The following is a 72,089-nucleotide window of genomic DNA, read 5'->3' as shown; positions in this document are numbered from 1 at the left end:
CCCTCAGACTGGGACAATGATATGTCATCCATGCTGTTACTGCTTGTCCTCAGACTGGGACAATGATATGTCCTCCCTGCTGTTACTGCTTGCCCTCAGACTGGGACAATGATATGTCCTCCATGCCGCTACTGCTGCTTATCCTCAGACTGGGACAATGATATGTCCTCCCTGCTGTTACTGCTTGCCCTCAGACTGGGACAATGATATGTCCTCCATGCTGTTACTGCTTGCCCTCAGACTGGGACAATGATATGTCCTCCATGCTGTTATTGCTTGCCCTCAGACTGGGACAATGATATGTCATCCATGCTGTTACTGCTTGTCCTCAGACTGGGACAATGATATGTCCTCCCTGCTGTTACTGCTTGCCCTCAGACTGGGACAATGATATGTCCTCCCTGCTGTTACTGCTTGCCCTCAGACTGGGACAATGATATGTCCTCCCTGCTGTTACTGCTTGCCCTCAGACTGGGACAATGATATGTCCTCCATGCTGTTACTGCTGCTTATCCTCAGACTGGGACAATGATATGTCCTCCATGCTGTTACTGCTTGCCCTCAGACTGGGACAATGATATGTCCTCCCTGCTGTTACTGCTTGCCCTCAGACTGGGACAATGATATGTCCTCCATGCTGTTACTGCTTGCCCTCAGACTGGGACAATGATATGTCCTCCCTGCTGTTACTGCTGGCCCTCAGACTGGGACAATGATATGTCCTCCATGCTGTTACTGCTTATCCTCAGACTGGGACAATGATATGTCCTCCATGCTGTTACTGCTTGCCCTCAGACTGGGACAATGATATGTCCTCCATGCTGCTACTGCTGCTTATCCTCAGACTGGGACAATGATATGTCCTCCATGCTGTTACTGCTTGCCCTCAGACTGGGACAATGATATGTCCTCCATGCTGCTACTGCTTGCCCTCAGACTGGGACAATGATATGTCCTCCATGCTGCTACTGCTTGCTCTCAGACTGGGACAATGATATGTCCTCCATGCTGCTACTGCTTGCCCTCAGACTGGGACAATGATATGTCCTCCATGCTGCTACTTCATCTCCCACTACCAGCAGGAGGGAAGAGAACTGGCACACAAATAGTTTTGTACTGAATCATATAATGTCCACAACATTTAGATCTAAATCTGATAACTGGGAAATATACACAGTTATGTTGTTCTAATGTCCTTAGTTACATCACAAATGAGTAACACATTTAACATGATTGTTCTTTAAGTCCCTCCTACCATTTCCAACATTCTTTATAGTATAAATATTTTTTCATTCTCCACTTTTGGAACGGATTTTCATTCTGATAGGCCTCTGATGCACTGATTTCATTCTGAGGTGCCTGTGATATACTGATATACTTCCTGGAGTGAATTCACCTACAGGGTGCATTCTCTAGAGTTGATCCTGAACACTGAAAGGTGTCGCTGCTTAATACTGAGGGTGTTGAAAAAACTATCCCATGGGTCATTTGAACAATATCTGAAGTGTTATATATGTTATATCTTAACACAATATTATTAACACTACAAAAAGTGTTACATTAACACTGATGAGAGTGAACCTATATAAATACTGGATTAGTGTTAACATTAACACACCTGGTGTTAAATTATCACTTTCAAATTTGCTGTGAGAGTCTCTCTTCTCATCCTTATTCAGGCCATTCCCCACAACAGAGACATCTGTCTGGCACAAAAACAGGCTTAACCCTCTTTTGTTTATCTGAACATTATTTTTTTTTTACATGTGAACTATAGATTAGCTGCATGGCTGTAAGTTGAAATGGCTATATAGCTAAATCAATGAGCCAAGAATTGAATGAAAGGCCAGTGGTGGTGGTGAGTGCGCCTCATTCACATCATCATCTGGTATCATCCAGAATGCTGCATAGGAGAGCAGCAGGCATTGGCCACAGTTGGTTCTCCAGGGGGTCGTCAGGGACAAAGCGTGCTGTGTCGATTCCCCGCTCCCCTGGTGAAGAGAACACACTAACAACAGATTAGTCTTCACCATCCATCATGTGGATCAGCATGTGTTAATCTGAGGGAGACATGCAATGTGTTGTGTGTACATGTTTTGAGGTTGCCTGGGGACCACAGTTGTGCCAAGAACAGCCGGGCGCTGTTGCTGTGACAGGCTGGCCTAGCGATCTCTCTCACCACTGCCTCTCTCTATGTCTCGCTCTCTCTCATCAGGTCAGGCAGGAGCATCCAGGGAGACAAGCTGCATCACAATTTGTAGATAAGTCAACTGTCAACCCGAGTATAGCACTGTGTTAGACAAAGGGTGTGTGTTGGGGGTATGGAGGAGGCAATCCTCTGGGGCCTCATTTATTAACTTTGTGTATGCACTAAATAGACCCCAAAACATGCGCCAGTTCACGCAAATGTTGGCCTTTATAAAAACTGAACTTGACATGTGTCACGGCCGTCTTCACGGAAGGAATCAGTGGACCAAAGCACAGCGTGGTCAGCGTACATATTCCTTTTATTAGAATGACGCCAAAGAAAACAATAAACAATACAAAACAACCGTGAAGCTTGATGCCTCTAACAAAGTCAACTTCCCACAAATACAACAGGTAAAAAAGGCTACCTCCAGTGGGGAGAACAAGTATTTGATACACTGCCAATTTTGTAGGTTTTCCCACTTACAAATCATGTAGAGGTCTGTAATTATTAATATAGGTACATTTCAACTGTGAGAGACAGAATCTAAAACAAAAATCCAGAAAATCAAATTGTATGATTTTTAAGTAATTAAAAGTATCCACCCTTTACCGTGATGACAGCTTTGCACATGCTTGGCATTCTCTCAACCAGCTTCACCTGGAATGCTTTTACAACAGTCTTGAAGTAGTTCCCACATATGCTGAGCACTTGTTGACTGCTTTCCCTTCACTCTGTGGTCCAACTCATCCCCAACCATCTCAATTCGGTTGAGGTTTGGTGATTGTGGAAGCCAGGTCATCTGATGCAGCACTCCATCTCTCTCCTTCTTGGCCTGATAGCCCGTACACAGCCTGGAGGTGTGTTGGGTAATTGTCCTGTTGAAAAACAAATGATAGCCCCACTAAGCGCAAACCAGATAGGATGGCATATCGCTGCAGAATGCTGTGGTATCTATGCTGGTTAAGTGTGCATTGAATTCTAAATAAATCACAGACAGTGTCACCAGCAAAGCACCCCCACACCATCACACATCCTCCTCCATGCTTCATGGTAGGAACCACACATGTGGATATCATCTGTTCACCTACTATGTCTCACAAAGTCACAGCGGTTGGACTCAGCACCACTAGAGTGCTTCTTTAACTTCTTGATACTACCCATCCCGTATCCGGGATCGTGAATACAGCCTCAGGCTCATTAGCATAACGCAACGTTAACGATTTCTGAAAATCGCAAATGAAATGAAAATAATATGCCTGCTCTCAAGCTTAGCCTTTTCTTAACAACACTGTCAACTCAGATTTTCAAAATATGCTTTTGAACCATAGCAAATCAAGCATTTGTGTAAGAGTATTGCAAGCTAGCTTAGCATTTTGCGTAGCATTTAGCACGCAACATTTTCACAAAAACCAGATAACCAAATAAAATCATTTACCTTTGAAGAACTTCGAATGTTTTCAATGAGAAGACTCTCAGTTACATAGCAAATGTTCAGTTTTTCCTGAAAGAATCTTTGTGTAGGAGAAATCGCTCCGTTTTGTACATCACATTTGGCTACCGAAACGAACCGAAAATTCAGTCACCAAAATGTCAAACTTTTTCCAAATGAACTCCATAATATCGACCGAAACATGGCAAATGTTGTTTAGAATCAACCCTCAAGGTGTTTTTTCACATATCTCTTCATTGATATGCCGTTCGTGGAAGCCTGCTTTCGTCTCAGAATCCCATGGAAAAATACCAGCAGCTGAAAATGATTCACCAATTTCGACGGAGGACACCGGGCGGACACCTGGCAAATGTAGTCTCTTATGGTCAATCTTCCAATGATATGCCTACAAATACGTCACAATGCTGCAGACACGTTGGGGAAATGATAGATAGGGCAGGCTCATTCCTGTCGCATTCACAGCCATATAAGGAGACAATGGAAAACAGAGCCTCAAAAATCCTGCTCATTTCCTGGTTGCAGTTTCATCTTGGTTTTGCCTGTAGCTCCTGTTCTGGGGCACTCACAGACAATATCTTTGCAGTTCTGGAAACTTCAGAGTGTTTTCTTTCCAAAGCTATCAATTATATGCATAGTCGAGCATCTTTTTCTGACAAAATATCTTGTTTAAAACGGGAACGTTTTTCATCCAAAAATGAAATAGCGCCCCCAGAGTTTCAAGAGGTTAAAGAGTTACCATCACCCGAATTAAACTCTAAAAGACCTTTACCTATCACATCTATAAACAGTCAACTTATTAATCGTAACCTCATATCATATCATCATTCTGAAAAGTTGTAACCTCCTTGCATCTGCAAAAACCGGAGCCTTATTTATGATTCAGTACTACACAAATTGTTTTAATAATTTATTTACCAATGAAATGGGAACACAGGTTAAACATACACACTCTGCACCGGTTATTGACTGGAGACGTAATACGCTGAAAACAGGTCCCTAGTGGAATGACAATGACATTGATGCTTGTTAAATAAGAGATGAAGAGGGAGAGGGACAGAGACAATTAACATTGGTACATTCAGAAACTGCTCTCACCTACAGTAACCATAATCATTGCTCACGAACCGTCACCCGCTTTGAGTAAGAAATCATGAATGTATTCACGTGAAATGCCTGGGTTCGCTGGGGGTCTCTCGGTGAACAGGGCAGCCTTGGATAGGGGCTGGGCCTTTTCACCGCACACTTGCAGGGCTCTGATTGCCTGAAATGATTCCAACAAGTCTTCTATTGTTGTCCTTCTTTGTAGTTGTCCGTTATCTGGTGACTTGTCATGTAGTCCTGAACAGAACTACAGAGTTGACTTTCCTTCAGCTCCCTCTTAAAGATGCTTCTTTGAAGATAGGCTAGCCAGCCGTATCGATGGTTTAAGCAGAGTAACAGGATGGTTCTACTTAAAGTCACTTTCGAAGATACTTTACTTAGGTCAGCTAATCAGCGGTACCAGTGATTGTCCGGGAGGTGAGTTTATCGTCTCCACCTCGTGTTGAAATTCAAACCACTTTAAACGTGCAGCTTCACGTCTTTCTGGTCTAATGTGTTTTTTTTCTTAACCCATAATTTATACAGTTCGCTCGAAAGGGGCGGTTCTGGCAGGCTGGCACGTTCACTGACCTCACTCCGGGCGGTAACAAAGTGTGCAAAGTTAGGTAAAACAATTATCTCGCATAGCTCCTCAAATCACATCACTCTCTTAATTAACAAAAACACTTTAATTATTTTTCATATTACATGCACAACAAAGAGTATGGAAACTTCATGCATGTATTGGGTAAACTTTCCAAGTTACAGTATTTCCTTTATAACATTTTTAATGACATCACAAAATAATATCAAAATGACATTAGTGTTCTATAGATCACCTCTAACCATTCCCCATGTTCAATGTTAGAAATATTGTTCCAGTATTTGCTTATGAACGTGTTAGAGTTTCAGCTGGAAAAAGTCTGTTGAAACAAAGACATTCCTTTGGTGAATCTTGAGAGCGTATGTTTTTTTCCTTCCCCCTCTGGGGTACTAACTGTTCAGTGTGAAAATGAGTCAGAACGCACAAGTGTTTGCTGGTGTACCTTGCCAAATGACTGAACAGTGAAGAGGTGATCAACATGATGAGTTCATATTCCTTTCAAATGAATGTGCGGTCTAGTTAGACTAACTCCAAAGTCATTTCCTGCGGTGACGGTAGTGTTACACATCTCTGCTTGTCCCAGAGGATGATGAGCAGCAGAGCAGTCCTCTTGTTTTGGAATTCCTATCCTTTGACTCTCCAGCCTGCTCAGGCAGCTCAAAGAAAATCTCTCTTGCACAAAAACAGGCTTAATGAAATGTTACTTACCTGCACTTCATTTTTGTGTGTGAGAGCTATCGATTGGACACATTCTCGGAGGCTGAAGTAGCTAAATCAATCAGCCCGACAAATGATTGAAGGTCGGTGGTGGTGGGTGTGACCCTTTCATATTATAATCCGGTATCATCCTATTCAGAATGTAAAAACCGGTAGGCTGAAAGGACTGTATAGGTTGGCTTGGTTTGCTGGTGTTGGTATGGGCTACCGTGGTGGTGTGTCGGTAAGAACATGAAGAGAGATGGAGTAGGCTACAGTTCCATGGGCTATTGCTGATTGATTAGGCAGGTACTGTGAAGGATGCTAATGGCAGATTGATCTACAAGAACAATCACTTTTTAAAATGTATTTTATTTAACCTTTATTTAACTAGGCAAGTCAGTTAAGAACTATTTCTTATTTAGAATGATGGCTGACTAAAAGGCAAAAGCCCTCCTCTGGGTATGGGGGCTAGTATTAAAAATACAAATAAATTAAATAAAAATATAGAACAAAACACATATCACAAGAGAGACAACACACCACTACATAAAGAGAGACCTAAGACAACAACATAGCATGGCAGCAACATATGACAACACAGCATGGTAGCAACACAACATTGTTGTGTTACAGCCTGAATTAAAAAATGAAATAAATTGAAATTATGTCACTGATCTACACACAAAACCCCATAATGTCTCACTGGAATTTTGTTTTTAGAAATGTTTACAAATTAATTAAAAATGAAAAGTCACCGGCCAATTCTGATTTAAAACAGTTACAAAGTTTTTGGCTGTGATAGGAGAAAACTGAGGATGGTAAAGGTGATGGACTGGCCAAGCATGTCTCCAGACCTAAACCCTATTGAGCATCTGTGGGGCATCCTCAAACGGAAGGTGGAGGAGTGCAAGGTCTCTAACATCCACCAGCTCCGTGATGTCGTCATGGAGCAGGAGAAGAGGACTCCAGTGGCAACCTGTGAAGCTCTGGTGAACTACATGCCCAAGAGGGTTAAGGCAGTGCTGGAAAATGATGGTGGCCACACAAAATATTGACACTGGGCCCAATTTGGACATTTTCACTTAGGGGTGTACTCAATTTTGTGGCCAGCGGTTTAGACATTGATGGCTGTGTGTTAAGTTACTTTGAGGGGACAGCAAATTTACACTGTTATACAAGCTGTACACTCACTACTTTACATTGCAGCAAAGTGTCATTTCTTCAGTGTTGTCACATGAAAAGAAATAAATAAATATTTACAAAAATGTGAGGGGTGTACTCACTTTTGTGATATACTGTATAAATATATATATACATATATATATATATATATATATATATATATATATATATATAAATATATATATATCAGGGTTGTGTCTGTAAACCCAGCTAGCACATTTGGTTCCTTGGAAGTTATGGGAATGTATGTTTTTAGTTTCCTATTGGTTCTGGGAATGAAGCCATACGTTTTTTAAATGTTCTGAGAATGGAAGTGAACATTTCACCTGTTCTGGGAATGTACATTTTAGGTTGCAGGGAGGTTCTGATAATGTTTTAATATGGTTCCCTGAAGGTTTTCCTGTGAGGTTTTATTAACATTCTTCTGAGGATGGAAATTATAGGTTATTTGAAGGTAATTAAATAACGTTCTGAAAACATGTTTCAATAAATTTTTGAATTACACCGCTAGCTTAGTTTGGGTTAACTGGCTTGAACTCCAAGCACAGATAGGACACATGGAAATTCATCTGATTAGTCATTAATCATGCAAACACATTTATTGTTTTATTGGTGCTCAGCATCAGTAAGATTCAAACCAATGATCTTCTGTTCTCTATCCATGGAATGAGTCTACTGCACCACCAGGATGGAGCAAGCATGCCATGTTTTTTTACTCATACAAAGCTTTTCATTCTCGTCTATTCAAACAGACCCCATTTCAAAGGAAAAAAGCACTCATAAAGATCAGGTGTGGCCAATTAGTGGGCACTGCCAACACACTTAAAAAGATAAAGGATAGAGAGAGTTTTGTTGATGCTCAGAATGGAATGTTTATGTTTTTAAACAACATTCTTAGAACGTTACTACTATTTAATTGTGTTTTTCATGGAAAGTGTTCTTAATGTTCTGAGGACTTTAAATGGAACTATGAGGAAACCTGTTGAAAACATTAAACTGAAGTACTGAAACTCCTACCTAAGAAACATGGTTCTCAGAACGCTATGTGTTAGCTGGATATCCTGCACCATAACCATAGGACAAGCATGCTGTCACCAAGCACTAAGAATAATATGGTTCTCAAAACGTCCAAGTGCTAGCTGGGTAGTTAGACTCTAACCCCATAGTAATTTCCTGTTGTGAAAGTAGTGTTAGACAACTCATCCAGTCCCAGAGGATCTATACTGCAGCTACCTTTGGTGCCCTGATGAGCAGAGCAGTCCTCGTGTTTAGGAATTCCTCTCCATTGACTCTCATTCTCCAGCTCAAAGGTAAAATCATTAGCATTCATAAAACATGTTTCAAAGGTTATTTTACACAGAAATAGGATCCCCTTTTGCCAGGCAGGCGAGCCATGGCCATATGGTGTCCCTTGGATCCGGCCCAGGGGGGAAGGGAGTGTCTTGCCCAATCGCGCTCTAAATGTCTCACATTCACAATCCATGTCTCAATTGTCACAAGGCTTCAAAATCGTTCTTTAACTTGTATCCTCCCCTTCATCTACACTGATTGAAGTGAATTTAACCGGTGACATCAATAAGGGATCATAGCTTTTATCTGGTTTCACCTGGTCAGTCTATGTCATGGAAAGAGCAGGTCTTCCTAATGTTTTGTACACTCTGTGTATATTCTTATAGCTGATGCTGTAGGTATGCTACTTATCTTCTAATGCAGTCATCTCAGTTTTGTGAAGCATCTTTTGAGATGCTTCACAAATGTGAAGCATCTTTTAATCCTTCGCTTGTTTGTAACATTTGCAAAGACATTGGCAACATTATATTTGTAGTTGGCGGTCACAGAGAGATGGATAAACATTGTGACTACATGTTTAGCGGAGAACTTCTGTGTTTAATGGGAGGGGGGAAAAGCATCTAACAATTCACTTAGCTGTTCTACGAGTAGTCTGAGGCAGGCATTAGATTACGAGCGGTTTCAAGTGCAACGTTAATAAATATGAGAGGCTTAGTGCTTCTACGGAAGTTCTAAAAATGAATTTAAGATCATTTTGGGAAACTAGGCCCTGGCCTTATATTTCATCAAAACCTGATTAATATAATTTCCCAACTGCCTACATATGGAAAGATAAATTGTGCTTGCTCTTTTGCTTTCCTTTTGGCTAATGGTGAAGACTCTAGGGAGTGGGAGTAGTATACGCTGACCATAACTCCAGTGCCGTGTGTCTCTGCCTAATGGCTCTAATCATGAGAGGAATACCACTGGACACAGATGTCAGTTCAATCTCTTCACTATAAACCCCAAGGCAAGTTGTACTCAAAGTCTCAAAGTCATTATTACTTAAAATATTTGTGGTACTGACTCAGAACTAAATGAGAAGTCACACCAACTAAATGTATTTTAAAATATAATACCAAAATTTACTTTTTTTCCCAGCATGCTCTACTGCAGAGATATATTTTTTAAATTGTTTCTTTTCGTGTCTGTGTTTTTGAATGTATATTGAGTCATTGATTGATTAACTGTTATGGTACACAAAGATACATGTTTTCTATACTCATCCAAATATTGTGTTTTGCACCTGTTACTGATTCTTTTTTTTCTTCATTTAAACTTTATTTAGCCAGGCAAGTCAAATAAGAACAAATGATTATTTACAATGACAGCCTACCCCGGCCAAACCCAGATGACGCTGGGCCAATTGTGCGCCGCCCTATGGTACTCCCAATCATGGCCGGATGTGATAGAGCCTAGAAATGGTTGTTCCAGTTTAACTGGCTTTGCACTGTTCTTAACCCTGGCAGTCATTATGAATGCAGGTTGCGGGTGAATACAAATGTCAACAGTTGGATCGTCTAACGCTGGCTAGATTCCAATAGAAAATACATATCACTTTGCAAGCCAGCATAATGGGGTTTACAGTTAGGGTTGCAAATTCTGGTAAATTTCCCCAATTTTTTAGAAAATCCTGGTAGGAAGATTACTGGAATTTGTGGGGGGAACGTTTGTGGAATTTCGCAACCCTACTTGTAGGCCTGATGTGGCCTGTAAACTAGGAGTTTCAGGTCCCTGATATTATGATATTATACATTATAATTGTATTTGCATAGGAACTCACTTGGTGAAGGCCACAGGATTGACAATTAATTAATTCAACAAGCATGTCTGTCACTAACGAATACAGTTATGGGTGGTAACTCTACAATTCTATTGAAAAGGCAAGGCATACTGGGAAATTATTGGAGGCATGGCTTAGTTGGGGCGTTACATTTAAGTATACGTTACTTAATGAAAAAAATGAATATGTATTACTCATATGAAGGTACAGTAGTACTGCTCACTTCAGCTATTTACATTTCTTAACATACAATTTTTTTAAGTAATCGTTTTCCTCAAAATGTTTGAGTAGCCAGAACTTCTCCGGTTTTACAGTGTAGTTTTGAGTTACATTTGGTTGAGTTGTCAACTAATGTGAATTCAACGTGAAATCAACCAAAAATGGCTTCCCCGTCACTTGATTAAGTTTAATGTTGGGTAACAAAAGAAGAAAGAAATTCCCTCACGATGATGACATTGTTTTCTATGTTGATTTAAATTTATCATTACATTACATTTAAGTCATTTAGCAGACGCTCTTATCCAGAGCGACTTACAAATTGGACATTTATCACATTTAATTTTTTGGTTGAAATGACATGGAAACAATGTTGATTCAACCAGTTGTCCCAGTGGGATGTGACTGCACTACCAGTGGGATGTTTCTCTGAAACCCCCAGAGTCAACCAATAACTGGTGCTCAATGAGCCTCTACTGACTCATCCAGGCCTCTCTTCCTCTCCTCCTTTCTCTCCTCCTCTTTTCTCTTTTCCTCCTTGACCTCATCCTCCTCCTCCTCTTTCCTCTCCTCTTCCTCCTTCCTCTCATCCTTCTGTCCTCCACCTTTCTCTCCTCCTCCTCCTCCAGAAGGAAGCGTAACATGCAGGTATGTTGACTACACTGGAATGCAATTACATCACCCAGAAGATAATTGGTTAGAAAGAATGATGCAGAAGACTTTTCATTAAATAGATCTGACAGATTGTGACAGTTTCATCAAGTCTGGTCAACAATCACAATGTGGAAGTCATTGTTTCCTAAAAATTATTAGTGTTGAATACTGTTACTGGCTCTTTGCTTAGCATTTTGAGGAGCAGCCGGTACCAATAGCCTGCCAGTGTACGATATGCTATCATCAGTGCCTGGCAGAGAATGGCCTCTTAACGTCTCTATTTGGCCTTTCACTTGCTGTTGTTTTTTTCCTGCGACAGATATTATGACAAATTGTTTTGTTAACAGCCTGCGATTTCAACTCTGAGCCAACTGCTATAACGGAAGCAGAGCGAGAGGCAGCAGAGCCAGTTCACTATTTCATTTCCTACCTCCTCCTTCTGTGTCTGGGGCTGTTGCGTCACAGGCCTCAGGCGGCTGTTTACACAGACACATTCTCCCTGATCACAAGAGTCCTTCCTCCTGTCAAGACCAAGGCTGGGATGTTCCAGAGGAGACGATGCATGTCCTTTTATTCTGGCCCACACGGAACACAGACAACCACTGACAATTAATCTCCCATTAACATAAATAATTGTATGACCCGCCTCCCTGTTATCTTGTTCAGCTTTATTCTTAGTGTTCTGTTGATGTCTGTGTTTATTTCCAGTAACAAGAGGTGGTTTAGTTCTATTGTTGTAGCAGCTACCCAGTCTCAGTGTGTTGCCTAGTGACCTGGAGGTTGAGGTGGATGAAAGCATATATTGTTGAGTTGGCTATAGATGAGGTGTTGTTGGAGAGGCAGACTCTCTAATTCAATATCAAGAGCCTCTAGTCCACAAGTAGTCTAGCCCCAGAGCTGTTTGTACTCTATAGTTGGCTATACATAGGAGTTTACAATACAGCTCAAACAGATATCTGTGAGGTGACAGGAGGTGGACCACATATACCTGGGAAAGTCTGTGAAAGGTTCCAGCACCCTTGGGATCCAGAAGATCAAGTCAAGGGGAGGACAAGATGGTAATAGATTTCCTGTCCGAAGTCACCATGGGAACAGGGCTACGGGAACTGGAATCACACGGATGATTCCCCCTTTCTGTTTCAGAGAAAGTGATTCACTAACGTCAGGTTGGGTGAGCATCAAGCTAATCTATCGTGGACAGATTCTTGTGGACAGATGAAACGGCAAAAATCTGTCAAGGCTCATGTACAATTACAGTATGTGATTGCGAGCAGCAGCAGTTCCTGATTTTTCATCGCTGATTAATTGGACGAATCAGGATTGGGCGAAGGCGGTGCTTAAACTGTTGATTTTCAACCCCGTGTGCAGATGATGAATGGTTTCCACAGAATTGTCCATATTGTCAAAATGTATGAAAACAACAATGTATTTTTTGGTCATGATAAACAGGAGTGAAACTATCAGAAGTAAAAGGGTTTGGCTGAGACTTTCCATTTGCGAGGGAGGAGACTTCGCTTCCTTCATTTGCACAAAGGTAAAATCACACAGAGACACAGACACACACACACACACACACACACACACACACACACACACACACACACACACACACACACACACACACACACACACACACACACACACACACACACACACACAAACACACACACACACACACACACACACACACACACACACACACACACACACACACACACACACACACACACACACACACACAGTTGTTAACGCCATTTTCCCCAGAAGTCAAACAGGACATTACAAACTTTCACAAGATAATTTTACTTCTGCGTAATCGAGATTAGCATCAAACTGACAAGGCCCATGGTGACAAGTGCTTTAGAGGAGGATAAACACAACAGCCTGGAGCCTGGTGTCTGGAGCAGTCAAGTGTTATGTTGTGTCACTTGGCTTGAAGTTTGCTAACAAAGCTGAAGATACAAGACTCTTCATAAGCACTCAGAGGCATCATGTGCATATGGGGCACAGGGGTACATGCCCCCTCAGATTTGTCCTTTTTAAAATATATATTGTTTTTAATACTACTAGTGTGATGACTTTCCAACTCTGTCTGCCAAATTCTTTCTCTTTGCACTTGTTTTTCTTATTAGGATGTTAATGGGCAGAGCCAGAAGGGTTGTCAATGAAATTGTTATTTTTTACTAGGCAAGTCAGTTAAGAACAAATTCTTATTTTCAATGAAGACCGAGGAACAGTGGGTTAACTGCCTTGTTCAGGGTAGAACGACAGATTTTTACCTTGTCAGCTCAGGGACTTGATCTTGCAACTTTTCGGTTACTAGTCCAACATTCTAACCACTAGGCTACCTGCCGCCCAAATTGGGACACACCTGGGCCCGGGTGTGTCCCGGGATAACTACACCTCTTCCCCATTCATTGAAACTCTCTCCATGCAGACCCACTGTTTGATTTTGGTTGTGGCATGTTTGTGGCTGCTTTTGTTTGTTTGCTAGCTTTGGCATCTTTCAACACTCCTCGTTATCACATCTATACATGCAACCACTCACTTACACTACTGACTACACACACCACTGCTAACTGTATATAGGTTACCTTAGTTATTAAATATATTTTGTTATTCTCTATCTCCACGTTGTCTCCCTTTTTGTTATGGGCTTCGATCCGGTTCGTGACACTAGCCACCTAGCAATTTTATGAAATTGGCTTTGGGTAGCCCAGATACCGTAGGTTCCCAATCTCCCAACCTCATAACTACAGTAAGTACCAAAAAGCCATTTCAGGCTATCAATCAAGTTGTATTAGCTAGCTTGTCTAACTATTGTATCTTAGTTGGCATACCTGCTGGTGAGGTTGGTACACTTTAGAAAAGCAAGCAATAACTACATTTTTATTTGATTTATTTCACCTTTATTAAACCAGGCAGGGTAGTTGAGAACAAGTTCTCATTTACATCTGCGATCTGGCCAAGAAAAAGCTAAGCAGTTCGACACATACAAATGTACTGAATAAGACACACAAATTACTTTCAATCTTTTCCCAGATTTTAGCAGAGTTGTGGAAAAGCATATTAAGTTTCTTAAAAAAAAGAACCACAAGTCAGGAGGATACAGACAGCTCAAGAGGTTTGCTTAGATATCCGGGGGGAAACTACCTGCCCTCCAGGACACCAACAGCACCCAAAGTCACAGGAAGGCCAAAATGATCATTAAGGACAACAACCACCCGAGCCACTGTCTGTTCACCCCGCCTACCATCCAGAAGGTGAGATCAGTACAGGTGCATCAAAGCAGGGACAGAGTGACTGAAAAACAGCTTCTATCTCAAGGCCATCAGACTGTTAAATAGCCATCACTAGGTGGCTTCCAACCAGTTACATAACCCTGCACCTTAGAGGCTGCTGGCCCACTATTCATAGACTTGAAATCACTGGCCACTTGAATAATGGAACAGCAGTCACTCTAATAATGTTTACATATTTTTACTTTACTCATACAGTTGAAATAAGAAGTTTACATACACCTTAGCCAAATACATTTAAACTACATTTAAAACTAGTAAAAAGTTCCTGTCTTAGGTCAGTTAGGATCACTACTTTATTTTTATTTTTTTATTTTTTTTATTTCACATTTATTTAACCAGGTAGGCTAGTTGAGAACAAGTTCTCATTTGCAACTGCGACCTGGCCAAGATAAAGCTTAGCAGTGTGAACAGACAACACAGAGTTACACATGGAGTAAACAATTAACAAGTCAATAACACAGTACAAAAAAGGCGAGTCTATATACATTGTGTGCAAAAGGCATGAGGAGGTAGGCGAATAATTACAATTTTGCAGATTAGCACTGGAGTGATAAATGATCAGATGGTCATGTACAGGTAGAGATACTGGTGTGCAAAAGAGCAGAAAAGTAAATAAATAAAAACAGTGTGGGGATGAGGTAGGTGAAAATGGGTGGGTTATTTACCAATAGACTATGTACAGCTGCAGCGATCGGTTAGCTGCTCAGATAGCACATGTTTGAAGTTGGTGAGGGAGATAAAAGTCTCCAACTTCAGGGATTTTTGCAATTCGTTCCAGTCACAGGCAGCAGAGTACTGGAACAAAAGGCGGCCAAATGAGGTGCTGGCTTTAGGGATGATCAGTGAAATACACCTGCTGGAGCGCGTGCTACGGATGGGTGTTGCCATCGTGACCAGTGAACTGAGATAAGGCGGAGCTTTACCTAGCATGGATTTGTAGATGACCTGGAGCCAGTGGGTCTGGCGACGAATATGTAGCGAGGGCCAGCCGACTAGAGCATACAAGTCGCAGTGGTGGGTGGTATAAGGTGCTTTAGTGACAAAACGGATGGCACTGTGATAAACTGCATCCAGTTTGCTGAGTAGAGTGTTGGAGGCAATTTTGTAGATGACATCGCCGAAGTCGAGGATCGGTAGGATAGTCAGTTTTACTAGGGTAAGTTTGGCGGCGTGAGTGAAGGAGGCTTTGTTGCGGAATAGAAAGCCGACTCTTGATTTGATTTTCGATTGGAGATGTTTGATATGAGTCTGGAAGGAGAGTTTACAGTCTAGCCAGACACCTAGGTACTTATAGGTGTCCACATATTCAAGGTCGGAACCATCCAGGGTGGTGATGCTCGTCGGGCATGCGGGTGCAGGCAACGATCGGTTGAAAAGCATGCATTTGGTTTTACTAGCGTTTAAGAGCAGTTGGAGGCCACGGAAGGAGTGTTGTGTGGCATTGAAGCTCGTTTGGAGGTTAGATAGCACAGTGTCCAATGACAGGCCGGAAGTATATAGAATGGTGTCGTCTGCGTAGAGGTGGATCAGGGAATCGCCCGCAGCAAGAGCAACATCATTGATATATACAGAGAAAAGAGTCGGCCCGAGAATTGAACCCTGTGGCACCCCCATAGAGACTGCCAGAGGACCGGACAGCATGCCCTCCGATTTGACACACTGAACTCTGTCTGCAAAGTAATTGGTGAACCAGGCAAGGCAGTCATCCGAAAAACCGAGGCTACTGAGTCTGCCGATAAGAATATGGTGATTGACAGAGTCGAAAGCCTTGGCAAGGTCGATGAAGACGGCTGCACAGTACTGTCTTTTATCGATGGCGGTTATGATATCGTTTAGTACCTTGAGTGTGGCTGAGGTGCACCAGTGACCGGCTCGGAAACCAGATTGCACAGCGGAGAAGGTACGGTGGGATTCGAGATGGTCAGTGACCTGTTTGTTGACTTGGCTTTCGAAGACCTTAGATAGGCAGGGTAGGATGGATATAGGTCTGTAACAGTTTGGGTCCAGGGTGTCTCCCCCTTTGAAAAGGGGGATGACTGCGGCAGCTTTCCAATCCATAATAGTAGAGAGAATTATTTATTTCAGCATTTCTTTCTTTCATCACATTCCCAGTGGGTCAGAAGTTTACATCCACTCAATTAGTATTTGGTAGCATTGCCTTTAAAATTGTTGAACTTGGGTCAAACATTTTGGGTAGCCTTTCACAAGCTTCCCACAATAAGTTGGGTGAATTTTGACCCATTCCTCCTGACAGAGCTGATGTAACTGAGTCAGGTTTGCAGGCCTTCTTGCTCGCACACACTTTTTCAGTTCTGCCCACAAATGTTCTATATGATTGAGGTCAGGGATTTGTGATGGCCACTCACTCCAATACGTTGACTTTGTTGTCCTTAAGCCATTTTGACAGAACTTTGGAAGTATGCTTGGGGTCATTGTCCATTTGGAAGACCCATTTGCGATCAAGCTTTAACTTCCTGACTGATGTCTTGAGATGTTGCTTCAATATATCCACATCATTTTCCTCCTCATGATGCCATTTATTTTATGAAGTGGACCAGTCCTTCCTGCGACAAAGCACCCCCACAACATGATGCTGCCACCCCCATTCTTCACGGTTGGGATGGTGTTCTTCGGCTTGCAAGCATCCCCCTTTTTCCTCCAAACACAACGATGGTCATTATGGCCAAACAGTTCTATTTTTGTTTCATCAGATCCAACGGACATTTCTCCAAAAAGTAGAATCTTTGTCCCAATGTCCAGTTGCAAACCGTGTCTGGCTTTTTTATGGCGGTTTTGGAGCAGTGGCATCTTCCTTGCTGAGCGGCCTTTCATGTTATGTGGATATAGGACTCGTTTTACTGTGGATATAGATACTTTTGTACCTGTTTCCTCCAGTATCTTCACAAGGTCCTTTGCTGTTGTTCTGGGATTGATTTGCACTTTTCGCACCAAAGTACGTTCATCTCTAGGAGACAGAACATGTCTACTTCTTGATGGCTGCGTGGTATGATGGCTGCGTGGTCCTATGGTGTTTATACTTGCATGCTATTGTTTGTACAGATGAACGTGGTCCTTCAGGTGTTTGGAAATTGCTCCCAAGGATGAACTGGACTTGTGGAGGTCTACAATTATGTTTCTAATGTCTTGTTTTGAAATAATTAGCTAGAATTTGTAGTTTTTCTACGTGGCTCCCATTTTGGCTGTCGTGGTTTCATGCGCGTGGATGAGAGCGCCTTCTTTGTTGTTTATCTCTGGTAAATATAATAACGATTCTCCGTCTTAAATTTGATTGTTTATTTATGTATTAGGGTACCTGAGATTTGATTATAAATGTTGTTTGACTTGTTTGGAGAAGTTTATTGGTAATGTTTGGGATTCATTTTGTATGCGTTTTGAAGGAGGGAAACCGGTGGATTATTGAATGAAGCGTGCCAGCTAAACTGAGATTTTGGGGATATAAAGCAGGACTTTATCAAACAAAAGGACCATTTGTGATGTAGCTGGGACCTTTTGGAATGCCAACAGAAGAAGATCTTCAGGTAAGGCATTTATTTTATCACTATTTCTGACTTTCGTGGCACACCTGCCTGGTTGAAAATTGTTTTTCATGCTTTTGTATGCGAGGCGCTGTCCTCTGCAATGTCACCGGATGTTGTCAAGGTGGGTTACTAGCAGAACGCCTGCGCCAGAAAGGTTAATGTGTTTGAGCCAATCAGTTGTGTTGTGACAAGGTAGTGGGGTATACAGTGATGCGCAATGATGAAACTGGCTCTAAATGAGGACCGCCACAGGAATCGGAGACCCAGAGTCACCTCTGCTGCAGAGGATATGTTCATTAGATTTACAAGCCTCAGAAATTGCAGCCCAGATAAATGCTTCACAGAGTTCAAGTAACAGACACATCTCAACATCAACTGTTCAGAGTAGACTGTGGTAATCAGGCCTTCATGGTCGAAGTGCTGCAAAGAAATCACTTCTAAAGTACACCAATAATAAATAATAAGAGACTTGCTTGGGCAAAGAAACACGAGCAATGGACATTAGATTGGTGGAAATTTGTCCTTTGGTATGGAGTCCAAATTTGAGATTTTGGTCCCTGCCGCCATATCTTTGTGAGATGTGGGTGAATGGATTGATCTCTGCATGTGTATTTCCCACCGTAAAGCATGGAGGTGGAGGTGTGATGTGTGGGGGTGCTTTGCTGGTGACACTGTCTGAGATTAATTTAGAATTTAAGGAACGCTTAACCAGCATGGCAACCACAGCATTCTGCAGTGATACGCCATGCCATCTGGTTTGGGCTTAGAGGGACTACCATTTCTTTTTCAACAAGACAATTACCCAAAACACCTCCAGGCTAAGTAAGGGCTATTTGACCAAGAAGGAGAGTGATGAAATGCTGCATCAGATGACCTGATCTCCACAATCCCACGGACTCAACCAAATTGAGATGGTTTGGGATGAGTCGGACCGCAGAGTGAAGGAAAGCAGCCAACAAGTGCCTAGCATATGTGGGAACTCCTTCAAAACTTTTGGAGAAGCATTCTGGGTGAAGCTGGTTGAGAGAATGCCAAAAGTGTGCAAAGCTGTCTTCAAGTCAAAGGGTAGTTATTTGAAGAATCTCAAATATAAAAATATATTTTCATTTGTTTAACACTTTTTTTTGGTTAATACATGATTCCATGTGTTATTTCAGTTTTGATGTCTTCACTATTGTTCTACAATGTAGAAAATAGTAAAAATAAAGAATAATCCTTGAATGAGTAGGTGTTTTAAAACTTTTGACCTGTAGTGTATATTCCATAATTCCATTCTTCTAATTTGAGGTTGTTTGTATTGTGTGTGTTGTTGTGAATTGTTAGATATTGCTGCACTGTTGGAGCTATAAACACAAGCATTTCACTACACCCACAATAACGTCTGCTTAACATCTGTATGTGACCAATACAATTTGATTTGATTTAGATATTCAGTTTTTTTTTAAATGTTTTTACGTAGGTTTAAGCATAATGATTATGGCTCTAGGTTTCAAGAAAAATCTGTTAGAGGTGTTTGAAAAATGCTAAATTCTCCAACTTATGTTCACGGGGCCAAGATCCCTTCTGGATCACTCCCCAGCAGTCCTCACATACTTTGTGCCCCCTCAGATTTTGGGGGTGCATGATGCCAGACTACAATATTTGGATGTGTTCAGCATATAGAAGTTCCATTGAGGTTATTGCTGAATCCATTTGGATAAATATGTGTAGGAGTCTTCACATGAGACACTGCCTTACATGGAGTAAAGCGGAACATAACACATTAGGATAATTCACGAAAGCTGTCAGGTCTTTCTATAGCCTGCAGCTTGAGATAATCTTATAACATTTTTATTCCACAAAATGTGTACCATTTTCCCCCCAATGAAGTATAGGAGGATAAAGACTGATATCCTCGTGAGACAATTTATTTGTGGAATGAAATCTTTTATTTGAAAAGGAAATCATTACATTTTTTGTCTTATTCTGAATGACAAAGCACTGCCACCTTCTGGCGTGATACAGTAGCTACTGTAGCATATCCGAGAAACTGGACCAAAGTCAGTAAAGTCCAGAAGTGATGAATAGTTTTGCAGGCATCCAATCCATATTAACTGATTTATCAGAGACAAACCTGTTCAATCCTGAAATTTTGAAACCATTCAGTTTGATGTTGTCTCTCATTCTCATCCACATCAGGCTCACAGCAACAGCCAAATTACAGCAAGACCAACCCCGTCTCCTCCTAGATGTCTAAGGGTGGAAAATGTGTTTACCTGACTCTGATGTCAAACAGGTTCCAATGGTCTCAATCAATCTGCCAAAGAGCCGTCATGGAGGACATCTACCGTGTCAAGAACAAATAATAAACAGAGAGGTCTGGGCCATCAATCTCGTCTGTAGGTTTAACAGGGGATTGATAGGTTAATCAAAGGAAGAGCCAAAGCCAAGCAGCTGCTACAGGGAACCTCTCCTTCACCTGAAAGTTTATGTTCTGAATGAGAAGGCTTTGTTTATTTTTTTATACTATTGTCACAGTTATAGACAAGTGCTAATTTAGCTTCTATTGTCACAAGACAACAAACCCATCCAATAGAATTTTCACTCTTTTTTCTTTATGGGGCAAATCGTTCCTCTTCTTTCTGAATTCATCATGGCACTTGAGCTGCTTCAAAGCATGCTGTTTTTGTTGGAAACTCTGTTCTGTAATCTTATCTCTTGAACATTGTTTAGGAATCTATTTATTAAACATTTTAGGCTATGGAAAAATCCATCAAGGTGAATCGAATTATGTTATGTATGGATATGATATTGGTAACACTATGGAAACCATATGACTCTATCGGATTCCTCTGAGAAAGCGTTGCTATTATGGAATAAACTTGAAATTTCATGAATGAGCAAAGGTGAAAATTCGGGCATGACTCTCACATGTAAATTATCAAAATGCAGTGCTTTGGTGTTCTGTTTCAATTGGTAGCTACCTTCTGTTGACTTCCAGTTCAATGGCCAATCCACTTTAAGCCTCGCTTAATCTTAATTAGAAGGTGAAAAAACTGCATCTATCATGCTTATCTTCCTGACATCCATCAAGCAGGTTTACTTCCAAGTCAAATTTGCGCTCTATGACAAAAATGGCAGGGATTATTTGTTTAAAAAACAGTCATTTTGGGTTATACGTTTGGATTTGTTTTCCTCTGGCAGAATGCACTTTCAATATACAGTCATCATTTTATAGTCTAGGGGTGAGTTGAGTTACATGATTGGACATGGAAGTTCTACCATAGTAAAGCAATGGCAAATCAAAAATCCCATCCAGTGTAACATTACTGACATAGGAAGTCTAGATTGCTTTCTGCTGTACATACAGGAATATGTATTTTTTTAAGTGGAGGTGTTGCCCAGTAAATGGCTTAATGAAATTTGAATGCACTTTCATTGATCCAATAAAGACAGGAAAGCGACGTGTATCTAGTAATGAATTCTGGCATGTTGCGTTGAGTGTGAACATGACCACTGAGGTGTTTCTAAGGTTATGCTCACCTCACACGCAGAACGTTTATGACTAAGAGGACAATAAAAAATTGTGGAAAAGCTCCGGGAAATGACTCACTGACTAAAGCCAGGCATGAATTTGTCGTCCACACAAACAGATAAATACAATCCATATGAGCAAAACTTAAACATTCTAGCTACCTTGACACCTGCATGGCGGAAGAAATATAGTGTGTCACTATTGCAAGCTTCAATGAAGACATTCAAATCGACACTCTGCTGTGCTTTTACTGACTGCCCTTTGTGTACTCTAGTTTCAGCGCTGGGATCAGGAGAGGGTTGGCTGGTCACGGCTTGCTTTGCAGCCCCAGTGAAGAGTGGTGTGTGCAGTGGGTCGGTGTTGGACGTGAGGGCTGTGCTAAGTGCAGCACAGCAGGGCACTGTGTGATGTGAATTCTCAGGAGGCAGCAGCTGTCCCAGAGGAGTGGAGTGGAGCAGAGACGGCGTGTCAGCTCAAGCCTGCGCTCCGTATTGTTGAGACGTCCAGCTTGACTGAGAGTGTATCTCAGCATAATGAGTGGTTACACACAGCGGCCCCTGTTTCTCCCGCTCTCACAGACTGGGAAAAGAGCTGTACCTTATTCCACTGAAATGAGAAGTTACTAGGTAGTACTTTTTCATTCTGATCAAATTTTGTGTTTAGCAATGGATTGAACCTGGGCTCATTTAGAGATTTTGTGACATATTGGGTTTCTGGCTCTTTGTGTCATGATTGGCTAATAATGTGAAAGTGGAGTGAAGTGGCAAGTTGTCTGCATCATTATCACTATATGATTATCTGACTTCTTGGGTTGAATGCAGCGTTTTAAATCAATGTCACCAAATTACTCTGAGCATTTCTACATAGCTGAGGAGCAATTTCTGTAGGCCACCGGCATTCGGTAGGCAAACGGCATTCTGTAGCCAACCGGCATTCTGTAGCCAACCGGCATTCTGTAGGCAACCGGCATTCTGTAGGCAACCGGCATTCTGTAGGCAACCGGCAATCTGTAGGCAACCGGCATTTTGTAGGCCACCGGCATTTTGTAGGCCACCGGCATTCTGTAGGCAACCGGCATTCTGTCAGCAACCGGCATTCTGTAGGCAACCGGCATTCTGTAGGCAACCGGCATTATGTAGGCCACCGGAAATCTGTAGGCCACCGGCATTCTGTAGGCAACCGGCATTCTGTAGGCCACAAGCATTCTGTAAGCCACGGGCATTCTGTAGGCAACCAGCTTTCTGTAGGCCTCCAGCATTCTGTAGGCCACCGGCACTCTGTAGACCTCCGGCAATCTGTAGGCAACAGGAATTCTGTAGGACACCGGAATTCTGTAGGCCACCGGCATTCTGTAGTCCACAGGCATTCTGTAGGCAACCGGCATTCTGTAGGCCACGGGCATTCTGTAGGCCACGGGCATTCTGTAGGCAACCGGCATTCTGTAGGCAACCGGCATTCTGTAGGCAACCGGCATTCTGTAGGTAACCGGCATTATGTAGGCAACCGGCATTATGTAGGCAACCGGCAATCTGTAGGCCACCGGCATTCTGTAGGCCACCGGCATTCTGTAGGCCACCGGCATTATGTAGGCCACCGGCACTCTGTAGACCTCCGGCAATCTGTAGGCAACCGGAATTCTGTAGGCCGCCGCCATTCTGTAGGCAACCGGCATTATGTAGGCAACCGGCAATCTGTAGGCCACCGGCATTCTGTAGGCAACCAGCATTATGTAGGCCACCGGTAATCTGTAGGCCACTGGCATTTTGTAGGCCATGGGCATTCTGTTGGCCACAGGCATTCTGTAGGCAACCGGCATTCTGTAGGCAACCGGCATTCTGTAGGCAACCAGCATTATGTAGGCCACCGGCAATCTGTAGGCCACCGGCATTCTGTAGGCCACAAGCATTCTGTAAGCCACGGGCATTCTGTAGGCAACCGGCTTTCTGTAGGCCTCCAGCATTCTGCAGGCCACCGGCACTCTGTAGACCTCAGGCAATCTGTAGGCCACCGGCATTCTGTAGGCCACCGGCATTCTGTAGGCAACCGGCATTCTGTAGACAACCAGCATTATGTAGGCCACCGGCATTCTGTAGGCCACCGGCATTCTGAAGGTCACCGGCATTCTGTAGGAAATCGGCATTTTGTAGGCCACCGGCATTCTGTAGGCCACGGGCATTCTGTAGGCAACCGGCATTCTGTAGGCCATGGGCATTTTGTAGGCCACCGGCATTCTGTAGACCACGGGCATTCTGTAGGCAACCGGCATTCTGTAGGCCACGGGCACTCCGCAGGCAACTGGCATTTTGTAGGCCACTGGCAATCTGTAGGCAATCGGCATTCTGTAGGCCACCGGCATTCTGTAGGCCACCGGCATTCTATAGGCCACCGGCATTCTGTAGGCCACCGGCATTCTGTAGGCCACCGGCATTCTGTAGGCCACCGGTATTCTGTAGGCCACCGGCATTCTGTAGGCCACCGGCATTCTGTAGGTCACCGGCATTCTGTAGGCCACCGGTATTCTGTAGGCCACCGGCATTCTGTAGGCCACCGGCATTCTGTAGGTCACCGGCATTCTGTAGTCCTCGGCCATTATGTAGGCAACCGGCATTTTGTAGGCAACCGGCATTTTGTAGGCCACCGGCATTCTGTAGGACACCGGCATTCTGTAGGCAACCGGCATTCTGTAGGCAACCGGCATTCTGTAGGCCACCGGCATTCTATAGACCACGGGCATTCTGTATGCCACCGGCATTCTGTAGGCAACCGGCATTCTGTAGGCAACCGGCATTCTTTAGGCCACCGGCATTCTGTGGGCAACCGGCAATCTGTAGGCCACCGGCTTTCTGTAGATCATGGACATTCTGTAGGCCACCGGCTTTCTGTAGATCATGGACATTCTGCAGGCCACCGGCATTCTGTAGGCCTCCGGCAATCTGTAGGCCACCGGTATTCTGTAGGCCGCCGGCATTCTGTAGGCAACCGGCATTCTGTAGGCCACTGGCATGATTAACCAGTCTATAATCGAAAAGTAATCTGTAACATCAGAGTTTAAAATACCAACCAGTAGAGCTTCTTATGAAACATAATGCAGCATTTCTGTGATGGACTGAAGTTGGGAAACTGCTTGGATATTGAAACACTCATCAATCATCTCCATTGGAACATGCCATTCAGATGATTATCTCTGAACATAATAATAATTGCATGAGGATAATATTGACAATGACAGAAGAACATGAGAACATGCTAAATGACTCCTGTAACATATACTTGAATTAATTTAAGACAACTTTAATAACAATAGATAAAATACCATTTTCCTCATGTATGATTCTGTGTTTCTGTGAATGATCACACCCAGACACATGACATTTATTGATGACATTTACCAAACTACATTTTAATAGTACATACTTAATAACTGATACAAAAGACCATAGTTACAGTGCAAGTGAAGAACAATGTGGATTATCACACCATCTATCTTTACAAATGGTATTTTCAGTAAGACGTTGAATACTTAGTTAATGAACTGGAACAATGTCATAATCAACTGCTCAGAGTATGCAGAGCGTACTCAAACATCCATGTATAAGTCTTCTGAGTTATTGTCTTGAAATAGTTTGCTGTTTGGACGATATTATATGGATAATGTAGAATGGGGTTAATATCTGATTTCAGATCAAATCCATCTACGCCCAAATTAAATATAAATATATATTTTAATTGAGCTTAATCTCATTTAAAAAAATCGTACTTCTCCAGAAAAAGAAAGAGAGATTTCTTAATCAGCATATCACTAAGAACGCTTCAACAAGTCATCCATCTCTCCGTTAATGATTGATTAATCAAGGTTAATAATGGACCAACTTATCACACCAAACCATATGCATCGAAGGTCTCATCCATTATAATCAAAAGGACATTGTATCCCCTATCCCAGGACCACATCACACGGTGACCGTCCCTGCCGTCACAGTCAAACCAATGTCAGCATCCTAAATGGCGCCCTATTCCCTACATAGTGCACTACTTTTGACCAGGGCCCACAGTGTGTTACTTGGAGAATAGGGTGCCATTTGAAAAGCAGACATTGACTATTCACAAACTGTGACTGTATTAATGTTGTTTGTTTGACCTGGGGTCTGCTCTACGGTGAGGCAGAGACACATCAGAGATTTAGCCTTCCAGTCTCAACACTACACTTAAAGGGAAGCTTAGTTTCTGGCTGCTGCAATTTAGAGAGTGACTTTGGGGTTTGGAGGTGTGGATGCCCTCTGTCTCTGAATCCCACTGCTGACAACCAGTGTGCACCAAGAGCGCACATTAAAAGCAGTAGACAACTATTCTGGCTCTCCGGGGTAAACACAGTATGTGCAGAGCAGGGCTCTCCAATCCTGTTCCTGGAGAGCTACCCTCCTGTAGGTGTTCTCTCCAACCCTGTTCCTGGAGAGCTACCCTCCTGTAGGTGTTCTCTCCAATCCTGTTCCTGGAGAGCTACCCTCCTGTAGGTGTTCTCTCCAACCCTGTTCCTGGAGAGCTACCCTCCTCTAGGTGTTCCCTCCAACCCTGTTCCTGGAGAGCTACCCTCCTGTAGGTGTTCTCTCCAATCCTGTTCCTGGAGAGCTACCCTCCTGTAGGTGTTCTCTCCAATCCTGTTCCTGGAGAGCTACCCTCCTGTAGGTGTTCCCTCCAACCCTGTTCCTGGAGAGCTACCCTCCTGTAGGTGTTCTCTCCAATCCTGTTCCTGGAGAGCTACACTCATCTAGGTGTTCTCTCCAACCCTGTTCCTGGAGAGCTACCCTCCTGTAGGTGTTCCCTCCAACCCTGTTCCTGGAGAGCTACCCTCCTGTAGGTGTTCTCTCCAATCCTGTTCCTGGAGAGCTACACTCATCTAGGTGTTCTCTCCAACCCTGTTCCAGGAGAGCTACCCTCCTGTAGGTGTTCTCTCCAACCCTGTTCCTGGAGAGCTACCCTCCTGTAGGTGTTCTCTCCAACCCTGTTCCTGGAGAGCTACCCTCCTGTAGGTGTTCTCTCCAATCCTGTTCCTGGAGAGCTACCCTCCTGTAGGTGTTCTCTCCAACCCTGTTCCTGGAGAGCTACCCTCCTGTAGGTGTTCTCTCCAACCCTGTTCCTGGAGAGCTACCCTCCTGTAGGTATTCTCTCCAATCCTGTTCCTGGAGAGCTACACTCATCTAGGTGTTCTCTCCAACCCTGTTCCTGGAGAGCTACCCTCCTGTAGGTATTCTCTCCAATCCTGTTCCTGGAGAGCTACACTCATCTAGGTGTTCTCTCCAACCCTGTTCCTGGAGAGCTACCCTCCTGTAGGTGTTCTCTCCAACCCTGTTCCTGGAGAGCTACCCTCCTGTAGGTATTCTCTCCAATCCTGTTCCTGGAGAGCTACACTCATCTAGGTGTTCTCTCCAACCCTGTTCCTGGAGAGCTACCCTCCTGTAGGTATTCTCTCCAATCCTGTTCCTGGAGAGCTACACTCATCTAGGTGTTCTCTCCAACCCTGTTCCTGGAGAGCTATCCTCCTGTAGGTGTTCTCTCCAATCCTGTTCCTGGAGAGCTACCCTCCTGTAGGTATTCTCTCCAATCCTGTTCCTGGAGAGCTACCCTCCTGTAGGTATTCTCTCCAATCCTGTTCCTGGAGAGCTACCCTCCTGTAGGTATTCTCTCCAATCCTGTTCCTGGAGAGCTACCCTCCTCTAGGTTTTCATTCCAACCCTAATATAGCACTCCTGATTCTAATAATTAGCTGGTTGATGAGCTGAATCTGGCTAGTTACAGCTGTGGTTGCAGCAAAACTACTGGAGGGTAGATCTCCAGGAACAAGGTTGGAGATAACACCTACAGGAGGGTAGCTCTCCAGGAACAGGGTTGGAGTGAACACCTACAGGAGGGTAGCTCTCCAGGAACAGGGTTGGAGAGAACACCTAGATGAGTGTAGCTCTCCAGGAACAGGGTTGGAGAGAACACCTACAGGAGGGTAGCTCTCCAGGAACAGGGTTGGAAAGAACACCTAGAGGAGGGTAGCTCTCCAGGAACAGGGTTGGAGAGAACAGGGTTGGAGAGAACACCTACAGGAGGGTAGCTCTCCAGGAACAGGGTTGGAGAGCCCTGCTCTACAATATGTAATGCTTATGGTATCTAAGGGCAACCAGCAGTAAAACACTATTAGAGCTCTAAAGCGCATATGTGTAGAGTATCATTCAACCTATGGTATCTAAGTTGACTCTTAGTCTATAACATTATCAGCTAATGTATGATGTGATCGATGTCCACATGTAAAGAGCCTATGTATGTGTGTGTGTGTGTGTGTGTGTGTGTGTGTGTGTGTGTGTGTGTGTGTGTGTGTGTGTGTGTGTGTGTGTGTGTGTGTGTGTGTGTGTGTGTGTGTGTGTGTGTGTGTGTGTGTGTGTGTGTGTGTGTGTGTGTGTGTGAGAGAGAGAGACTGTTGGGTAGATGTGCTAGGGAGTTTAGCGAGAGATAAACAGGTGTGCTGCACTGGGAACGAGAGACATGGTATCCTTGAGGCACATAGCGACAGAGATGCATCGCTATGGCAACTGGCTATTGTCGCATCCAGGGGTCATTAAAACTATTTGGCTTGGAAGGCAGTTTGGGTTACAATGTGTTTTGAGACTATAAAGAGGAAGAAAGATAATACTCGATCAAAATATACATCAAGACCGACATTGAAATGGTTACAGCAGTCACATCAAGATGTATGTACATTAGACTTGAATCCAAGTGACTTCTAAGTGTGAGGAATGTTGTTTCCACATGTAAACATCTGTGAAAAGTGTTCAAGGTGAACATCCATTCCTATAAATTGTAGTTCCCGCTAATATGGGTTTGAGGTCTGATAGGGGTGTTTAAGAGAAATAGATTTAGGTTACCCATACCATCTTAGATATAAATATGCTGGGAAAGATTGTCTATTCAGCACTCAAGGCTCACTGAGGCAAAAAAGAGGAGAAAAGCAGAGAACTAGATTAACTTAATCCAAAACTGATACTGTCAGGTGAACTATATTGTCATGCAGACAGTAAAGGTCTTTAGACATTCTGTGTCTAGTATGTTTGTCATAAACTCCATATTTCGGGCAGATAGATGTAGAATACAGTAACGACTGTGATGTTAAAGACATGCTAAAACTTACCAGTGTTACTTTCCATACAATGATCTCTAAACGCTCCAAACAGCACGTTACTAAGGTTTTATTATCTGAATATTCTACGTCCAATGATTTCAGAATTGACCAATGACATCTGAGGGTATTCAGAGGACATCACTGTTCACTATTTAAAGCTTCATCAGAAATGTTAACATCTTAATTAATGTATAGTCAACAGCAATAATGTATACAATATTCCATATTTTGACCTTTGGCTGCAGTAACATGACCAACTAATTAGACATATTCATTTCTGTAATTGTGAACAATGCCTTGTCTTTCAAATGTTTGGACAAGATGCCAATGCAAGAATCATTCACTGTTCTGTAACAGTGTAGCCTTTGAGAGTGGCCGTTGGCTGCTGTGGTGTTCTTAGCTCATGTCCAAATGTCTTGTCCAGAAGCTTCCTCCTGCTGGCACATCTCCATCATGGCTTCCACCACTCAGAAAGTGAAAGCGTACACCACTCCCACGACCACAATGTTCCCTATGGTGGCGGTGATTGCAATCCAAAGCCAAATGGCGTCGCGGGACATGGGCTCCCGCTCCGGCTGGTCATGGGCCGCCATAGAGGCGGCGTGGACGCTAGCCGAGGAGTTGAAAAGTGAGTGGTCCGTGCTGTCGTCATCATTGGGCGAGTCCATGAAGGCCCCCGCCATGACCGACTGAAAGAGAAAACGAAGCGCATTCAACTCAGAGGGACACATATCGGAGTTTTGCACAGTGCTTTAGACTTAGAATTACACACATTTCATGTATAACTGGAAACACTGCTTCCCTATCAATATAGTCCAGAGGCCTAATCTTCTTCTCCCTTTCGATATTCATTAACTATTCAGTTCATTTGCCTCCTTTCCAACGTTATCTTGGACTTGAGAAAGTAAATAGTCTGAAAAACTTGGTGCTATGGCTCTGAATCATTGTGAATTCAGAACCCTTATCTAGAAAGGTGAAGCTATTTCAAATAGGCCAATGGAGCATATACTGTATATTAAGATTATTTGTAATACATTAAAACGTTTTCATTGAAAGCTATCTACAATAAGCTACTGGAATGTCAATGTTGTGCTTTCTCCAGTGATAGTATGGAACCTATAGATTCCTACACCTACACATTCAGAACATACTCACAGTATCTCAATACTATCGACAGTAGGGAGGAGGATGGCATGACAGAATCGACTATTCTTAGAAAATAATACACAGCTGTACTCAGGTAGCCAAACCCCGCCAAACCCCCTGCAATGCCAGGGCTGTGGGTTTGATTCCCACAGGGGAGCCAATTGGAAATAGATGCTGTTTCTCTGGATAAGAGCGTAAATGGTAAATGGTGTGATTGACGAGGCTACTACCTATTTCTGTGAACCTCTTTTGTGGTGATGAGTCTGTCACATGTTAAGGTAATTTTCAGTAGAGGAAAATATGTATTTTGTGAACATTGTTTGAAAGAAAATGCTAAATGAGAAAGAGGGCATGGAGTACCAGATCCTTCATGAGTGCCTTGTTTTCTGTGATTTCTTTAGGGATTGACTGTTTGCTCATTTATAGCAAATTCATGAGAAAGGGAGTTTGTGTATTGTACAGTAGGGGTACATCAATGGTACAGCCAGAGTGACAGATTGAAGTCCCTAGAGACCTGGGCCCGTATCCACAAAGAGTTTCAGGGTAGCAGTGCTGATCAAGGATCAGGGTCCAGTTTCATACAACATCTGAAGTACATTTTCCCCTATCTTTTCCCTTAAAGTTCCTTTACACAAACCACTTTTAAGGTGAATTTCCCCCTTAAATTAAGTTAGCAAGTTAAGGGTGCCCATGAGATTCCTTAAGTGCTTCATGCAGTATACTGTAAATGCCAATGTAAACAGAATTTATGGAGGTGAATGTTGCTTTCCTCTGTCCTGGTTTCAAAAGGAAAACATCTATCAGCTAGCTAGGTACTTGGCTAAACCATGGAAGTTGCACTATCTGTTCACTCATGACTGCATGGCCAAGGCACGACTCCAACACCATCATTCATTTTGCAGACGACACAACAGTGGATGGCCTGATCACCAACAACGATGAGACAGCCTATAGGGAGGAGGTCAGAGATCTGGCCATGTGGTGGAAGAACAACAACCTCTCCTTCAATGTGATCAAGACAAAAGAGAAGATTGTGAACTACAGGAAAAGGAGGACCGAGCATGGCACCATTCTCATCGACGGGGCTGTAGTGGAGCAGGTTGAGAGCTTCATGTTCCTTGGTGTCCACATCACCATCAAACTATCATGGTACACACACACCAAGATAGTTGTGAAGAGGGCACAACAAAGCCTATTCCCCCTCAGGAGACTGTAAAAATGTAGGGTCCTCAGATCCTCATAAACGTTCTACAGCTGCACCCTCGAGAGCATCCTGACTGGTTGCATTACTGCCTGGTACACCAGGCGGTGTCAGAGGAAGGACCTAAGAATTGTCAAAGACTCCAGCCACCCTAGTCATAGACTGTTCTCTTTGCTACCGCACGGCAAGCAGTACCGGAGTGCCAAGTCTAGGTCAAAAAGGCTTCTTAAGGGCTTGTAAGTAAGCATTTCATCGTAAGGTCTACCTGTTGTTTTCGGCGAATGTGACAAGTAAAAATGGATTTGATTTGATTTATCCATGGCTACAAAGCTAGCTACCTAGTTAGCTTGACATGCTAGAAAATAATAGAAACAAGATGAGTAACTAAAATTATCTTCTGAATCAATTTGTTTCTCCTGTCATGAATGTAAAAGTCATATTTTGCAATATCCCAAAATAAATGTGATCTCTTTAAGAAGACATTCAGTGAATCAGGTCATCTCCAAGATAACAGGAGACTCCACCTGTTCAAATAATCGTATTAATTATAATCAGAAAGGCCAAACGTATCCTAGATCAGCCCTATTGTGAGTTGCTTTGTGGATAAGGGCCCTGATCAAAGAAAGGGCTGTAATGACTTTTCCGTAGATGTGTCTGCTTTTCATGTCTGTTTTCCACCTGACTGCTCCAGCTATTCACACCTCAATGAGAATCAATAGAGAGGAATTAAAGAGACAGCTCACCCACATGTCAAATGTATTTCATCTCATGCCCAGTGGGAAAGCTATGGAGTATTACATCTTAAGGATGTAATGTCATGGTTGAAAACTGGTTTTCTGGTTGAGAAGGTGTAAAATAATCAGGCTACCCGGAAGAAGGCACTGCGTTACCGATATTTTGGTTATTAGGCTTACCCATTAAATTCTGCATCTACGGTGAAAGGTGGCAGAGCTAGAGAGGTGTTTGTCAGACCATGAGACATCAGGAAAATCGGTCTTGTCATTAAAATGGAAAGTGCCTTCGGAAAGTATTCAGACCCCTTGACTATTCCACATTTTGTTCCGTTACAGCCTTATTCTAAAATGGATTAAATACAAAAAAGGTCCTCATCAATCTACACACAATTACCCATAATGACTTAAAACAGGTTTCTAGACATTTTTGCTAATTTATAAAAAAAATGTAAATATCACATTTACATAAATATTCAGACCCTTTACTCAGTACTTTGTTGAAGCACCTTTGGTAGCGATTACAGCATTGAGTATTCTTGGGTATGATGCCACAAGCTTGGCACACCTGTATTTGGGGGATTTCTTCCATTCTTCTCTGCAGATCCTGTCAAGCTCTGTCATGTTGAATGGGGAGCGTTGCTGCACAGTTATTTTCAGGTCTCTCCAGAGATGTTAGATTGGGTCCAAGTCCGGGTCTGGCTGGGCCCCTCAAGGACATTCAGACTTGTCCCGAAGCCACTATTGCATTGTCTTTGCTGTGTGCTTAGGCTCGTTGACCTGTTGGAAGGTGAACCTTCACCCCAGTCTGAAGTCACTGAGTGCTCTGGAGCAGAGTTTTCATCAAGGATTTCTCTGTACTTTTCTTCGTTCATCTTTCCCTTAATCCTGACTAGTTTCCCAGTCCCTGCTGCTGAAAAACATCCCCACAGGATGATGCTACCACCACCTTGCTTCACCGTAGGCATGGTGCCAGGTTTCCTCCAGACGTGAAGCTTGGCATTCAGGCCAAAGAATTCCATCTTGGTTTCATCAGACCAGAGAATCTTGTTTCTCATGGTCTGAGTGTCCTTTAGGTGCTTTTTGGCAAACTCCAAGCAGGCTATCATGTGCCTTTTACTGAGGAGTGGCTTCCATCTGGCCACTCTACTGTAAAGGCCTGATTGGTGGAGTGCTGCAGAGATGGTTGTCCTTCTGGAAGGTTCTGCTATCTCCACAGAGGAACTCTAGAGAAGTGTCAGTGACCATCAGGTTCTTGGTTACCTCCCTGACAATAGCCCTTCTCCCCTGATTGGTCAGTTTGGCCGAGTGGCCAGCTCTAGGAAGAGTCTTGGTGGTTCCAAACTTCTTCCATTTAAGAATGATGGAGCCCACTGTGTTCTTGGGGACCTTCAATGCTGTAGAAATGTTTTGGTACTGTTCCTTCAACCTCATGGCTTGGTTTTTGTCTGACATGCACTGTCAACTGTGGGACCTTATATAGCCTGGTTTGTGCCTTTCCAAATCAGGTCCAATCAATTTAATATAACACAGGTGGACTCCAATCAAGTTGTAGAAACATCTCAAGGATGATCAATTGAAACTGGATGCACCTGAGCTCAATTTCTTGTCTCAAAACAAAAATACATTTTTGAAAAATTCTAAAAGTATTTTTTTCAATTTGTCATAATAGGGTGTTGTGTGTAGATTGCTGAGGAAAATGTTTATTTAATACATTGTAACGTAAAAAAATGTATAAAAAGTCAATGGGTCTGAATACTTTCCGAAGGCACTGTATGAAGCATCCAAACAGTTCGACCTACAAATCATGAAAGGGGAAACTCATGAACCTGATGGTGTTCTCCCTTTCATTATTCGACCCCCACAAGTGTCACGGGACTCGTCTATATGCAACCGGTACTGGTAAAAAATAATAATGGTGTATGAAGGTTTTGTGCCTACCCAAAAATGTGTTTAAATTTGTGTAAAAAATATATAGATATGTGTAAAATATATAGATATGTGTAAAAAAAAATATATAGATATGTGTAAAAAATATATAGATATGTGTAAAAAAAAATATATAGATATGTGTAAAAAAAAGTTATTGTATCTCGTAGAAAAAGGACAAACACTTAAAATCTTGTTTCTTAATATTTTGTTTTTGACTCTTTTTTGCCATTCATGAATGAGTCATTTAACGCGTTTCTCTGGGCTATAGCAGTAAAGGGCAGATTCAAACCATTCAATTGAAGAGAAGATTCAAACCACTTGAAACAACTGGGGAATGTGAACAAAGGATCAAAGTAAATGGTTTTGAAACATTCTTTTTTTATATAAAGCTAAGTACCCTGTTAACTAACGACTGCTTGATTGGTATTTAATGCTGTCAATAATTTAAATTCAATAAATTCCTTACAAGGTTAACTAAGAAAAACTGCAATGACATAAAAGTGTTGTTTCCATCACTGTTCCTTATTTCATCTTCTTAACATCACTGTCATACACACACACACACACACACACACACACACACACACACACACACACACACACACACACACACACACACACACACACACACACACACACACACACACACACACACACACACACACACACACACACACACACACACACACACACACACACACACAGACACGTAGGCACACAACAACCCGACTGCCCCAGAGACTTACCCTCAAAGCCTGTGTGCCTTTGAAGACAAACCATTCTGTCCGAATGAGAGATGGAGCCAACACTTGCTTATTCGTTAACATTGGATTACGCAAGTTCAGCTCCAGCTAAGGCTTTTAAAATATCCACACAATATCCACACATTTGTGAATCATTGCATTAATCAAGTGTGCAACATTGTGTGCAATATGTCTTAGCTGAGAAGCATCTGCATAGTTTGAATTGCTATCCCTATTTTGTTTGTCTATATACTATGGTATTTACGGTATGCTAATTTGATTTAGATTTGAACTAACCATTAAAGTGCTACGTTCAGGGTAATAGAGGTGTCTGTCACAGCCATAACGCCTTTTTGAAATGTCTTTCTGGCATATATATTGCCTTCCCAGTGTAGACCGTGCTAACTCACAACTGAGACAATAATGAAGAGACATCGACAAGATGCTCGGTCTGGAGCGTTGGTACTCCCCTGGCTCGACGACCTGGATTTATGAACTCAATTCAGTTGATTTTCGACGCTCGCTCTTCATCACTGTCACAATCACATTCTACGTAAATCTCCAAGTGTACAGTTGGTCTTTTTATTCATTGTGCTTTCTCCGCCTCACAATTTATTGTCTTGCTCTGGTGCTCGTATATATTTTGTTAGGATACCCGCTGATCCTTTACATAATACATGTGAAAAGAAGTGTAAGATGTATCATTCACAATATCGCTTGTGTTAAATATGACCACTTACTGTAGTATACAGTAAATTACGCTGGCACATCCATAGAACACCATACTTCTGTCCATTTTTAACAGGAGAGAAAACAATGCATTTCAACAGAGCTCCCATAGGAATGAACATCCACCTCTGGTCTCTTGGCCCTCCCACCCTTATGGGAGGTCAGCTCCTGCTCAGCGCAGTCAAAGCTCTTCTCTGTTCTTATACCCCAATGGTGGAAACAGCTTCCCCCTGATGCTAGGACAGCGGAGTCCCTGTCCATCTTCCGAAAACGTCTGAAATCTTACCTCTTCAAAGAGTATCTCAATCTTGTTCCCCCTTGCACTTGTCTTTTCCTACAAACACTGACTTTTCTGATGACTTCTGTATTCAGGAAAAATGTACTTGCTACAACTGTGATATGTGGCTGTCTCACCTCGCTATCTGAAGATGACTGTAAGTCAACTGTAAGTCGCTCTGGACAAGAGCGTCTGCTAAATGACTAAAATGTAAATGTAACATCAACAGAAAACCAACTACATGCTGGTATGAGTGTCAGGATAGTTCCTGTATGTCAGTGGCTGTCAACCCTACAGCCTGGACTGGAACATATTTGTTAGAGAGCACTTTAGGATTCTTCTTTACAATGCATCTGTCAGAAGCAGTCACTGTTTCTTTGCGTTTCTGCGGGCAGTTCCTCAAGTAAGCCTTCAGCCTGTTGTTAGTCATGGCACTTTGCTCTCAGTTCATTGGGGCTTCTTTACAATACACTACTCTGATGATACAAACTAGGTCCAAGAGAGATACTTGTGTAAAGAGACGGATCTAGATTCAAATCTCTCTTTAAGAGATGTCTCCCACACTACCTCCAGAGGTAGACATCTATGCCAAATACACCGTCTGAGTGGTACAGTGGACAAGGGCTCTCCCACACCACATGTCCTTTCAATAATTACCTTATTTACATTAATACCAAAAAGCAGCATTTTTGCTCTGTTAACTAAATTGAAAATGGAAGGCTTTTAAAATATCCACACATTTGTGAATCATGGCATTAATCAAGTGTGCAACATTGTGTGCAATATGTCTTAGCTGAGAAGCATCTGCATAGTTTGAATTGCTATCCCTATTTTGTTTGTCTATATACTATGGTATTTACGGTATGCTAATAGCTACACTCACACATGAAGCAGGCCACACCACAGCCAAGGTTATTGTAAAGAGAAAATGAGCAAATCTGATGTTGAAGAGTGATAGATCTCACTAGACTTATGTTAGTAATGTAAATGGCCCTCAAATGATCTTCTGTTTCTATTCACCGGTTGCACCTCCATTACTCGGTGCCCAAAAATGATGATAAATCCAGTCAATCTGGAAGGAGGCTAACAACTTTTTGTCTCATTTACACTACAGTGTCCTGGAAATAGGATGACATTTCTAGAGTAGACAAATATTTAGTAGAAAACAACTTTGCCATCATCATCTTGTCAAATTTTCTTTAGACAGATGACAATGTTGTCATTAGCTATCAAAGGTTGTCAAAAATGTAAAACAATGCTAAAGTTAGCTAGCTAAAATCCAGTGATCTCCCCTCAATCTTAGCAAGCTAGCTAAAGTTATACTGCATATAAAGTCAACATGGTGACATTAAAACGACGACAAAAGGTTTCCCTACTATTTATTTACCTTCTTTTGAAATATCATTGTATTTCCAAGCCACTGTAATGCACTTCTGATTAAATCTTCATCAGCGCTCATTAACAATACATTGAGTAGAATGCTCATTCGGGTATCAGTCCAAAATGAATGTTCAAAACAATATTGTGACGAAATGTGCAACCCATAAATAGCCAGAGGATTCAGAAGGAAGAAAAAGGATGTAACGTGTTCAATCGTAAGTACAGAATCAATAGCCCAAAGCTCCTGTTTGCTCAGCGTAAACATAGAATGAGCGCTCACATGTCCACTTTGAACTGAAAACATAGTAATGACACTGAGCACTTCCATCAGCTGTACATTACTCACCTGTGAACAGCACTCACGCTTATTAAAAAATCAGTCTCTTTTACAAATGGATTATTGAGACAATGGGTTTCAACTCTGACATTCTCCTCTCCTAAACACACTGAAAATATCATCCATTAACTACAGGCTACTGTGTACACTCATTCAAATGTGTGGTATTTGGTATTGTATTAGGATCCCCATTAGCTGTTGCAAAAGCAGCAGCTACTTTTCCTGGGGTCCACACAAAACATGAAACATAAAACATGACATAATACAGAACATTAATAGACAAGAACAACCCAAAGACAAAACTACATATATTTTTTTTTCAAGGCACACGTAGCTTTCATATCAATACATACACACAAACTATCTAGGTCAAATAGGGTAATGGCGCTGTGCCGTGAGGAGATGCCTTATCTGTTTTTTGAAACCTGGTTTGCTGTTTATTTGAGCAATATGAGATGGAACGGAATTCCATGCAATAATGGCTCTATATAATACTGTACGCTTTCTTGAATTTGTTCAGAATTTGGCGACTGTGAAAAGACCCCTGTGGGGTGTGTGTGTGTCAGAGCTGTGTGTATCAGAGCTGTGTGTAAGTTGACTATGCAAACAATTTAGGATTTTCAACACATTGTTTCTTAAAAAATGAAGTGATACAATCAAACTCTCTTCAACTCTGAGCCAAGAGAGACTGGCAGCATAGCATTTATATCAGCCCTCTGATTACAATGAAGAGCAGGACGTGCCGCTCTGTTCTGGGCCATCTGCAGCTTAACTAGTTCTTTCCTTGCAGGAAATGGACCACGTGACTGGACAATAATCAAGATAACACAAAACTATAGCCTGAAGAACATGCTTGTTGGAATGTGGTGTCAAAAAAGCAGAGCATCTCTTTAATACGGACAGACCTCTCCTCATCTTTACAACCATTAATTCTATGTCTTGACCATTACAGTTTACAATCAGAGGTAACGCAAAGTAATTTAGTCTCCTCAACTTGTTCAACAGGCACACCATTCGTTACCAGATTCAGCTGAGGTTTAGAACTTAGAGATTGATTTGTACCAAAAACAATGTTCTTAGTTTTAGAGATGATCAGGACCAGTGCATTTCTGTTCACCCTTTACAAAACAGACTGCAACTCTTTGTTAAGGGTTTCAGTGACTTCATTAGCTGTGGTTGCTGATGAGTATATGGTTGAATCGTCAGCATACATGGACACACACGCTTTGTTTAAAAGTTATTAAAAATGAATAAATCTTCTTCTTATTAATTTATTTCAACCAATCATCTGTCATTTGTGTCAGTTCAGTACATGTTGCTTGCCCTTCTCTATAAGCATGCTGAAAGTCTGTTGTCAATTTGTTTACAAGGAAATAGCATTGTATTTTGACAAACACCATTTTCCCCAACCGTTTACTAAGAACTGACAGCTTGTTCCAAGCCATTATCATGCTTTCATTCATACAAACCAAGCAGGGAAAGCACACGCGTCTACAGAAAATGCCCCAAAGTGAGTGTCACCCATTTAATAAGGCTGTAACTGTATAATTATTGAGGGCACTACATGCCTTTGAAACGTCCACATACTGTAGGGCTGGAACAATTGCTGTATAGTTGTGTAACCGATGATTATGGATCAAGGCCGCCATGAAGATAAAATCACTGTCATAACCGTTAAATACACAGTACCAGTCAAAAGTTTGGACACACCTACTCAATGGTTTATCTTTATTTCTACTATTTTCTACATTGTAGAATAATGGTGAAGACATCAAAACTATGAAATAACACATATGGAATCATGTAGTAACCAAAAATTGTTAAACACATGAAAAACTATTCTATATTTGAGATTCTTCAAAGTAGCCACCCTTTCTTTGCCTTGATGACAGCTTTGCGCACTATTGGCATTCTCTCAAACAGCTTCATGAGGTAGTACCCTGGAATGCATTTCAATTAACATGTGTGCCTTGTTAAAAGTTATTTTGTGGAATTTCTTTCCTTAATGCATTTGAGCAAATCAGTTGTGTTGTGACAAGGTACTCCAAAAGGCTTTCGGAGCCATCATCGACTCAGTGGGTTTTGTCCAACATGTCTCTGGACCTACTCACTGTCACAGTCATACTCTGGACCTAGTTTTGTCCCATGGAATAAATGTTGCGGATCTTAATGTTTTTCCTCATAATCCTAGACTATCGGACCACCATTTTATTACGTTTGCAATCGCAACAAATAATCTGCTCAGACACCAACCAAGGAGCATCAAAAGTCGTGCAATAAATTCTCAGACAACCCAAAGACTAATTGATGCCCTTCCAGGCTACCTCTGCCTACCCAAGGACGTCAGAGGACAAAAATCAGTTAACCACCTAACTGAGGAACTCAATTGAACCTTGTGCAATACCCTAGATGCAGTTGCACCCTTAAAAACAAAAAACATTTGCCATAAGAAACTAGCTCCTTGGTATACAGAAAATACCCGAGCTCTGAAGCAAGCTTCCAGAAAATTGGAACGGAAATGGCGCCACACCAAACTGGAAGTCTTCCGACTGGCTTGGAAAGACAGTACCGTGCAGTATCGAAGAGCCCTCACTACTGCTCGATCATCCTATTTTTCCAACTTAATTGAGGAAAATAAGAACAATCCGAAATGTATTTTTGATACTGTCGCAAAGCGAACTAAAAAGCAGCATTTCCCAAGAGAGGATGGCTTTCACTTCAGCAGTGATAAATTCATGAACTTCTTTGAGGAAAAGATCATGATCATTAGAAAACAAATTATGGACTCCTATTTAAATCTGCGTATTCCTCCAAAGCTCAGTTGTCCTGAGTCTGCACAACTCTGCCAGGACCTAGGATCAAGAGAGTCACTCAAGTGTTTTAGTACTATATCTCTTGACACAATGATGAAAATAATCATGGCCTCTAAACCTTCAAGCTGCATACTGGACCCTATTCCAACTAAAATACTGAAAGAGCTGCTTCCTGTGCTTGGCCCTCCTATGTTGAACATAATAAACAGCTCTCTATCCACCGGATATGTACCAAACTCACTATAAGTGGCAGTAATAAAGCCTCTCTTGACAAAGCCAAACCTTGACCCAGAAAATATAAAAACTATAGGCCTATATTGAATCTTCCATTCCTCTCAAAAAATTTAGAAAAAGCTGTTGCGCAGAAACTCACTGCCTTCCTGAAGACAAACAATGTATATGAAATGCTTCAGTCTGGTTTTAGACCCCATCATAGCACTGAGACTGCACTTGTGAAGGTGGTAAATTACCTTTTAATGGCGTCAGACCGAGGCTCTGCATCTGTCCTCATGCTCCTAGACCTTGGTGCTGCTTTTGATACCATCGATCACCACATTCTTTTGGAAAGATTGGAAACCCAAATTGGTCTACATGGACAAGTTCTTGCCTGGTTTAGATCTTATCTGTCGGAAAGATCTCAGTTTTTCTCTGTGAATGGTTTGTCCTCTGACAAATCAACTGTAAATTCCGGTGTTCCTCAAGGTTCCGTTTTAGGACCACTATTGTTTTCACTATATATTTTACCTCTTGGGGTTGTCATTCGAAAACATAATGTTAACTTTCACTGCATCCTCAGACATTGCAGTCCAAATACGTTCTCCACAGAGTTCAAGTAACAGATACATCTCAACATCAACTGTTCAGAGGAGACTGCGTGAATCAGACCATCATGGTCGAATTGCTTTAAGGAAACCACCACTAAAGGACACCAATAATTCTTGGCTTGGGCCAAGAAACATGAGCAATGGACATTAGACTGTTGGAAATCTGTCCTTTGGTCCGGTGAGTCCAAACTTGAGAATTTTAGTTCCAACCACCGTGTCTTTGTGAGACACAGAGTAGGTGAATGGTGAAGTCAAGGCACACTTAACCAGCATGGCTACCACAGCATTCTGCAGCGAGACGTCATCTCATCTGATTTGCGTTTAGTGGGACGATCATTAGTGGGACGATCAATGACCCAACACACCTCTAGGCTGTGTAAGGTTTATTTGACCAAGAAGGAGAGTTATAGAGTGCAGCATCAGATGACCTGGACTCCACAATCACCAAACCTCAAACCAATTGAGATGGTTTGGGATGAGTTGGCCCGCAGACTAAAGGAAAAGCAGACAATAAGTGCTCAGCATATGTGGGAACTCTTCAAGACTGTTGGAAAAGTATTCCAGGTGAAGCTGGTTGAGAGAATGCCAAGAGTGTGCAAAGCTGTCATCAAGGCAAAGGGTGGTTACTTTGAGAAATGTATTTTTAAAACTACATATATTTTTTTTTCAAGGCACACGTAGCTTTCATATCAATACATACATACAAACTATCTAGGTCAAATAGGGTAATGGCGCTGTGCCGTGAGGAGATGCCTTATCTGTTTTTTGAAACCTGGTTTGCTGTTTATTTGAGCAATATGAGATGGAACGGAATTCCATGCAATAATGGCTCTATATAATACTGTACGCTTTCTTGAATTTGTTCAGAATTTGGCGACTGTGAAAAGACCCCTGTGGGGTGTGTGTGTGTCAGAGCTGTGTGTATCAGAGCTGTGTGTAAGTTGACTATGCAAACAATTTAGGATTTTCAACACATTGTTTCTTAAAAAATGAAGTGATACAATCAAACTCTCTTCAACTCTGAGCCAAGAGAGACTGGCAGCATAGCATTTATATCAGCCCTCTGATTACAATGAAGAGCAGGACGTGCCGCTCTGTTCTGGGCCATCTGCAGCTTAACTAGTTCTTTCCTTGCAGGAAATGGACCACGTGACTGGACAATAATCAAGATAACACAAAACTATAGCCTGAAGAACATGCTTGTTGGAATGTGGTGTCAAAAAGCAGAGCATCTCTTTAATACGGACAGACCTCTCCTCATCTTTACAACCATTAATTCTATGTCTTGACCATTACAGTTTACAATCAGAGGTAACGCAAAGTAATTTAGTCTCCTCAACTTGTTCAACAGGCACACCATTCGTTACCAGATTCAGCTGAGGTTTAGAACTTAGAGATTGATTTGTACCAAAAACAATGTTCTTAGTTTTAGAGATGATCAGGACCAGTGCATTTCTGTTCACCCTTTACAAAACAGACTGCAACTCTTTGTTAAGGGTTTCAGTGACTTCATTAGCTGTGGTTGCTGATGAGTATATGGTTGAATCGTCAGCATACATGGACACACACGCTTTGTTTAAAAGTTATTAAAAATGAATAAATCTTCTTCTTATTAATTTATTTCAACCAATCATCTGTCATTTGTGTCAGTTCAGTACATGTTGCTTGCCCTTCTCTATAAGCATGCTGAAAGTCTGTTGTCAATTTGTTTACAAGGAAATAGCATTGTATTTTGACAAACACCATTTTCCCCAACCGTTTACTAAGAACTGACAGCTTGTTCCAAGCCATTATCATGCTTTCATTCATACAAACCAAGCAGGGAAAGCACACGCGTCTACAGAAAATGCCCCAAAGTGAGTGTCACCCATTTAATAAGGCTGTAACTGTATAATTATTGAGGGCACTACATGCCTTTGAAACGTCCACATACTGTAGGGCTGGAACAATTGCTGTATAGTTGTGTAACCGATGATTATGGATCAAGGCCGCCATGAAGATAAAATCACTGTCATAACCGTTAAATACACAGTACCAGTCAAAAGTTTGGACACACCTACTCAATGGTTTATCTTTATTTCTACTATTTTCTACATTGTAGAATAATGGTGAAGACATCAAAACTATGAAATAACACATATGGAATCATGTAGTAACCAAAAATTGTTAAACACATGAAAAACTATTCTATATTTGAGATTCTTCAAAGTAGCCACCCTTTCTTTGCCTTGATGACAGCTTTGCGCACTATTGGCATTCTCTCAAACAGCTTCATGAGGTAGTACCCTGGAATGCATTTCAATTAACATGTGTGCCTTGTTAAAAGTTATTTTGTGGAATTTCTTTCCTTAATGCATTTGAGCAAATCAGTTGTGTTGTGACAAGGTACTCCAAAAGGCTTTCGGAGCCATCATCGACTCAGTGGGTTTTGTCCAACATGTCTCTGGACCTACTCACTGTCACAGTCATACTCTGGACCTAGTTTTGTCCCATGGAATAAATGTTGCGGATCTTAATGTTTTTCCTCATAATCCTAGACTATCGGACCACCATTTTATTACGTTTGCAATCGCAACAAATAATCTGCTCAGACACCAACCAAGGAGCATCAAAAGTCGTGCAATAAATTCTCAGACAACCCAAAGACTAATTGATGCCCTTCAGGCTACCTCTGCCTACCCAAGGACGTCAGAGGACAAAAATCAGTTAACCACCTAACTGAGGAACTCAATTGAACCTTGTGCAATACCCTAGATGCAGTTGCACCCTTAAAAACAAAAAACATTTGCCATAAGAAACTAGCTCCTTGGTATACAGAAAATACCCGAGCTCTGAAGCAAGCTTCCAGAAAATTGGAACGGAAATGGCGCCACACCAAACTGGAAGTCTTCCGACTGGCTTGGAAAGACAGTACCGTGCAGTATCGAAGAGCCCTCACTACTGCTCGATCATCCTATTTTTCCAACTTAATTGAGGAAAATAAGAACAATCCGAAATGTATTTTTGATACTGTCGCAAAGCGAACTAAAAAGCAGCATTTCCCAAGAGAGGATGGCTTTCACTTCAGCAGTGATAAATTCATGAACTTCTTTGAGGAAAAGATCATGATCATTAGAAAACAAATTATGGACTCCTATTTAAATCTGCGTATTCCTCCAAAGCTCAGTTGTCCTGAGTCTGCACAACTCTGCCAGGACCTAGGATCAAGAGAGTCACTCAAGTGTTTTAGTACTATATCTCTTGACACAATGATGAAAATAATCATGGCCTCTAAACCTTCAAGCTGCATACTGGACCCTATTCCAACTAAAATACTGAAAGAGCTGCTTCCTGTGCTTGGCCCTCCTATGTTGAACATAATAAACAGCTCTCTATCCACCGGATATGTACCAAACTCACTATAAGTGGCAGTAATAAAGCCTCTCTTGACAAAGCCAAACCTTGACCCAGAAAATATAAAAACTATAGGCCTATATTGAATCTTCCATTCCTCTCAAAAAATTTAGAAAAAGCTGTTGCGCAGAAACTCACTGCCTTCCTGAAGACAAACAATGTATATGAAATGCTTCAGTCTGGTTTTAGACCCCATCATAGCACTGAGACTGCACTTGTGAAGGTGGTAAATTACCTTTTAATGGCGTCAGACCGAGGCTCTGCATCTGTCCTCATGCTCCTAGACCTTGGTGCTGCTTTTGATACCATCGATCACCACATTCTTTTGGAAAGATTGGAAACCCAAATTGGTCTACATGGACAAGTTCTTGCCTGGTTTAGATCTTATCTGTCGGAAAGATCTCAGTTTTTCTCTGTGAATGGTTTGTCCTCTGACAAATCAACTGTAAATTCCGGTGTTCCTCAAGGTTCCGTTTTAGGACCACTATTGTTTTCACTATATATTTTACCTCTTGGGGTTGTCATTCGAAAACATAATGTTAACTTTCACTGCATCCTCAGACATTGCAGTCCAAATACGTTCTCCACAGAGTTCAAGTAACAGATACATCTCAACATCAACTGTTCAGAGGAGACTGCGTGAATCAGACCATCATGGTCGAATTGCTTTAAGGAAACCACCACTAAAGGACACCAATAATTCTTGGCTTGGGCCAAGAAACATGAGCAATGGACATTAGACTGTTGGAAATCTGTCCTTTGGTCCGGTGAGTCCAAACTTGAGAATTTTAGTTCCAACCACCGTGTCTTTGTGACACACAGAGTAGGTGAATGGTGAAGTCAAGGCACACTTAACCAGCATGGCTACCACAGCATTCTGCAGCGAGACGTCATCTCATCTGATTTGCGTTTAGTGGGACGATCATTAGTGGGACGATCAATGACCCAACACACCTCTAGGCTGTGTAAGGTTTATTTGACCAAGAAGGAGAGTTATAGAGTGCAGCATCAGATGACCTGGACTCCACAATCACCAAACCTCAAACCAATTGAGATGGTTTGGGATGAGTTGGCCCGCAGACTAAAGGAAAAGCAGACAATAAGTGCTCAGCATATGTGGGAACTCTTCAAGACTGTTGGAAAAGTATTCCAGGTGAAGCTGGTTGAGAGAATGCCAAGAGTGTGCAAAGCTGTCATCAAGGCAAAGGGTGGTTACTTTGAGAAATGTATTTTTATTTTTTAACATTCTTTTGGTTACTATGTGATTCCATGTGTTATTTCATAGTTTTGATATCTTCACTATTATTCTCTAATGTAGAAAATAAGTCAAATAAAGAAAAACCCTTGAATGAGGAGGTACGTTCCAACTTTTGACCTGTACTGTATATATACAGTGCCTTCGGAAGGTATTCAGACCCCTTAACTTTCTCCATATTTTGTCACGACTTCTTCCGAAGTCTTTGCCTATCCTTGTTCGGGGGAGTGCTCGGCGGTCGACGTCACCGGTCTTCTAGCCATCATTGATCCATTTTTCATTTCCATTGGTTTTGTCTTGTCTTCCCACACACCTGTTTTAAATCCCATTCATTACCTGTTGTGTATTTAACCCTCTGTTTCCCCTCATGTCTTTGTCAGAGATTGTAATTTGTCAGTGTTGTGTTAATTGTATAGGTGCGCGACGGGTCCTCGTACCCATGTATGTTTATATTCTATTATATTTAGTGTTATGGACCATGTTACGTGGACATTCATTAAATGACTCCATTTTACACTCCGTTTGATTCTCCTGCGCCTGACTTCCCTGCCACCTATACACACAGCTCTGACACATTTTGATACGTTACAGCCTTATTCTAAAATGGATTAAATAAATAAAAAATCCTTATCAATCTACACACAATACCCCATAATGACAAAGCAAAAACAGGTTTTTAGAAATTTTTGCAACTTTGCTTAACATAAAAAAACTGAAATACCTTATTTACATACAGTGGGGAAAAAAAGTATTTAGTCAGCCACCAATTGTGCAAGTTCCACCACTTAAAAAGATGACAGAGTAATTTTCATCATAGGTACACTTCAACTATGAGAGACAAAATGAGAAAAAAAAATCCAGAAAATCACATTGTAGGATTTTTAATGAATTTATATGCGAATTCAAACATTACTGGAAAGACCTGAAAACAGCTGTGCAGCGACACATTTTGCTATTCAAACAATTATAATGGTGACCGTGGTCATTTGGCTGACCAATACCGTCATTCAAAATGTCATGGCCATCACAGCTCTCCTCCACACAGCATCAGCCACGTCTACGTCTCTCATAGCTACTACTTCCTCCCTCACCAAACAGAAAAGGACCCAACAATCAAAAGGTGCAAAACTTGAGAAACCAATATGACATGCTATCTAACAAAACATAAAGTGAAACACTTTCATGGATACACAAATATAGCAAGTTTGGCCCACATACTCATTGGCTTTGTTTACGAACTTGAATATGGAGTCCAATACCTATAAACCCCTGGTTCACATGACAATAAAACTCTGAGCTGTACTTCCATTTTTTAATACAGACATTGTTATTCTATGTGCTATTACGGACCAGACATTTAAACCTGCTATATCCTGACCTATGTAGATTTGTGGAAACAAGCTCATTTCATGTCCCTCAGTGATGACTCCATCCTTCCATCGCTATGGTAATATATTATATTCAAATCCAGCATACTTAAAGGATATCACTATTTGGCATAGTTCATAACCAACCAATTGATTAGGAAAATGTGTTACAATTATTGGATTTCTGCCTCCACAATCCATTGTCATGGAATTTTCATAGCGAGGCACCATTTCCCAAGTCTGATTGAGCCCAGTCATACTACTGAAGATGGAGCATCCTTGACCCAGCAGTCATCCAGCTATTTTCTATCTGCCCAGCGAGCGTTTTATGGGGATAAAGGAACATTATAACGGCACAAGGCGAGACCCAGATGCAGACACAGGAGGCAAATGGTTAGAGTCTTTGTTGTTTATTTAATCCAAAGGGACTATGCAAGAGAATGGTCGTGGACAGGCAAAAGGTCAAAACTAGGTTCTGAGTCCAAGAGTGGCAGACAGGCTCGATGTCAGGGCAGGCAGAAGGGTCAGGCAGGCGGGTACGGAGTCCAGAAAAAACAGGCAAGGGTCAAAACCGGGAAGACTAGAAAAAGAGAACAGGAGCATGGGGAAAACACACTGGTTGACTTGAACAAACAAGATGAATTGGCACAGAGAGACAGGAAACACAGGGATAAATAGACCAGGGAAAATAAGCGACACCTGGAGGGTGTGGAGACAATCACAAAAACAGGTGAAACAGATCAGGGCGTGACAAACTGAACATGTGAACTGCTATTTTAAGTGTCGATAAATGAAGACGAATAATTTGCCACAATATTATTGCGATATGGCATACTACAGTGATATACCACAATATATCGGCCAGTAACAAAATTATATTGAATTATCAATTTTATATTAGTGCCCACCACTACTAATTTCCCCTAAAAGTTTGTGTCTGGGCTCAGAGTGGGGCTAACCACATCTCTATAACATTGGCAGCCATCCAGTGAATTGAGCAAGACGTCCATCACCCAACCTCGACAATAAGGACACGGGATATTCCCCACGCTGTGATCATTCCCCTCCTGCTGGCTCACCGCCTGGGTGAGTCTTTACTGTGGTAGTATGCAGCCGGGTGATGCCCACCTAGCAGACCGTAAAGCACACAGAGGTGCTGTGGTAGAATGCAGCCGACCAACTAGCAGACCGTAAAGCACACAGAGGTGCAGTGGTAGTATGCAGCCGGGCGTTGCTAACCTAGCAGACCGTAAAGCACACAGAGGTGCTGTGGTAGTATGCAGCCGGGCGTTGCTAACCTAGCAGACCGTAAAGCACACAGAGGTGCAGTGGTAGTATGCAGCTGGGTGTTGCTAACCTAGCAGACCGCAAAGCACACAGAGGTGCAGTGGTAGTATGCAGCTGGGCGTTGCTAAACTAGCAGACCGTAAAGCACACAGAGGTGAATGGGATCCCGGAGTGTTAGCGCTGCTCTGGGGCTGGGCTCCATATGATGTAACGTTATCCACTGGGCTGCATCACAGGGATGAGGCTGCTTAGTGTGAGGACACTCATCTGTTCCTTCTCAGGCTAACAATGTCAGGAGGGAACAACAAATGCTCTTACGCACACACATGCACAGACACACACACACACAAACCCACACACACAATGAAAGGAGGGAGCAACAAACACCCACACACCAAGGCATGTTTCCTCTGAAAAATAATCACATAAGGAGTGTATATCAACAGCCTTGCCAAGCTAATGAAGAATAGTAGGTTTCATTATTTACCTTACTGAGAAAACGTCTCCCAAGGAGTCTGGTATGATACTACAACTTATGGATTGTACAATGCTTGTGTTTGTGAAGAAATAAACAATGTCATACCGAGTTTTCCTGTATGCACCGTAGACAGCCTGTAGGCCAGATAAAAGCCACAGAGGCGACCTATTTGCTTGGTTGTAATAAAGATATTTCAGACGTTTTACACTACAGCCCCCAAGTTCAATTACAGCTACCACAGTCAAGAAATGTCCACAGAGAATACATACAGGAGTGAAGGAGGAGTGAACTTGGCCACCGCGATAAGAAACCGGGCCTCTGGGTTGAATGGCATAGGAGAGGATGGCTGCTGTTTTATTGGCTCTTAACCAACCGTGCTATTTTGTTTGTTTTTCACATTGTTTGTAACTTATTTTCTACATAATGTTGCTGCTACCGTCTCTTATGACCAAAAATAGCTTTTGCACATCAGAACAGCGATTACTCACCTCGAATTCAACAAATATTTTTTCTTTAATGAGACGGACTAAAAGGATATACAACAAACACCCTGACAGGCCTTCATCCCCGTCATTCGCAGGAGAAAGAAACTGAGATTTCACGCAAGGAGATCGGGGTGCCTTGTGAGGATCAGGCAACGAGTGGCTAATCTTCCTTTGCCATCCGTACTGTTAGCCAATGTTCAATTGCTGAAAAATAAATGGGACAAACTAAAAGCACGTATATCCTACCATCGGGACATGAAAAACTGTAATATCTCATGGTTCACCGAGATAAAGCCGGAAGCACCAGTGACTCGGTCTATGAGAAAGTGGTCAGATGAAGCAGAAGCTAAACTACAGGACTGTTTTGATATCACAGACTGGAAGATGTTCTGGGATTCTTCAGATGGCATTGAGGAGTACAGCACATCAGTCACTGGCTTCATCAATAAGTATATCGATGACATCGTCCCCACAGTGACTGTACGTACATACCCCAACCAAAAACCATGGAGTACAGGCAACATCTGTACTGAGATAAATGGTAGAGCTGCCGCTTTCAAGGAGTGGGACACTAACCCAGAAGCTTATAAAAAATCCCGCTATGCCCTCCAACGAACCATCAAACAGGCAAAGCATCAATACAGGACTAAGTTCGAATTGTATTACACCGGCGCCAATGCTCGTCGGATGTGGCAGGGCCTGCAAACTATTACAGACTACAAAGGGAAGCACAGCCGAGAGCTGCCCAGTGACACGAGCCTACCAGACGAGCTAAATAACTTCTATGCTCGCTTTGAGGCAAGTAACACTGAAACACGCATTAGAACATCAGCTGTTCCGGACGACTGTGTGATCACGCTCTCCACAGCCGATGTGAGTAAGACCTTTAAACAGGTCAACATTCACAAGGCCGCAGGGCCAGACGGATTACCAGGATGTGTACTGTGAGCATGCACTGACCAACTGGCAAGTGTCTTCACTGACATTTTAAATTTCTCCCTGTCTGAGTCTGTAATACCAACATGTTTCAAGCAGACCACCGTAGTCCCTGTGCCCAAGAACACTAAGGAAACCTGCCTAAATGACTACCAGGACCTCTATACCAGGCGGTGTTAGAGGAAGGCCATTGTCAAAGACTCAAAGACTAGTCATAGACTGTTCTCTCTGCTACCGCACAACAAGCGGTACTGGAGCGCCAAGTCTAGGTCCAAGATGCTTCTAAACAGCTTCTACCCCAATGCCATAAGACTCCTGAACATTTAATCAAATGGCTACCCAGACTATTTGCATTGCCCCCAACTTACCAGGTAAGTTGACTGAGAACACGTTCTCATTTGCAGCAACGACCTGGGGAATAGTTACAGGGGAGAGGAGGGGATTAATGAGCCAATTGTAAACTGGGGATTATTAGGTGACCATGATGGTTTGAGGGCCAGATTGGGTATTTAGCCAGGACACCGGAGTTAACAACCCTACTCTTACGATAAGTGCCATGGGATCTTTAATGACCTCAGAGTCAGGACACCCGTTTAACGTCCCATCCGAAAGACGACAACCCACACAGGGCGTTGTCCCCAATCACTGCCCTGGGGCATTGGGATATCTTTTTTTTTAGACCAGAGGAAAGAGTGCCTCCTACTGGCCCCCCAACACCACTTCCAGCAGCATCTGGTCTCCCATCCAGGAATGTGCATATTACCCCTATTACCTCGACACCGGTGCACATTGCCTCTTTACCGGTACCCCCTGTATATTGCCACACTCATTGTTATTTTACTGCTGCTCTTTAATTATTTGTTACTTTTAATTCTTACTTTTGTATTTTCTTACAACTGCATTGTTGGTTAAGGCCTTGTAAGTAAGCATTTCACTGTAAGGTCTACACATGTGCATGTGCCAAATAAAATGTGATTTGATTTGATTACAGAACCATGTATTTATAGAGTTGGGACACTGAGGTTTCTGCATTATGATGCATTTACATGACACTACAACATTATATGGCAGCCATGTTAGTGCCCCATTAACATGACATACAGTAGATACAGTGAAGGGGTCAATGGAACACAGACCCCTTCAGATGGCGCACATTCAACAAATCTGATCTAACAAAGTGGATATTCACCAAATCTGTCACGATTGATGTATTGTAACAGGCCCACAAGGTGCTTACTTAAATCCAATTTGGATATGTTCTATGTATGTTTTCGCTGCATAACATGTTTAAGTTGTCCTTTTAGGTTTAGAAGACGTGACTGCTAAATGCTAAATCCTGTTCATATGAACTGCTCAGCATAGCTAGCATACAGAAGTCGTTGATGGTAGTCAGTCATTTTTAACAGTAATGCAGTTGATTGGTAAATATGTGTTGGGGTTCACATCCATACAAGCATTATACTCTGATTTTTACCTCAACATAATGTGAAATACACATTTAAATAATAAACTAAATGTAGATACATTTTGCTGTCCATTGGCTTTATAAACATTCTCATCTTGCGTATGTCTATAGTGAATTATCTTAACTATGATGGGATAATGTTGTACATTAAACTCTACAATATTCTTCTGGTCCTCGTTGGGTGTACTAAATGTCAATTATTAATGATACTAAACAAACAATGATAATGTCTTGGAAACATTTGCAAATTGAGATCTGAGCAAAGGGAAATATCCCCTGTCTGAAATATCAACCGAAAAACGACTTATCCATCTCAACACAGCCTAATTGCTCATTATGAAAGTTGTAACTTTAGGTCTATTGGATAGGCTACAGTTGACAAGCCACATTGATTAGCCCATGTAAGATAAAATAATGTTTTTCTCCTAAAGCAATAACCTGTTTTGTATTTGTAAAGTAGGCTAGCTTCCCCCACAGCCCTTTGCTCCACCCGTTTCCCTGGCAATTCCATTGTTTTGGTGGAGTTCTGTTGTTTTGGTGGAGTTCTGTTGTTTTGGTGGAGTTCTGTTGACCTCTAATTACTGCATCTATGGGGAATATAATGTCTAGAATGAGAATTATGATGCGTTTACATGACACTTCCAAATCCTATGGCAGCCATATTAGCACCCCATTAACATTACATGGGGAATATTTGAATAATGCTATACTCCGAGTCGATATTCACGTAATAATAAGGAATTCCCTTTGAACATGCCCACAAATTGGGGAAAACAAACACTCTTTCCCATAGACCCCAAGCGTAAAAGAGCCAACTTTGTGGTTGATTTTTAGGTGCTGTGTAGCGCAATGTAAATGTAACCAGGTCAAAAAGCCCAACCTACAGTTCACAATGCTCCCACATAGGGAATAGAGCCTGCTAGAAGAGCCCTGTGGCTTCAGGCTATTCAGAATGGGAGAGTGGGAAATGTAGGCAACGCGTAGCTATAGGTCTATAAGGGGAAACACTTCATCTAGGTAAGACATTTAACTTGTTTAGTATAGTCCATGTGCAACTCCACTCACTACTTGTATCTGTGTAGTCAATTTGTTTGTGTTGTTGGTCTTGTCGGTCAGTAGCTAGCTCACTCACTCACGTGATTGCTAGCACCATCATGAAAAGGGGCAATACAATACAAATCTACATGTGTTCCACAGTGCAGTGGGCTACAGATGTAGGATCTTAATTTGCTCTCTCTTTTGTTGCTGAGAATTTTTCTACACTACAGGAGATGCAAACGTGTAGTGTATTTGAGTATTGAAAAGGTTGTTAATGTTTGTCATTTCCACTTTAAAATTTCAGACTTGATTTGCCCTAACGAAGAATGTATCAACCCCAACAACAATGTCCATTAATTAAAATCCACATAATAATTCACATTTCCTTTTGCTGTAGGATTATTTTCCTGTTGTAGCAAACTGGCTCAAATGAAGATCCTACATCTGTATAGGGATCATCCTTATTGTACACTCCTACCGTTGGCCCCATTTTATTATACTGTTCAGGATGAGTCACTGGGCTGATAGATGCCCTCCAGTAAGTCTGACTTGAAATCCATGACCAGTTTACAGGCCAGGAGCAGGACTACTGTATGGGTTTGTCCCTCCCCCACCCTTTACTGATGATGAGTTACACAGGATGTGGAAGCACTGACCCCAGGTCAGTTGCGTCAAAGCGTGGAGTCTACTGTAATGTGACATAACCAGGGTAGAAAGGGGACCTCGGGCTCCTGCAAGACACCAGCTCAGATATAGCCTTCAACATGCAAAATCTTTGTAGGGGCAGTAAGTAGCTATGGCACTCTACAGTTGTTTGTATGGGATTGTGTATTCAGTCAACTATTTGAGAACATAGACCATATCATTATCATGGAGAGTAAGATCTACGGTGACCTAGGGTGAACACAATATAATGGTTCAGTACTTACAAAAACTGAAGAAAATCAGTTGTGTTTAAACAAAGATGAACTTCTCTTCTACTCCATTAGGCTTGCCTGAATGTAAATAACACATTAAAATGTCTCTGTATCTCGAAATACAGAATCATTCACTTAGAAAAATTGTCTGATAACAGAACTATTGCCTGATGCTCTGCTATGCAAGTCAGGTATAGGTATAGGAGGCAGGTAGCCTAGTGGTTAACAGTGTTGGGCTAGTTACCGAAAGCTTGCTGGTTTGAATCCCCAAGTCAGCAAGGTGAAACAATCTGCCATTCCACCTTTGAGTGAGGCAGTTAACCCCCAACAACATCTGCTCCCCTGATGTTGATTAAGGCAGCCCCACACACAATCCATTATATTCAGAAGAAATATTTATGTTGAATGCATTCAGTTGCGCAAATGAAATGACTAGGTTTTCCCTTTTTGTCTGTAAGGTTAAATTATTGTAACTCATAGACAAGCTTGTTTGTTCACAACGTATCTCTATTAATAGAGAGAAGAAGAGAACTCTGGAGCAGGGATGAGTAAACAAGACAATGTCTTTTATGACCACAATCTCATTTGTTCACTTGACAATGGCTGGACTAGGGGTCAAAACAGCTTTAAAGACATTTGAAATCCATTAAGTTTGGAAACAGGGTGCTCTGCTTAGGCTGCTTCCTTGTGCAGGCAGCTCAGAGAGAAAGGCACCCTCTGGCTACAGTTATTGACTCACTACCTCTGTGGCCTCCCCCTCAATGCCCTGCCATTTTCATTTGCACTCCAATTTCCTTTGTCTACAGGGTAAACAACCTATGAGTATCATGGGTGTACATCATCATTTATTCTCACACATCGTGAGACATAATCACCCTCTCCACAGAATGTGCTTATCTCTTTTTTTGCCACAGCTCTAGTCACCCTGATTCAGATATCTACTGCTTGATCCGATTTCATGCACTGTGTCAGAGGTCTCCTGAGAAGTGGTAATCCAAGAAACATCTCACAACTGCTTAATCTTCTCTGTGTTTCTGTTCCACACACACAAACACACACACTGTTGCCAGCCCACAATGTTTCAACCCTCGTCTGAAAGTTCTTTCATTCAGAGAAGGCCAGCTAGCTCAAGCATAACAAATGACTACGGGAGAGCTGGTAGCCAGAAGCCATCGTTATCTCCCTGCTAATTACAGTACATGCACTCTGACACAGCCTGGGCTAAGCCGAGGAAAATCAGCTCTCGTGAAATAATTAAGCCTATTTGCCGCTTGTTGGTAAGTCCCGAAAACAAGACCTTGGTTGGGGAGATGATCAGAAGAATGGTGTCAAGGTCTTAGAGCACTTCGATCTGGTGGCAGTCGAGCGAGTCAAGAAGTGACAGCGCACTTCCTGATCCTACTGTACCCACATCCATATAGCGTGTACAGCTGTAGCAGATCCAGCACTTACATTACGTCTATGACCATCACTGACTAGCTACGTTGAGCTGGCTGACTGGCTTTGTTGAGCTTGCTGACTGGCTATGTTGAGCTGGCTGACTGGCAATGTTGGGTTGGCTGACTGGCTATGTTGAGCTGGCTGACTGACTATGTTGAGCTGGCTGACTGGCTATGTTGAGATGACTGACTGGCTGACTGAATATGTTGGGCTGGCTGACTGGGTGACTGAATATGTTGGGCTGGCTGGCTGACTGGGTGACTGAATATGTTGGGCTGGCTGGCTGACTGGGTGACTGAATATGTTGGGCTGGCTGGCTGACTGGGTGACTGAATATGTTGGGCTGGCTGGCTGACTGGGTGACTGAATATGTTGGGCTGGCTATGTTGGGCTGACTGGCTGGCTGGCTGACTGACTGGCTGGCTGACTGGCTATGTTTCGCTGGCTGACTGATTGGTCAGCTACATACCTACATCCATCTTAACTATCAGTTCCATTCAGACAGAGGGTTTAGGTTCAGGACCAGTTGTAGCCTACCCACCCTCTACAAACTTATGGAAGACACTCACAAGCATCTCACTTACTGACAGTTGACGTGCGCTGTATGTTAATGTAGCAACAAACAGCATGAATTAAACCAAGCATGTATAGAATAGCATGAGAGCATGAATTAGAAAATACTAACGTGGTGGATTGATACCAAGATCAGTATATGTGACAAATTACATACACAGCATGAGTCTTGTAGAAGCAGCAGAAATGTTACTTTTTAGTTGAGGGTAGAAACATGACATTGTCAAAAGCAGTGGCCGAGTAGAAAGGAGAAATTCAATTAAAGTTGGAAAAGGTGTCAGTATCACCGGCAAGAGATAAACGGAAAAGCCGAGGGAGCAATAAGGGGAAATCTTGATTGCAATCATGGTCATTATGAGAAGAAAAAAAATGCAACTTCAAGCATCCTTCACCTGTCAAAAGGAATATAGCCAACGATAAATTTGCATCAAGGGCACAAAATTACGAGTACGAATAAAGGGAAAGTTATTTGGCTCATTACAAGTTGGCTCCTCTTTCAGATCAAAGCTAGCAGAGCAAGAGAAATGTGTCATCAGAACATCTTATCCATTTCAGCCTCTAGGGCCTGTCTAAATTGTGTTTTTTGAGCAAAAATGATCATTATCTAACTCAAGGAAAGAAATGGGCCGGTGTGGGGGCCTCAAGGAAAGAAATGGGCCGGTGTGGGGGCCTCAAGGAAAGAAATTGGCCGGTGTGGGGGCCTCAAGGAAAGAAATGGGCCGGTGTGGGGGCCTCAAGGAAATAAGTGGGCCGGTGTGTTTGAAATGCCAGCGCCGATTTCTGGTCCCAGTCCACCCCTGACCAACAGTGTAATACAGTTAGATGCAAAACAGATGATTGTTCTCGCTCGCTCTCTAGTTTCCGATGAACATATATGGCTCTGTCATAAGGAGATGGAAGAAAGGAATTGAATAATAACAATGGAATAATAACAATGGAATTATAACAATGGAATGAGAATGGAAGTAATGAAACAAGAGTGAGTGGGAAGTTAGAAACTGAGGCTCTGAGTGCCTAATCGCAAGCTCTTGGAAAACCTCTTCTGACACATTGCACCAACACAGGCCTGCTATGACAGAACTTAACAAGGCAGGCTCTCCAGCATCTCCAGCATGAATATTAAAGTGACTACCTCCTGCCTGTCAGCTAGGGCATCGAGGGCGAGATGACACTGGGCAGAGCAGGGAGCATGGTAGAGAGGCCAGGCAGAGAGACATGGCGCCTCTGACAGAGACTAATGGAGTGCTCGCTCAAGGTGGCAGGCAGAGCTGTGTCAACCCCTCTGTCTGACCGATGGCGTCCTCTCATCGGCCATCACTTCACAGCTTTGAAAACTTGTATCTCTATATCAGAAATCATGTAAATACAAGGGACTTCTGCTGATACCGCCCTTCATGGCTCAGTTGGTAGAGCATGGCGCTTGCAAATGCCAGGATTATGGGTTTGATTCCCGCTGGGGCCACCCATATGGAAATGTGTAGACGTTGGACTGTAAATTACTTGAGATAAAAGCCTCTGCTAATTGACATATTTATATTATTATTATATTAGTCACACACCCATGGCGAACACCCAAGCAACAGTCAAAGATATTGGATAGGACTAGCAAGTGGCAAAGGAATTACAATGAGGATGTGGCTTTGTGTCAAACACTGAGACTGAGGTCATCTCTCTCTAAGACCAGCTCAGAGGCTACACCTAACTGATGTACCTCACAAGCTGAAGGCTGAGGTCATCTCTCTCTAAAACCAGCTCAGAGGCTACACCTAACTGATGTACCTCACAAGCTGAAGGCTGAGGTCATCTCTCTCTAAGACCAGCTCAGAGGCTATACCTAACTGATGTACCTCACAAGCTGAAGGCTGAGGTCATCTCTCTCTAAAACCAGCTCAGAGGCTACACCTAACTGATGTACCTCACAAGCTGAAGGCTGAGGTCATCTCTCTCTAAGACCAGCTCAGAGGCTAAACCTAACTGATGTACCTCACAAGCTGAAGGCTGAGGTCATCTCTCTCTAAGACCAGCTCAGAGGCTACACCTAACTGATGTACCTCACAAGCTGAAGGCTGAGGTCATCTCTCTCTAAGACCAGCTCAGAGGCTACACCTAACTGATGTACCTCACAAGCTGAAGGCTGAGGTCATCTCTCTCTAAGACCAGCTCAGAGGCTACACCTAACTGATGTACCTCACAAGCTGAAGGCTGAGGTCATCTCTCTCTAAGACCAGCTCAGAGGCTACACCTAACTGATGTACCTCACAAGCTGAAGGCTGAGGTCATCTCTCTCTAAGACCAGCTCAGAGGCTACACCTAACTGATGTACCTCACAAGCTGAAGGCTGAGGTCATCTCTCTCTAAGACCAGCTCAGAGGCTACACCTAACTGATGTACCTCACAAGCTGAAGGCTGAGGTCATCTCTCTCTTAAGACCAGCTCAGAGGCTACACCTAACTGATGTACCTCACAAGCTGAAGGCTGAGGTCATCTCTCTCTAAGACCAGCTCAGAGGCTACACCTAACTGATGTACCTCACAAGCTGAAGGCTGAGGTCATCTCTCTCTAAGACCAGCTCAGAGGCTACACCTAACTGATGTACCTCACAAGCTGAAGGCTGAGGTCATCTCTCTCTAAGACCAGCTCAGAGGCTACACCTAACTGATGTACCTCACAAGCTGAAGGCTGAGGTCATCTCTCTCTAAGACCAGCTCAGAGGCTACACCTAACTGATGTACCTCACAAGCTGAAGGCTGAGGTCATCTCTCTCTAAGACCAGCTCAGAGGCTTCACCTAACTGATGTACCTCACAAGCTGAAGGCTGAGGTCATCTCTCTCTAAGACCAGCTCAGAGGCTACACCTAACTGATGTACCTCACAAGCTGAAGGCTGAGGTCATCTCTCTCTAAGACCAGCTCAGAGGCTACACATAACTGATGTACCTCACAAGCTGAAGGCTGAGGTCATCTCTCTCTAAGACCAGCTCAGAGGCTATACCTAACTGACAAGCTGAAGGCACATCCTGATCTTATAGACCACAACTGGGTGATAAAGCATCATGTGGTCTATACACACCATCATGTGGTCTGAACACTTTCCTACCTCTGCTCTTGACAAGAGCAAAGGTAGGATACAGGTAAGTTGGATGAAGATAAGTAGGATCCAGGTAAGTAGGATATGGTAAGTAGAATACATGTATGTAGGATGGGGGCTAAGTAGAATTTAGGTAAGTAGGAAACAGGTAAAATTGTCTTCTCTCCCCTTGCCCACCCTAATGACAGCCATGTTTTCTAAAAGACATAGCTTGCCACCTTCATTGATATGCATGACCAGCCCTGAGGACATCACACTCATAATCAGATAAATTAAAGTGGGCTAGCAATAAAAATCAAGGTGAGTCATAAACATTTGTCCAACATTTGTCCATGGACAAGTTTAATTTATTAGAGTCTTTATGTGGAGTTACATGTTCAAAGTAGTGGTGGTCCCGTATGGCTCAGTTGGTAAAGCATGGTGCTTGCAACACCAGTGTTGTGGGTTTGATTCCCACAGAGGACCAGCACAAAAATATGTGCATTCACTACTGTAAGTTTCTCTGGATGAGTATCTGCTAAATTGTAATATTGCATTGTGAATCACATATTGGTACTATGACATGGTAGTCTGCCATTATGCTATCTTAATGGATATTGATCAACTCCAAGTATGTTGTAATTGCATAATATAGATCTCATCTGGGCTGATTCAATTTGATTACTTTAGTTATCCTGTTGGTTAGAAAGTTGTCTGATAACATTTCAGTCAGATATAACAACTGCATTGAGAATCAGGCGGCAGGGTAGCCTAGTGGTTAGAGTGTTGTACTAGTAACCGGAAGTTTGTAAGTTCAAATCCCAGAGCTGACAAAGTACAAATCTGTTGTTCTGCCCCTGAAGAGGCAGTTAACCCACTGTTCCTAGGCTGTCATTGAAAATAAGAATTTGTTCTTAACTGACTTTCCTAGTTAAATAAAGATAAGAAATAAAATAATGGAACATGGTTGAAAACATCCATGCATAGATTTTGTTTATATTCTATTATTAGCCTACATATTTCATCACATTACATTTCATTAATTAAAATTATCTTTGGCCTTATCTAAACTGAACAGAAATATAAATGCAACATGTAAAGTATTCAAAACATTTTTGAAAATCCAAAACATTTTCCATAAGAACAAAAAAACTTATTTCTCTCAAATTTTGTGCACAATTTTTTTTTCTACCCATGTTAGTGAGCATTTTTCCTTTGCCAAAATAATCTGTCTACCTGACAGGAGTTGCATATCAAGAAGCTGATTAAGCAGCATGATCATTACACAGGTGCACCTTGTGCTACAGTAGGGATGTAAAAGTACACTTTAAAATGTGCTGTTTTGTCACAGAACACAATGCCACAGATGTCTCAAGATTTGCAATTGGAATGCTGACTGCAGGATTGTCCACCAGAGCTGATGCCAGAGAACTGAATGTTAATTTCTCTACCATATGCTGCCTCCAAAATCGTTTTAGAGAATTTGGCAGTACTTCCAACGGGCCTCACAACCACAGACCTCGCCACCCCATGACCTCAACATCTGTCTTTTTCACCTGTGGGATCGTCTGACAGGGTGCTGGGGAGTATTTCTGTCTGTGTTAAAGCCCTTTTGTGGGGAAAAACGAAATCTGATTGGCTAGGCCTGACTTCCCAGTGGGTGCAACCCTGCCTAGTCATGTGAAATTCATTGGTCAGGGCCTAACTTATTGCTTTTAAATGACTGATTTCATGATATGAACTGTAACTCGGTAAAATCATTGAAATTGGTGCATGTTGCGTCCATATTTTTGTTCACTATAATATTTAGGATCGTGTCATTTCCTATCGGCTACTGACCAAACATACCGTTTTGAATAAATCAACAAGTTGGTTAACCTAATAAAATATGATATTGATCTCAAGGTTTAGGATGGGAACCGCGAACATTTATTTCAGCTTGTTGATGACAAAATCAAGTTCACCGAGAGAGAAACTTCGTGCGTACCCCTACTCCTTGTTGGCAGGCTATAATTGACCACAAACAGACAGACGCCATACAGAATAAATGTTTTTTTTCCTTACTACCTTATGCACAGTAGTAGGCTTTTCAAAATATTCGTTCAAATAATTATTCTCCGACAATTGCATGGAAACCCCACATAACTTCTATTGTTTAATAATAACACAAATGTATCTAGGACTTACCTGCGCAGCCATAAATGAGAGATCCATTGTGATACGCGTGTGAGGACACCTCTGTCTATCTTGAAACAGTGTCGTGTCGCCCTTGTATTCCCCAGAAGGACATTAAGAACGTTCTTCCCATCAAAATTGCATTTTCAGACCCAGCCAACGTTTATAGCGTATGAAAGTAAGTGCAGCCGGCTAGGCGACTATGGAATTTGAACAGACGATAGCATTTACAGAGGGAGGGAAAGAGCGCAACAGCCAAGAGAGAAAGAGAGAGAGAACCTTTATTATCAAGAGAACCACAAGATCCTGATGTCGCACCTTTCGCCCTATTTTTGAATAGCTTACAGTGACATGAACCCTAACTGCTATTCATGCCGTGTTTTCCTAGTGATGACGGAGTCTAACCGGTTTGTTTCGCCTACTCGTCGCACATTCATCAGTTAATTTTGAGATACATCAAGATACAACACTATTTAACTCAAAGCTCATTGGGAGTTTGGAAGAAGGAAATGCAATGTCTAAAAGTGGTGACATAGTCAATTCAAAGTTTACGATAGCTTTGAGAGCGAAGATCATAAAATGTTTTGCCTAAACACAGATAATGAACTGTCTAGTGTAGTGTAGTGGCCAAGATTATACGTATATGCAAATGACATTCGGTCAGGGTAATCACCTAGATCAGAGCTATAACTGCTACTCCAATGGTTTATTTCTAGCCATTTAAACAAAGTATCCTAGCTTCCATCTTGGCCATTACCCTATTAATGTCCACTCGACTATTCCACCACTTCTTAATATGATATGGGATACAAATTACAGTAGATCATTCTGGTCTTCCAGCTGATATCCTTTCCCAATGCATACTATATTGCGTAATGATATTCTATTTATACATTTTAACCAGGTAAATTATAAACAGATAAATTATGACCCTAGCCTTTTGGGGGCCCTAAACGCATTTCCTGCAATTCTACACATTTTGCGATGGGGCATTGAGAATTTTGAGCTGTTTTATAAAACATTGAATGCAATTTTACTCATTTCGCCATGGGGCAGAGATAATTATTTTGCGGTTTTACAGTTAATTTCCTGCAATTCTACCCATTTTGCCATGGGGTGGAGAGAAATCTTTGCATTTTTCAAGCTAATCTCTTGCAATTCTACACATTTTGTCATGACTAATGCTATCGAAGTGAGAATGACCATTAAAATCAATTGTGGTCCCCTGGAGGTCAGGGCCCCTGGGCACGTGCCCTGCGTGCCCGGTCGGTATACGGCGATGATTACTACAAGTTTAGATAAGAGGCTAGACTAGCTACCAATCAGGAAATTGTTAGCTGACAAGGCTAATTGAATGACTGTCAGGGACATTGCAAGCAAAAACTGCTGATTCCCAAACAAATGTAGAAATTGCACCTGGTTTATTCTAATATTCTTTCTCTCAATAGTAAGTTGAGTCCCCAACTGTTTAAAAAAAAAATGTATTTAATTGGTCAGGGGCCCCCCAGTGGCCGCTTATGTCGCTTATGCCTGGGGCTGGCCCTGATTGGTGTATCATCTCCGGGACCCAGACAGAAATTCTTCATGTGATCTCTTAAACGCATCAATATTTCATCCACAGCTTTTTCCCAGCCTCTCGGGAATAATTTGGGTTGGGGAGAGACTAACCTGCTGAGCCACCAACTACCTTCCAAACAAACTGCCAAAAGGGAGCGCACCTTGAAAGAAAGTTAGCTGAAGGAAATGACAATGAATGCTCCCAACAGGTCAGCTTGTTACCAGGAGGCCTACATTGTTTGTTCCAAAGCATCTGCCACGCCTAAGGTCAGGGCGAGTTAATCTTGAGGATAAAAACTTTTTGGAGGTCATTAGACTTTGGCAGCTGTGTGTGAGGGAGCCTATGAATACCATCATCAGCCAATAGTAGGAAACGGGGCACAATAGATTAGTATATATTAGACTTTGCATGTAGAATCCTCCTTGTCCTGGGGTACTGGTAGACAACAGAGAAATAAAACATCTGATGGGGGAAATGTAAAGTGTTGCAATGTTGTTAATAAATACTATGCTGGCAGTACTAAAGTTTTCTGTGGGAATTGGTACTTGTTTGGGGAGATAGATTATAAAAGTCTACCAGAAAGAGAGAAAAGGATGGCAATGCCCAAGAATGGACTGCAACTTTGATTGTTTTTCATGTTACTCTTTTTTTTTAAGCAGACTCAACTTGACTAGTCTTTCTGTTTGTTTTTATATGTCAATTTCATGACCCCCTCCACCTTCTTTACAAGTAACAACCTTGAGCCCGGTCAAAGGTCATGTCCAACAGTACTTTCCTCAAAAACACTGAAATGGCACTGTACAGTACATAATATTGACTGTACAGTACAATATAGAAAAGCTGCATTCTGTGTTTTATGACGACAGTTATTACAATATTATTACTTCTCCCATGGTTGTCTGGTTATTTAATTACTCTGCTACTTTACAAGTCATTATGTCCATGGTTCTGGGGGAAATAATACAGCCATATCGACATGCTCCATACCAGCTCTAATTTTGGCCATAAACCCGATAAGACATTCAGTGGCTTGCGAAAGTATTCACCCCCCTTGGCATTTTTCCTATTTTGTTGCCTTACATCCTGGAATTAAAATAGATTGTTGGGGAGGTTGTGTCATTTGCACAACATACTGTGAAGATGCTAAATATTTTTTCTTGTGAAACAATCAAGAAATAATACAAAAAAAACAGAAAACTTGAGTGTGCATAACTATTCATCCCCCCTAAAGTCAATACTTTGTAGAGCCACCAAGTCTCTTGGGGTACGTCTCTCTAAGCTTGGCACATCTAGCCACTGGTGTTTTTTCCCATACTTCAAGGCAAAACTGCTCCAGCTCCTTCAAGTTGGTTGGGGTCCGCTGGTGTACAGCAACATTTAAGTCATACCACAGATTCTCAATTGGATTGAGTTCTGGGCTTTGACTAGGCCATTCAAAGACATTTAAATGTTTCCCCTTAAAGTGTTGTTTTAGCGGTATGCTTAGGGTCATTGTCCTGCTGGAAGGTGAACCTCCGTCCCAGTCTCAAATCTACGGAAGATTGGAACAGGTTTCCCTCAAGAATTTGCCTGTATTTAGCGCCATCCATTATTCCTTCAATTCTGACTAGCTTCCCAGTCCCTGCCGATGAAAAACATCACCGCAGTATGATGCTGCCACCACCATGCTTCACTGTGGGGATGATATTCTCAGGGTGATGAGAGGTGTTGGGTTTGCGCCAGACATAGCGTTTTCCTTGATGTCCAAAAAGCTACATTTTAGTCTCATCTGACCAGAGTACCTGCTTCCATATGTTTGGGGAGTCTCCCACATGCCTTTTGGCGAACACCAAACGTATTTGCTTATTTTTATCTTTAACAATGGCTTTTTTCTTGCCACTCTTCCATAAAGCCCAGCTCTGTGGAGTGTACGGCTTAAAGTGGTCCTATGGACAGATACTCCAATCTCCGCTGTGGAGCTTTGCAGCTCCTTCAGGGTTATCTTTGGTCTCTTTTGTTGCCTCTCTGATTAATGCCCTCCTTGCCTGGTCCGTGAGTTTTGGTGGGCGGCCCTCTCTTGGCAGGTTTGTTATGGTGCCATATTCTTTCCATTTTTTAATAATGGATTTAATGGTGCTCCGTGGGATGTTCAAAGTTTCAGATATTTTTTTATAACCCAACCCTGATCTGTACTTCTCCACAATTTTGTCTCTGACCTGTTTGGAGAGCTCCTTGGTCTTCATGGCGCCGCTTGCTTGTTGGTGCCCCTTGCTTAGTGGTGTTGCAGACTCTGGAGCCTTTCAGAACAAGTGTATATACAGTATGTGTAGACACTTAGATTGCACACAGGTGGACTTTATTTAACTAATTATGTGACTTCTGAAGATCATAGCAAACGGAGTGAATACATATGCACGCACAGCATTTTTTTTAAACATTTTTTTTTTTAAACAAGTAATTTTTTTCCATTTCACTTCACCAATTTGGGCTATTTTGTTTATGTCCATTACATTACATGTAATCCAAATAAAAATGTATTTAAATTACAGGTTGTAATGCAACAAAATCGGAAAAACGCCAAGGGCGGATGAATACTTTTGCAAGGCATTGTACCTAGTGCATTACACTGCCTATAAGCTCTCAGCAACAAGATACTGCCTCAGAGCATCCAAAGCGGGCAATCACTTCTAATTAAGATGCTGAAGATAAGAGCAATGGTCCCTAGAGACTTACCACTATCGTTGTTTGGTATAAATGACATCTCAGGTGTCTATTTAAATCTCGGGATCACTGTGGTGTGGATGGTGTAATTGTTTTAGTGTCATGGTGTTTTAGCAGTAAAATGTGGTTCTGGTGCACAGAATGCATCAGATTGAGTCAGCCTCACATAGATCGGTCTGACTCATGGGCCAGTGGAGCTTTTTGCTGAGTCTTGCTTCATGGTTGAAGTTGGGATGAGGAGGCATTGCCATTTCACGTTCCCATATATCCACTTTCACGCTTGTGGCTTCATTTGTGCTGAAACATGATTTTCTTTCAGCTTTTCCTGTTTTTATTGGACTCGAGCCTTTCAGGCCTCTTTTTTGAATATTATAAGGCTATGTTATGGGGGCCGAAGCTGTCAAATAAAGGTTCATGGAATGACTCGCCCTCTTTTGAGACACATAGAAAGAGAGAATGTGTTTGGAAGCTTGCCAGGTTTATATAATGCCACTCTAGTTCTTTCTTAGGGAATGAGATTACCATAGAATGGCGTTTGATTTACAGCTTTGGGTTGTGAGTCGTTGGTTTGTCCCATCCAGATTCAAATGGAATCCCTTGGTAACCCCACAGTATATCATTTTGAAAGCCGCTGTCTCAAGCCTTGAGACTATAGTCGGATTCAAGTGGGCCCTCCTTTATGTGCAGCGATACATGGTAGGTCTTATACCTGTGGACGTGGTCTCCAAGGACATGGCGATCTCCTGTGACAGACACCATAACTCGTGGCGAGGTTTGAGATCAGAGCTCCTCATGGTACATGTAAATTAGAGGTGTCCTGATGTCTTGTCCACCTGTTTGTTCCAGACAGTCTCAGACAGCCCTGGCTGCTCCCCCTGAACCCATTTGCCGAGTGAGACCCATTTCTGTGGCCGTCTCAGGGAGGTGACTGGCACTCTAAGTAAGAATGTGTTTCTTTTTCGGTGACCGCTCAGACGTGCGAGTGTGGGGGAATACGTGGTTTTGTGTGTATGTGTGTGTTTTCAGGGACTCCACGGGTTCAGATTTTCTGCTCCGGTTGGTCCACTGTCATGTGTGTGGCTGACCTATACTTTGTGAACTCAGCTGCTGGCCCAGAACCCCCCTCCCACACACACACACACATAAATAAATACCCACACCTTTTGGATGTGTGGAGTCTGCCTCTAGCAATACAGACCCAACACCATGATGGTATGTTAGACACAGCAATGGTTCCCACAACAGAACGCTTTATTCATAGCAGAGACCAGGATCATGTGTGTGATGTCAACTTTGTCCTCAGAGGAAAGAAGTCACGGTTGGATTTCTGTGGCACAGTATCTTCCTTCCCATTAAGATAGATATGACAACAGTCGAGGGTTGCACGCTTAAACAAACTGAATTGATGGTCCCTGTATTACAACATTATTTTAAAAGTCAATCTCCATAGAGGTCAAAATACTTTTCTTACAGGTGGAACAGAGCAGCGACTCCAATGTCTGCACCTTCAGTCAGCTGGAGATCGAGACAGGCCAGAGTAACCTCCAGCATTTCCACAAGAGTTATTTCTGCATGATGGGTCTAGTTTCCTGACCGGCAGGAACAGACTCATTGGATAGCTTCACAGACGTGACCTTTAGTTGAAGGGAGAAGAAAGCTTTTTGTGCAACGCCACAATCAATAACTCCAGAAAGTTCCTTGTGCAACGCCACAGTGAACAACTCCAGAAACCTTTCTTTACGCTTTATTTGTGTGTATACACATTCCATGCTATAAATTGTAAATTGTAGTTAGTATGATGAAGCTAAACAAAATGGAGATGTGAAAAAGGAAACCCAGAATAATAAATCAAATTGTATTGGTCACACACACATGCTTAGCGGATGTTAATGCGAGTGCTTCTAGTTCTGACAGTGCAGTAATATCTAACAAGTAATCTAAAAATTACCCAACAACTACCTAATACACACAAATCTAAAGGGGTGAACGAGAATATGTACATAAGTATATGGATGAGCGATGGCCGAGCGGCATAGGCAAGGTACAGTTGATGGTATAAAATACACTATATACATGTGATATGAGTAATGTAAGATATGTAAACATTTTAAAGTGGCATTATTTAAAGTGTAATTGTTTAAAGTGACTAGTGATCCATTGATTAGTGTCCAGTGATTGGTCTAAATGGTGGCGGCATCCTCTCTGAGTTAGATGATGGCTGTTTAGCAGTCTGTTGGCCTTGAGATAGAAGCTGTTTTTCAATCTCTCGGTCCCAGCTTTGATGCACCTGTACTGACCTCACCTTCTGGATGATAGCGGTGTGAACAGGCAGAGGCTCGGGTGGTTATTGCCCTTGATTAACTTTTTGGCCTTCCTGTGACATCGGGTATTGTAGGTGTCATGGATGGCAGGTCGTTTGCCTCCGGGGATGTGATGTGCAGACCACACTACCCTCTGGAGAGCCGTGCTGTTGAGGGCAGTGTAGTTGCCGTACCAGGCTGTGATACAGTCCGAAAGGATGCTCTCGATTGTGCATCTGTGACAAGCCAAATTTCTTCATCCTCCAGAGGTTGAAGAGGTGCTGTTGCGCCTTCTTTACCACACTGTCTGTGTGGGTGGATCATTTCAGTTTTTCTGTGATGTGTACGCCGAGGAACTTAAAATTTCCACCTTCTCCACTGATGTCCCTTTGATGTGGTTAGGGGGTGCTCCCTCTGCTGTTTTCTGAAGTCCACCATCATCTCCTTTGTTTTGTTGACGTTGAGTGAGAGGTTGATTTCCTGTCACCACACTCCGAGTGTCCTCCCCTCCTCCTGGTAGGCTGTATCGTTGTTGTTGGTGATCAAGCCCACTACTGTTGTGTCGTCTGCAAACTTGATGATTGAGTCGGAGGCGTGCATGGCTATGCAGTTGTGGGTGAACAGGGAGTACAGGAGAGGGCTGAGCACACACCCTTGTGGGGCGCGAAGTGGAGATGTTGTTTCCTACCTTCACCACCTTGGGGGCGGCCCGTCAGATAGTCCAGGACCCAGTTGCACAGGGTGGGGTTGAGACCCAGGGCCTCCAGCTTGATGATGAGCTTGGAGGGTACTATTGTGTTGAATGCTGAGCTGTAGTCAATGAACAGCATTCTGACATAGGTATTATTTTTGTTCAGATGGGATGGTGCAGTGTGCATTGTGATGGTGATTGCATCATCTGTGGACCTGTTGGGGTGGTGTGCAAACTTATTTGGGTCTAGGGTGGCCGTTAAGGTGGCAGGGATATGATCTTTGACTAGCCTCTCAAAGCACTTCGTGATGACAGAAGTAAGTGCTACGGGGCGGTAGTCATTTAGTTCAGTTGTCTTTGCCTTCTTGGGTACAGGAACAATGGTATCCATCTTGAAACATGTGGGGACAACAGGGTCACTCATTGGCCCCATTACTAAGGTCACCAACACATCTATTGGTCTCGGTGTGTTTCCAAGGGTATGGAAGTCGGCCATAATAACGGCCATCTTTAAATCAGGCGACCCTGCTGACGTGAGTAACTACAGGTCCATTAGTATACTACCTGTGGTGTCAAAGGTTGTTGAAAAGTGTGTAGCAGAACAACTGATTGCCCACCTCAACAACAGCCCCTTCACATTACACTCCATGCAGTTTGGCTTCAGAGCGAAACACTCCACAGAAACGGCCAACTGCTTTCTTCTGGAAAATGTGAAGTCCAAGATGGACAAAGGGGGTGCTGTTGGGGCTGTGTTTCTGGACCTAAGGAAGGCTTTTGATACTGTTAACCATGAGATTCTCATCACAAAATTGTCAAAGTTCAACTTTTCCCCTGATGCCTTGAGATGGATGAAATCATACCTTGAAGGCAGAACTCAGTGTGTCAGAGTGAGCAATGAGCTGTCGCCCTATCGTAGCTATGATGTGGGCGTGGCCCAAGGGTCAATACTGGGGCCTCTCCTGTTCAGCCTGTACATTAATGATCTGCCTTCTGTCTGTACTGGGTCTGAAGTTCAAATGTATGCAGATGATACAGTGATATATGTGCATGCAAAGAGCAAACAACAAGCTGCACAAGAACTCACTACTGTAATGGTCCAGGTTACAAAGTGGCTCAGTGACTCGTGTTTGCATCTCAATGTGAAAAAAACTGTTTGCATGTTCTTCACAAAGAGGGCAACAGATGCTACTGAGCCAGATGTCTATGTGTCAGGGGAGAAGCTCCAGGTGGTATCCGATTTTAAGTACCTTGGCATCATACTTGATTCCAACCTCTCTTTTAAAAAGCATGTGAAAAAGGTAATTCAAATAACTAAATTCAACCTAGCTAATTTCCGATTTATACCTAATTGTTTGACTACAGAGGTAGCAAAACTGTACTTCAACTCTATGATACTCCCCCACTTAACATACTGCTTGACTAGTTGGGCCCAAGCTTGCTGTACAACATTAAAACCTATTCAGACTCTACAAACAGGCTCTCAAAGTGCTTGATAGGAAGCCCAATAGCCATCATCATTGTCACATCCTTAGAAAGCATGAGCTCTTGAGTTGGGAAAATCTTGTGCAATACACCGACGCATGTCTTGTATTCAAGATCCTTAATGGCCTGGCTCCCCCTCCACTCAATATTTTTGTTAAACAGAAAACCCAGACATATGGCAGCAGATCCACAAGGTCTGCCATGAGAGGTGACTGTATAGTTCCCCTAAGGAAAAGCACCTTTAGTAAATCTGCATTCTCTGTGAGAGCTTCCCATGTCTGGAATACACTGCCATCAGACACACATAACTGCACCACATATCACATTTTCACAAAATGCTTGAAGACATGGCTAAAGGTCAATCAGATTTGTGAACATGGTCCCTAGCTGTGTGTTGCCGCTTTCCATGTTGTCTGTTGTCTGTAGCTTGTGAGGTGTGGAAACACTTTGTTGCTTTTATGAATTTTGTCTTGCTGCTTTTTGCTCTATGTTGCTCTGTCTGTATGCTACGTCTTGCTTGTCCTATGTTGCTATGTCTTGCTTGTTCTATGTTGCTATTGTCTATATTGTAATTGTTTTTAATAACCTGCCCAGGGACTGCGGTTGAAAATTAGCCGGCTGGCTAAAACCGGCACTTTTACTGAAACTTTGATTAATGTGCACTGTCCCTGTAAAAATAAAAATAAACTCAACTCAACTTCTTAATATACGCACTCACCGAGTCAGCGTATAGGTCAATGTTGATCTCTGAGGCTGAACGGAACATATTCCAGTCAGTGTGATCAAAACAATGTTGAAGCATGGCCTCTGATTGGTCAGACCAGCATTGAATGGTTCTCGTCACTGGTTTATCCTGTTTGAGTTTCTGCCTGTAAGACGGAACGAGCAAGATGGCATCGTGGTCGGATTTGCCGAAGGGAGGGAGAGGGCTTTGTATGCATCGCGGAAGTTAGAGTAGCAGTGATCGAGACTATTAGCCCTGCGAGTTGTGTAATCAATTTCCTGATATAATTTAGGTAGCCTTGTTCTCTTATTTGCTTTGTTAAAATCTCCAGCTACAATAAATGCAGCCTATGTGGTTTCCAGTTTACGTAGAGTCCAGTGAAGTTCCTTGAGGGCCGTCTTGGTGTTCGCTTGAGGGGGAATGTACACAGCTGTGACTATAACTGACGAGAATTCTCTTGGTAGGTAAAATGGTTGTAAGAAATTGTAAGGACTTCCAGGTCAGGTGAGCAGAAGGACTTGAGTTCTTGTGTGTTGTTATGATTACAACATGAGTCGTTAATCATAAAGCATAAACCCCCGCCCTTCCTCTTCCCAGAGAGGTGTTTATCTCTGTCGGCGCGATGCATGGAGAAGCCCTGTGGCTGAACCGATTCCGACAACATATCCTGAGAGAGCCATGTTTCCGTGAAACAGAGAATGTTACAATCTCTGATGTCTCTCTGGAAGACAACCCTTCCGCTAATTTTGTCTACCTTGTCAGGAGACTTGACATTGGCGTGTCGTATACTCGTGAGCGATGTGCACATCTACGACGCCTGACCCGAATACCGCTCCTTCTGCCCCTTATGCGGCGTCGTTGTTTTGGGTCGGCTACTGGGATCAGATCCATTGTCCTGGGTGGTGGTCCAAACAGAGGATCTTCTTCGGGAAAGTCATATTCCTGGTCGTAATGTTGACGTTGCGCTTACATCCAATAGTTTTTCCCATCTTTATGTAATAAGACTTAAGATTTGCTGAGGTAACAATGTAAATATGAATACATAAAAAAATGAAATACTGCTTAGTTTCCCAAGAATGCGAAGCAAGGCAACAATCTCTGTGTAACGTCTGCTTCAAACTCACAACCTCAAACATGTAGATCCCTGGAACGCAGTTCACTTTCCAGCCCACTTTCCAGCTCACACTCTCAAACACATAGATCCCCTGAACGCAGCTCCCTCTCCAGATCCCAATCACCTTAATTCTAATCACCTGTTCACACACTATTTAGTTCAGTTCTTTGCACCCCATCACTGTGTGGTATTGTTTGTTTTGTGACACACATCTTTCAGAGGGCTGTTTCTTCCCGTGATTTACTCTTCCCTTGTATTATAGTTTTGGCCTGCCTCACTAATGATGCCTTTTGCCTATTTCCTGCCTGCACTTTAGCGGATTTCCTGTTATCTACCTACTGCCTGATCTCCCGGACTACGTTTCTAGCCTTTTCCCTGCCTGTACTGTTGCCCCTTTGGACCCCCTATGCATGACCTTCTACCTGCCCCTGGACCCAGCTACCTGCTTCCTCCTGTGTATGACCTTCTGCCTGCCCCTGGACCCAGCTACCTGCTTCCTCCTGTGTATGACCTTCTGCCTGCCCCTGGACCCAGCTACCTGCTTCCTCCTGTGTATGACCTTCTGCCTGCCCCTGGACCCAGCTACCTGCTTCCTCCTGTGTATGACCTTCTACCTGCCCCTGGACCCAGCTACCTGCTTCCTCCTGTGTATGACCTTCTGCCTGCCCCTGGACCCAGCTACCTGCTTCCTCCTGTGTATGACCTTCTACCTGCCCCTGGACCCAGCTACCTGCTTCCTCCTGTGTATGACCTTCTACCTGCCCCTAGACCCAGCTACCTGCTTCCTCCTGTGTATGACCTTCTGCCTGCCCCTGGACCCAGCTACCTAC

At 42.6% G+C, this 72,089-nt stretch overlaps 1 protein-coding gene across 1 annotated transcript; it reads right to left on the bottom strand.

Moving 5' to 3' along the window:
- Positions 1-27,675: 27,675 nt before the first annotated feature.
- Positions 27,676-60,893, bottom strand: LOC135557239 (uncharacterized protein C14orf132-like). Its single transcript, XM_064990441.1, has 2 exons — positions 60,703-60,893; positions 27,676-29,391 (listed from the first exon to the last, which is right to left on the bottom strand). Exons 1-2 carry the CDS (start codon positions 60,727-60,729, stop codon positions 29,170-29,172), a joined length of 249 nt encoding a protein of 82 aa, XP_064846513.1. The 5' UTR covers positions 60,730-60,893; the 3' UTR covers positions 27,676-29,169.
- Between the last annotated feature and the right edge of the window lie 11,196 nt (positions 60,894-72,089).

Source organism: Oncorhynchus masou, chromosome 16 (assembly GCF_036934945.1).
Source record: "Oncorhynchus masou masou isolate Uvic2021 chromosome 16, UVic_Omas_1.1, whole genome shotgun sequence".
Lineage (NCBI taxonomy): Eukaryota > Metazoa > Chordata > Actinopteri > Salmoniformes > Salmonidae > Oncorhynchus > Oncorhynchus masou.
This window is presented reverse-complemented; position numbering and strand designations above follow the sequence as displayed.

Bases quoted from the DNA above. Each gene is read 5' to 3' on its own strand.
- LOC135557239 (XM_064990441.1), bottom strand. From the start codon at position 60,729: ATGGATCTCTCATTTATGGCTGCGCAG. The intron at 29,392-60,702 runs GTAAGTCCTAGA...TTTCTCTTTCAG, and splicing joins TCTCATTTATGGCTGCGCAG to TCGGTCATGGCGGGGGCCTT.